This window comes from Triticum aestivum, chromosome 7B (genome assembly GCF_018294505.1).
Source record: "Triticum aestivum cultivar Chinese Spring chromosome 7B, IWGSC CS RefSeq v2.1, whole genome shotgun sequence".
NCBI classification, from domain to species: Eukaryota; Viridiplantae; Streptophyta; class Magnoliopsida; order Poales; family Poaceae; genus Triticum; species Triticum aestivum.
This window is the reverse complement of record NC_057813.1, coordinates 728,708,168-728,780,256: the sequence shown is the minus strand read 5'-3', so window position 1 is coordinate 728,780,256 and position 72,089 is coordinate 728,708,168. Positions and strand designations below refer to the sequence as shown.

The 72,089-nt window shown below is 43.8% G+C and overlaps 1 protein-coding gene and 2 pseudogenes across 1 annotated transcript; 2 read left to right on the top strand and 1 right to left on the bottom strand.

Moving 5' to 3' along the window:
* Window positions 1-8,024: 8,024 nt before the first annotated feature.
* On the bottom strand, window positions 8,025-11,425 carry LOC123156361 (putative receptor-like protein kinase At4g00960; annotated as a pseudogene).
* A 31,877-nt stretch (window positions 11,426-43,302) lies between these two features.
* LOC123162052 (putative receptor-like protein kinase At4g00960) lies at window positions 43,303-53,359 on the top strand. Its single transcript, XM_044579855.1, has 10 exons — window positions 43,303-43,451; window positions 44,593-44,713; window positions 44,835-44,979; window positions 45,299-45,560; window positions 45,766-45,985; window positions 46,076-46,205; window positions 51,722-51,934; window positions 52,046-52,645; window positions 52,828-52,857; window positions 52,958-53,359. Exons 3-8 carry the CDS (start codon window positions 44,839-44,841, stop codon window positions 52,544-52,546), a joined length of 1,467 nt encoding a protein of 488 aa, XP_044435790.1. The 5' UTR covers window positions 43,303-43,451; window positions 44,593-44,713; window positions 44,835-44,838; the 3' UTR covers window positions 52,547-52,645; window positions 52,828-52,857; window positions 52,958-53,359.
* Window positions 53,360-66,872: 13,513 nt separating this feature from the next.
* Window positions 66,873-70,818, top strand: LOC123162053 (cysteine-rich receptor-like protein kinase 29; annotated as a pseudogene).
* The last annotated feature ends 1,271 nt before the right edge of the window (window positions 70,819-72,089 follow it).

The window sequence follows — 72,089 nt, the reverse complement described above, 5'->3', positions numbered from 1 at the left end:
TGATTTCCCTACAAAACATTAGCGTTAGGGTGACTCTGGTGAGTTCTTTGTCTGTATGAAGCCTTTGGACCATATGAAGCCTTTGGTCTGGGGTTTGTCTTCTTCCCAGGTGGTGTCTTGATGACATTCACAAGAAGATTCTCAAGACAACTTTTGGGCACCCAGATCTTCTTCAACGGTGGTCCATTCCTACAGTTAGTACCAATATACCTGGCAAACACTTCACCATTCTTCATTCTTAAACAGTTTATAGTTTGCATCAAAGGATTCATCAATGATAATCGGGTTAGCACAAGTGAAGCCAGATAAGGTAGATGGATCCACTGAAGGTCCCTTTGCAGCAACCCATGTGGTTTTGGGGTACTGCTTAGGCTTCCAGTAAGAACCATCAACATTCATTTTCCTCACGAACCCAACACCTTCTTTCCTAGGGTTTCGGTTCAGAATTTGTTTCTTGGGAACATCACACAGTGTCTGATGCCCTTTGAGACTTTTGTATAATCCTGTCTCAAGCAATGTCTTCAAACTGGCATTCTCATCAGCAATAGTAGTGGTACCCTAAGCAGAGGGGTTAGTTACCACATCAGTAGTTGAAGATATTGCAACAGTAGTAGCAGTAGAACATTTAGCAACGGAGACAACATTATCACACTCAGGACATTTTAGACATGGTGGTTCAAATCCTTCCTAAGCGGAACTGGTCTGTTGAGCGCGGAGTGACTCGTTCTCTTTTTAAAGATCTTCATGAGACGCTCTCAGGTTCTCAAGTTCTTGCTTCCTTTGAAGATAATCATAGGAAAGCTTCTCATGAGAAGCTGAGAGAGTTTCATGACAAGTTCCTCGTACTTAAATGAAGATTTTTTATGTCTTCAATTAAGGACTGAGATCGGGTAATTTCCGCATCCAACAGGTCATCGCTTTTGTCTAGCAGCTTTTGAATATGTACCATAGCATTTTGTTGTTTAGTTGCAATTTTAGCAAGTGTTTTGTAGCTAATTTTGGATTCAAATTCAGAGTCATCTTCACTTGATGTTTGAAAGTAAGCATCGCGTGAGTTTACCTTGGCACCACGTGCCATGAAGCAGTAGGTGGGAGCAGAGTCATCCTCATATTAGCATCAACATTTTTGACGGGTCCATTGTCTTCAGTGTTGAAGATGGAATTGGCGACATAAGCTGAAGCTAGAGCCAGGCTTGCCACGCCTGAATCGGATTCCTCTTCAGACTCCACCTCCGCCTCCTCAGAAGCAGACTCCTATGAATCCATCTCCTTGCCAACAAAGGCACGAGCCTTGCTTGATGAGCTCTTCTTGTGTGATGAATACTTCGAGGAAGACTTGGAAGAAGACTTTGAGGATTCCTTCTTCTTCTTGTCATCAGAATCATATTCCTTGCTCTTCTTCCTCTTCTTGGTCTCATTGTCCCACTGAGGACACTCAAAGATGTAGTGACCAGGTTTCTTGCATTTGTGGCATGTCCTCTTCTTGTGGTCACGAGTAGAAGCTTCATCATTTCTTGAGCTGGATCTTGAAGGCTTTCTAAAGCCCTTCTTCTTGGTGAACTTCTAGAACTTCTTCACAAGCATAGAAAGCTCTTTTCCAATGTCTTCAGGATCCCCAGAACAGCAGTCGGATTCTTCTTCAGATGAGGAAACACCTTTACCTTCAAAGCGCGAGTACAGCCATAGTTGGGGCCATAGATATCTCTTTTCTCAGATAACTAGAACTCATGTGTGTTGAGCCTCTCAAGTATGACAGACGGATCGAGAGTCTTGAAGGTAGGACGTTCTTGAATCATCAAGGCCATGGTGTTGAATGAGCTGTCAAGCGATCTCAGAAGCTTCTTGACGATTTCATGCTTGGTGATCTCAGTGGCGCCGAGTGCATGAAGCTCATTTGTGATATCAGTGAGGCGATCAAACGTGAGCTGGACATTCTCATTGTCGTTTCTCTTGAAGCGGTGGAAGAGGTTGCGAAGAACATCAATCGTTGAGTCTCTGTGGGTTGAGACGCCTTCGTTGACCTTGGAGAGCCAGTCCTAGACTAGCTTCGCAGTTTCCAGAGCACTCACACGACCATACTGTCCTTTGGTCAGATGACCACAAATGATGTTCTTGGCGGTCAAGTCCAGATGAATGAACCTCTTGATATCAGCAGCGGTGACACCTTCACCGACCTTGGGAACACCGTTCTTGACGACATATCAGAGGTCGACGTCAATGGCTTCAAGATGCATACGCATCTTATTCTTCCAGTAGGGGTAATCAGTGCCATCGAAGACAGGGCACGCAGCGGAGACCTTGATTATCCCTGCAGTCGACATAGCTAAAACTCCAGGTGGTTAAACCAAATCACACAGAACAAGGGAGCACCTTGCTCTGATACCAATTGAAAGTGCTAGTTATCGACTAGGGTGGGGGTGAATAGGCGATTTTTATGAAAGTCTTCAAAACACGGGGGCTTTGAAGACAAACAGTAGAAATGAACCTATTAATATGCAGAGGAAGGTAGACTGCACTAGACAAGCCATAGTCAAGTAAGCAATAAAGTGAAAGCACGAAGACTATCAATAGCTAGGTAGTATGGATCAGGATGGAAGATAGTATGAAGCCAAACAGTAAATAGTCTTCACACAGTGAAGACAATCAGATCATGCAAGCAAGAAATGACTTCACGAAGATCAACTGAAAGTAAAGAGAGGTAAGGGATAGAACCAGTTGCTGTGACAACTGTACGTCTGGTTAGGGAGGCTGAGATTCAACTTAGAAGACTGGGTCTTCACCTTATTTCCCTTGAGCTAAGAACACTTAGTCCTCGCCCAATCACTCTGGTAAGTCTTCAAGGTAGACTTCCGAACCTTCACAGACTTCGTTCACTGGCAATCCTTAATTACTCTTGGATGCTCGCAACGTGACGCCTAACTGGCTAGAGGATTCACAATCCTCAAGTGTAACAAGTCTTCAGATCACGCGGATAGAAAGACATCAGTGATGCCTAACACTCTTTGGCTCTTGGTGTTTTGGGCTTTGTCCTCGCAAGGATCTCTCTCTCAAATGCTTCGGAGGTGGGTTGCTCTCAAACGACAAAAGTCGTGCACTGACTCTGAGCAGCCATCAATTTATGGTGTGGGGGTGGGCTATTTATAGCCAGGAGGCAACCCTACCTGATTTGTCTGAAATGACCCTGGGTCACTAAGGAACTGACACGTGTCCAACGGTCAGATTTCAAACACACGCGGCAGCTTAACTTGGGGTATAAGTAAAGCTGACTCATCTAGCTCTGGATAAGATTTGATCTCATTGTCTTCGCTCGAAGACATAGGATTTGGTTGAGCATCACATCAGTCACTCTGACTTTGTTCACTTGGACCCCACTTAACAGTACGGTGGTTCCTATGACTCAACAAAGAAGAAAAGGAAACTACGAAACAACTATGTCTTCGCACTCCATAGTCTTCATGTGAATATCTTCTCATGTCATAATCTTTAGTGTGAATATCTTCACCGACCACCATTATCTTCAATGTCTTCACACATTTTTAGGGGTCATTCTCGTAGGTAAACCGAATCAATAAGGGACTACTACCTGTGTTATCCTGCAATTCTCACAAACACATTAGTCCCTCAACCAAGTTTGTCGTCAATACTCCAAAACCAACTAGGGGTGGCACTAGATGCACTTCAAGTTATGCAAGAGGAAAATGATTTTTGATTCTAAGTTAGTGAGTCTCCACCTAGTGGAGGAGGTATTTGTTGGTCGTTGAGGATGTTGCAATGGAAGTGGGTGTCATTCCACTAGATAATTTTAGTGGAACGATTTCTTTGTTCAAAATAGGACCTTCAATTTAGTTTCACTATAGGTCTTGTGAGTTAATTAACTAAGTCCATCATGTAGATGCACACTTTCAACTTTGTACAGCAACAAATAAGTATCAAAATATTTATATTATTTCTCTTATTTTCATTAAATTATATTCTAGGTGTTCGTCTTGCTACTTGGATGTGCACATCCGGCTTCTTGTACAATTACCAGGGTGATGTAATACATAGCTACAACTTGACGAGTTAAAATATTTGTTTCGCAAGTTCTAAAGTTGCGTGATTTGAGTATAAATTTTCTACTATATATTATTCTTATTTTCTACCTATTTTCTTATGGTTGTATATATCTTTTCTAAGTGCTATTCATAGTCAACCAATTTATATAATGCATTTGGTTTCTGATTATATCAAAATCATAGTTTTGTATATTTGGTTTTTGGGGATTTCAATACTTATGTTATACTTTCCTACTCTTAGTAATAATATGGATTGAATGTAAATGTGTACATGGCACTATTTTGTATCATCTATTGGTTAGACAAGATACTATATGTTAGATACTTCATGTTTGCTTCATAACTTTGCAAGATCGATTAATTCCCTTCTAATTGAAGTGCACACGTTGATCATGACAGAGTCACTTTGTCAACGGCCACCATTAAGCAGCCAGAGTGTTTAAGTTGAATGATCTTGAAGTTGATGTCGCAACACCTACCAATGACAAGTACTCAATCACGGTGCATGTTGTCCAGTGTCTCACAAAAAAGACATTTTTTTAATTTGTTTGATGTATGTGGCGACATCTACATCGATCTGCTTAACGAGACAAGATATTGAGATGAAGAGGACAAATGATTTTTTTTACACAAAGTTAGTCATTTTCCACCGAGTGGAGGAGGTGCTGCAATTTTTGATGGATGAAGATGTGGCAATGAAAATGCGTATCGTTACATTTGAGGACATAAGTGGAACGGAAGTGTTTTAACGTAAAATCATTTTCAGTTTGGTCAAAATAGGCTCTTTAATTTTGTTTTGAGAATATATCTTATGAGTTAATTAGCAAAGATTGATACTACTACATCACATAGATGCACAGTTCCAACTCTACACAATTATCAAATCAAGTATGGCAACATTCAGAATGTTTCTCTTCAATATAGTGATTGTCATACTTTTTTACTCTTAATTATTTTATGTATTGAATGTAATTTTTTAAAATACATTTTTTACTATTTGTTTGTTCAAGAAGATCGTGTAACTTATGTGCTCATGTTTGCTCAATAACTTTGCAATATCGCTAAATTGCTTTCAAGTTGTAGTGCAAAAATGAAGCATGAGAGATTCACCTTGTCAATGGCAGCTTGAGCATCTATTCTAAGTTTCCTAGGTTAACAATGTTGTTAAACTTTATGTGGAAGTACCTGGAAATGACAGGTAGTTCATCGTGATGCCTGTTGTGCACTATCGCACAAATAATCTATTTTCATTCCCCTTTGATGTGAGTGTTGACATCTAAATCTGCTGAACTAGACTCAAGGATGCTGAGATGTTATCCATAGTAAAAAAGATATCTTCTAATCAATGTTAGTGAGTTTCCACCGAGTGGAGGAGGTGATGTCGTTGTTGCTGGATGAGGAGGTTACAATTAAAGAGTGTATCATTTGCACATGAAAATTTTAGTGGAGCAAAAATTGTTTTCACACAAAAGTAGTTTATGTATTTTCAAAAGTAGAACTTCAAGTTAGTTCCATAATAATTCATGTGATTTTATTAGCAAGAATCAACATTTCTCCATCACATAGATGCACACTTTCAACTGTATTCCACAATCAAATCAAGTGTAACAATTTTATAATGTTTCTTTATTTACGATAAATTGTAAATAACGCTATTTTTCCTACTACTTTGTTGTACACATTTGATTTATTGTGGCAATACCATAGCAATGCAATGTTGGGCTATGGCACAAGGTAAATATCTGTTCGGCATGTTCTAAGTTTGTTTAATTTGAATTTGATTGTATTCTTATGTATTATTCTTATATATTTTAAGTTTTATTATAGTGGTATATAACTATTTAAAAGTGAATTATAGTTCGGTATGTCTAGTTTGTGTGTGTGTGTGTGTGTGTGTGTGTGTGTGTGTGTTTGTGTGGATGGGGGGGTGTTAATATATCTGTTATAATTTCCTACTTCTAATAATAATAATGTGTATTGAATGGAAATGTGCACATTACTTTATTTTTTATTATCCATTGGCTCAACAACACACTATTAGTTATGTGCTTTATGTTTACTAAATATTTTTGGAACATTGCTAAATTCTCTTTCAATTGTGGTGCACAAAAGGAGCATGTGGGAATTTCCTCTTCGGCGACTACCATTGAACGGATAGAGATATTCAGTTGGGCGGGGTTAGAAAGTGGTGAAATATGACATCCCAGCACCTACCAATGACAAGTACTTTATCATCATGCATCTTGTCCAATATGTCAAATATAATCCACTAATAGGATAGTCCAAATTTTTTATAAAATTGCTTTTTAAGCATACAGATGTGATAATATAATATTCCTCCATCCCATAATGTAAGACGTTTTTTCTACACTACATTAGAGTAAGAAAATCCTACATTATGAGACGGAGGGAGTAGCATTTAAGAAAGAAAAATTATAGATAAGTTTGAGATGTATCATTGCCCTATTGAAGCTTGATCTACTTGTAACCCCTACTGATGTTTTTATATGTGATGTTGCACGAGATGAAAAAAAATACTATTTTATCCTTGGAAGAGTTTCTTGATGATGAAGGTGCAACAGTAGTTGAACGGAAGGGAAAGTTACTTTCAGATTTTACAATATAAAAATTATAAGGTAATTCCCAAAGAAGTGTGGAGAATCAGAAAAGTATCTCCAACCTCCCAACAAAGTTAATGTGGCATGTTCGAAGATGCGGGCCTTTAAGTGTCTGAATGCATAGGTAAGTTAAAAAGATTGATCTGACCAACCTTAAAACTAGCGCTTAATGTGAGGCCACACCAATCATTGAGAAAAGTAAAAAGAAGAAAGAATAATTCCTCTGCTATTAGTTCATCTTTGAAATTTAAACAGAAGGATCTGTAAAACATGTTTGCAAGAGAAATGCCTTAGAAGATTATATGTAGGGTTATTTTTAGGAAGAAAGAAAAAGGGAAAACTTAAGGCAACAAACGAGAAGATAGCATATGGTACGAGCACTCGTACCAGTGGTCCTACCAAAAGGCCAGGTGCAAAGTATCATCATCAGAAGAGAAGACGAGTTGCGGCCACACTCGTATCAAATCATTATCGGTGAGCCGATTTCATCTAGAAGAGAAGAAAGATGGTTGTCCGACACGAAGTACCCGTACTCCCGCTTGTACCGAACCAATGCCAAAGACATCAAATGTCTAGAAGAAAAGACACCATGTGCTACGGCCGAAAGCGGTCATACTGCTATTCGGTTGCAATCTCCATCCACTCTAGGAGGACACCGGTGTGGCATGAGCAGTCTTGGTCGTACCAGCCTTCGTACTTGGTACCTCGATACCCTAGATCAAGATTTATATGCAATACAATGCACAGTATGGGCATCCCACTCGTACTCATGATCATACCAGGTGAAGGGCCGCTTCCAGGGCAAGGGCTCAAAATAGACATTACCCCAAGCCTCTCTCTATCTTTCTCTCCCAAACCTCATACCTAAATCATCCCAAACCTCCGATTCTTCACCAATTTCGTTCGATTGAGTTGGGAAATCTTTTCCTTGGTAAGTTTCTCTCTTGATTCATGTTCTATTTTCTCCCATCTAATGTTATTTCTCTATACTTTGGTTGGTCTGAATTTTGAAGGCAGCGTTCGACCCAGATGCCAAGACCATCTGTACTTGAAAAGGCTGATGAGATACAATCACTTGCCAAGGAACTCGACCACTTCAAGGGTGTGTTACAGAACAAGTTTGCTGCCGGGGGCAATTTTGCCCCATGAGTATTACACTGCCATTCTGATGTCGTTACGTTTCAACAAAAAAGGTGTTGCCACCAATTACCAAGGTATATCACCATGGGTGCCATGCAAGCAACAGACAAATAACATTGGTTCACATACAAGCAACGGACAGAAACCATTGGTTGCCATGTAAGCAACAAACAGTTACCACAATAGCATTAGCACTATAACGTCAACCATGTCACTTTAACCTATCTGGAACATTATATGCAAGTGACAAGATGGCAATTACAGACAAAAAACATGAAGGATTGTCAATCGGTATAATGGTTGGTCATAAAACATTTATATTTTTTAGCAGTAGAGTTAATCCTTGTGGTGTCGTACTACACACACATGTCCTTTTGAAAATGAAGGTCTGTGTTTTTTCTTTTCTTGAAAAGGGTCGCAACCCCGTCCTCTGGATCGAAAATGTTAACTGTAACTTTTGTGAGAAATTTGACCCCGTCCTCTTGTGGTACCATCTTAATGACAACTGCCGAGGAGAAACAAATTATTGCTTCAATTTCTTGTTGCAACCCATCTTGATCAATAATAAAAAGATATAGTTTCACAAAATAAAGAAAATTTCTACGTTTCCAGACTGGCATATATAGCATCGAATGGTCTTATTTCCAAAGCAAATTTTGAGTCTTCCAGCAATAATAACACACGTTTTATTTCTTCTTGAAACCTCCTAGAAAACCCATCTTCTTGCTAACCGGAGATGCATGAGGGACCTGAAATTTCAGATGTATACAGTATGCTAATTAGAACCATCTGGAATGTGTAAAATAAACTGCATGGTTATATAGATGTTCGCTGGGATGTATATATCCCTAGTAAATCCTTTCTTTTGCAAACCTTATATAGGCTATGCAGATTGTATGAATGTTATCAGGTCGCCTCTTAATTAAGAAAAATGGTCATTCAACCTACTTAAAAATGGCTATAACGTGTTGCTTCACAGTTGCAAACTTGCAATAACAAAGGTCCATAGAAATAAATTTGACATACATCTATAAAAAAGTTAAAATGTATATATGCATGAAGATGACTGTAATTTTGGCAGTAAAAAACCTAGGACACACATGAAATCAATCAGTCATTCGAAGAAAAACTAAATTTAGTTCATTCTTTCTATTTTTGTGAAATTAAATCGTCTCAGTAGAGTTCCTCTTTATCCCCTGTTATTTACCACGTTTGCCATTTCATTTGCACGTAGTCCGTTGAGCGTGTCAACAATTTCTTCTATGGGAGGCCTGACTCGCCGATCAATCTCAGCACATTTTAGCCCAACTTCAATGCATATTTAACTTGATGGAGGCCTTCTGATTCTAAGGATGCATATTTGGACGCTATGTGCTCCAGTGTCCAATCTTCGCGTACCTAAACAAATGGAACCATGATCATTGGTTATAGTATGCAAACTAAATGAAACATAGGGTTCAATTTTAACCTTCCAATAATCAAATAATATATCCTCTTACTTTATCAATAAAGTTTCTTGCTGAGGGTTGGTTTGTCTTTGCAGTTCTGCTCTCCAGTACTGATCTCGAGTATTAATAAGCCAAAACTATATATGTCTGACTGGGCCGAAATTTCACCTCTGTATAGATATTCTGGAGCCATGTACCCACTGGATGCCATTTTCATCAAAAGTTTATTAGGCAATACTGGAGATGAGAAAATGGAATTTTTATTATCAAGGCTTGTAATGAGCTTACTATGATCCCACAACTGTTTGTGTGTACAATCGGGTTTGTTCTTGGCCAAAGACCCTCGAGAGTCCAAAATCAGCAATCTTTGGAACCATACTTTCATCTAATAATATATTTTCAGGCTTCAGATCCATATGAATAATGGGAATATCCAACTTGTGTAGAAATAGTAAACCCTGGCAAATTCCCTTGATTATCTTGAAGCGTACGGCCCAATCGATAGCAGGTTCAGCTGAAGAGACTGCCTCAGCTGTTTTTGTTCCTGTATATGAACGCAAAATGCTAAAGGGTCATATAGATAAATAAATAATGTAAAAAAGCTAAAGGTGATGCCCTAGCTCCAAAGATGGAAATGTAAAGAGAAATGCAAATGTCGGATATGTTTATTGCATACCAAAAAGATTCTGTTGAAGACTCCCGTTAGGTAAATACTCATAGCAGAGTAAACTTTCAGTGATGTCTACCTGAATATACCTTCCATTGAACTGCACCAGCTTCTTCTGTGTTTCCCAGCAGAACCCAACCAACTCGACTATGTTTTCGTGTTTGAGCGCCATAATGTTCTGAACCTCGTTGTTGAATGTCTTGTCAGGCGGCATCGGCGCGTTCTCCTGAAGTTTCTTCACCGCAATCACTCTGCCATCATCTGGCACAACTCCCTGTTTAATCAATCCCACAGTTACAGGGATATTAGCATCTCTTATCAAGCTTGGTGGAAAGGATAGAAGATGTTAATGGGAAAATAATCAAACCTTATAAACGCTTCCAAATGGACCTCCGCCAATCTTCCGCTCAGCAGAGAAATCGTTTGTAATTTTCTTCAGAAAGTCGATGGGCAGTTGCTTCGGTAGCTCGGGGCTCGCCCTAATGTCTTGGCTATTACTTCTGGTGGCCATTGCTGTTCATTCAAAAAGTTTTAATGAGTCCACAACTGAGCTGCCACAAGTGTTCCTACTTGCATTTTCATTGCAGAGGACCAGAAGGGCCATTGCACAGAACCAATTCTGAATTATACGGCGAATTGATTGCAGAGCCTGCCTCTAACGCTGTGTGTCCTAAAGCATCACAAGGGCTCAGCACATAATTCACCTCCAGGCATTCACAAGCTAGACGGTATGGTGCCGCAGCAGCAGCGCCCGCGCCGGCCACCGGCGAGCTTCGGAACAGCAGCAGAAGCAGTGCCTCCTGAATCAACAGAGACCGGTTTTGCCGGTGGCATAAGTTGCTGTGGACGGCCATCTTCGACCGGCAAAGAAAGAAGCAGATTACACCGTGAAGAGCAGCAGAAGAAGCAGAGTAAAAGGCAGTGAGCAACCTAGGGTTAGACCCTCGAGCGGTCAGATCTAGAGCTAGAGGGATGGCACGAACTGGTGCGGGGAAACTGCAGAGCAGAAGCAGGGGATTATAGGAGAGCCTCGGACTGGCCAGCTCCTACGCTCCCGCAGCAGCCCACCGGCTGGAGGCTAGACGGCAGCGAAGACCATCAGCTCTAGATCTGGGGGAGACGCTCGACGGCAGCAATGGGACGACGGCCGGCGCCCATGCCGACGGCGGCGAGCGACCCTGCAAAGCGGCTACTCCGGACATACAGAGGAAGAGGGAAGCCGCCGGAGTCCCCCTCCCGTTCCTCTCTCCGGCCGGCAAAGCCAGCGGAGGCGACGGGCGCGAGAGCAGCTAGCTAGTGAACTAGGGACTGAGAGGACACAAGCTGTGGACTGACGCTGCAACTTTGCCTTTTACCAAACCACGACAGAGCGACATGATGCGGAGCTTGGAACGATGTTGCCATGGAGCACTTGAGAAGGGAGAGGACTAACCTTGGGGGGAGACGACGCTGCTGAGAGGTCCAAGAGCGAGACGAGGTGAGTGAGTGAGTGGCGGTCTCCTTGCTTTCGAGGCGGAGTGGATACGAGCTGCAGGTGTGGGGAGCAGAGTATATATCGATGCAGAGCAGAGGAGCAACGGCAACAACGCGCCAACTGTGGAAAAGGAAAAGAGATGCGCGTCGATGTCGATGTCGATATCCCCCGGGCAAACGCGGGCAAGTTGACTTGACCTGACTCATGACATTTCTTTCAACAAAATGTTGAGTCATTTTCGGCGGTCATAATTTTCACAATAACTTCTTTTTTAGTTGGACTTTTACAACAACTTTTATTTGCAATAAGATACTGTATTTTGCAAGGCAATGCGACGACGCTGTTCGGAAGATGCACAATCTTATAAGACATCAATGGTCAATGGATAAGTTCATCACAATGATGCACGGGGCGAAGATTTTAACTTCCTTTTCGGAAAAAAAATCATTGGTAAAATTTTAAGATGTTGATCCCACATAAATATATGAAACGTAGTGTTTTTTTCTCATGATCAAAAATTGAATTTGGCCAACTAATATGTGAGCGGGGCATTTACACTTGACACGTGGGGTGCTACAGCCTCGAGCATGTGAGCGAACCAATGGTGTGTGGCGAGGCAGCGGTCAGGCACCACGCTCGTGCCGAGAGAAGACAACCTCAAAGGCGGCCATGGCGTCCTCGGCGGGTACAATCAGTGAGGGTGCACGATAGGTCAAAGTGCAGCCCCTTCCTGCCCTGGCCACATAGGCGGCGTGACAAGTCGGCAATAGCGGTGGTAGTGGCCATGGGCTAGAGGGAAACCCTAATGGGCAATGTGGGTTTCAGCCCGCTTAGCTGCCATGGCTAGTATAATCTTTGCAAGAGGGCGTTGCCGCTGGTGTCGGTCGACGATATTAGGGCCATACCACTAATCGAGAGGAATTGCACTCGGTTTATTAAGCACTAGCCACAGGATGGAGCGGGCATAACCAGCCGTGGAAAGTACTCAGGCCTCATGCGGAGCGATGCTCCCATGAAGACATGAGGAACATCCCATGAACATGATTCTCCCTGCTTCGGCCAAGGGGTAGACAAGTGTGGTGCCCAGTTACATGGGGGATCTTTCTGGATTAATTGGCTTATCTCATTGCTATTCACTTGTCTGAAATGGACTAACTGAATGGGGCTTAGGGCATCTCCAACACCAACCCTTAAAACACCCACAACCCTTCGGATCGAGCTATCGGGACGCAATTTTCCATCCAACATGGTATCCCATCATTCCGCCAGAACGTTCCGTTGTACAAATTCCCCTAAACGGCAAGCAAAGAAGGGGGCTTTGCTAGAGTCCACACCGTTCCCACATAGGACCGATGTGGCTTGAAACTGCGTCGGTATTTCCCCAAAGAGGAAGGGATGATGCATAGGTATTTCCCTCGGTGATGAGACCAAGGTTATCGAACCAAGCAACACTACGTAAACGGTACCTGCACATAAAGAGCAAATACTTGCAACCCGACGCGTAAAAGGGGTTGTCAATCCCTCACGAATAAAAGATAGATTGTTTTGTAGTAGATTGGATAAATAGATCTCGCAATAAAATAAATAAATAAAAAGGTGCAGCAAGGTATTTTTGGGTTTTTGGAATAATAGATCTGAAAATAAAAGTGAATAAAATAGATCTCGAAGCCAAATATGATAAAGGATAGACCCCGGGGGGCATCGATTTCACTAGTGGCTTCTCTCGATAAAAATATCATAAAGTGGGTGAACAACTTACTGTTGGGCAATTGATAGAACTTCAAATAATTATAACGATATCCAGACAATGATCATCATATAGGCATCATGTTCAAGACTAGTAGACCGACTCCTGCCTGCATCTACTACTATTACTCCACACATCGACCGCTATCCAGCATGCATCTAGTGTATTGAGTTCATGGAGAAACGGAGTAATGCAATAAGAACGATGACATGATGTAGACAAGATCTATTCATGTAGGAATAGACCCCATCTTTTTATACTTAATAGCAACGATACATATGTGTCATGTCCCCTTCTGTCACTGGGATTGAGCACCGTAAGATCAAACCCATCACAAAGCACCTCTTCCCATGGCAAGAAAAATCGATCTAGTCGGCCTAACTAAACCAAAGATTCGAAGAAGAAATGCGAGGCTATAAGTATCATGGATACAAGAGATCAAAAATCAAATAACTTTCATGGATAAAATAGATCTGATCATAAACTCAAAGTTCATCGGATCCCAACAAACACACCACAAAAAGAGTTACATCAAATAAATCTCCGAGAGACCATTGTATTGAGAATCAGAAGAGAGAGAGAGAGAGAGAGAGAGAGAGAGAGAGAGATAGAGATAGATAGATAGATAGATAGATAGATAGATAGATAGATAGATAGATAGAGAGAGAGAGAGAGAGAGAGGAAGCCATCTAGCTACTAACTACGGACCAGAAAGTCTACAATGAACTACTCAATCATCATCGGAGAGGCACCAATGAGGATGATGAACCCCTCTGTGATGGTGTCTAGATTGGATCTCGTGGTTCTGGAACTTGCGGCGGCTGGAATTGTGTTTTGTCAACTCAACTAGGATTTTTTGATTTTCGGGGTATTTATTGAGCAAAGAGGCGGTGTGGAAGGCGATTAAGGTGAGCACAACCCACCGGGGCGCGCCTGGGCCCCAGGCACACCCAGATGGGTTGTGCTCCCCTCGGAGCCCCCTGGTACTTCTTTCGCCCAACATGTGTCTTATGGTCCAGAAAAAATCTCCAAAAAGTTCCACTGCGTCTGGAGTCTGTTTGGTATTGATTTTCTGCGAAGCAAAAAACTGCAACTGGCATGTGGCACTATGTCAATAGGTTAGTCCCAAAAAATGATATAAAGTTGCTATAAAATGATTGTAAAACATCCAAGAATGATAATATAACAGCATGGAACAATAAAAAATTATAGGTACGTTGGAGATGTATCATCATCCCCGAGCTTAATTCTTGCTCGTCCTCGAGTAGGTAAATGATAAAAACAGAATTTTTGATGCGGAATGCTGCCTATCATGTTCACATATTCTTTTCTTTTGTAGCATGGACATTTGGACATTTATATGATTCAAAGCAATAGCCTAGTTTTGACATGAAGATCTCAATACTCAAGCATATCAACAAGCAACCATGTCTTTCAAAATATCAACACTAAAGTAAGTTATCCCTAGCCCATTATGCTCAATCCTTGATCCATTAATGAAACACACTCGCATATTAGCTACACCTAATGCTCAAGTACGATCATAATGCCCCTTACTTGGTGCTTTAATTATAAGAGAAGATGGAGACTCAAAAAATAAAAATTGCATAAATTAAAAGAAAGGTCATTCACAGAGGGAAGTAAGGATTTGTAGAGGTGCGAGAGCACAAAGCGGAAAAAGATAGAGATAAAACATTTTGGGTGGCATGCTTTTCCTATCAACGAAAATAATCGAGTAGTTCCCAATACTTTCCATGCTAGATATATCATAGGTGGTTCTCAAACAGAAAATAAAGTTTATTCCTTTTTCCACCATACTTTCACATTCCATGGCTAACTGTATCCACAGTTGCCGTCCATACCAACACTTTCCAAGGAATTTATTATTTGACAACATAAAGTAAACTCTTTTTTCATTCAGGACTAGGCATCCCTAATACCTTTGTCGTACTCTCGTGCAATGACATGTGAATAAACACTCATCTTGAGAATAACACATCTAGCATGGAAAAATATCAGCCACCCCCTACTGTTTCATGAGCGGCACGAGCACACAAAAAAGGGAATTTATTTTGAAAATTAGAGATGGAACATACAAATTTGCTTAGAACGGCACGGAAATACCGCACATAGGTAGGTATAGTGGACTCATATGGCAAAACCGAGTATAAGGATTTTGGATGCACAAGTAGTATTCCTACTTAGTACAAGTGAAGACTAGCAAAAGATTAAGAAGCAACCAACCAAGAAACGAAAAATCTCATAAGTGAGCATTAAGCGTAACTAACACCGAATAATGCACCACAAGTAGGATGTAAAGATTAAGAAGCAACCAACCAAGAAACGAAAAATCTCATAAGTGAGCATTAAGCATAACTAACACCGAATAATGCACCACAAGTAGGATGTAAAGATTAAGAAGCAACCAACCAAGAAACGAAAAATCTCATAAGTGAGCATTAAGCGTAACTAACACCAAATAATTCACCACAAGTAGGATGTAATTTCATTGCATGACTATTGACTTTCGTTCTTGCATAGGGAATCACAAACCTTAACACCAATATTCTTACTATAGCATAATTACTCATCAACATGACTCACATATCACTATCATTATATCGCGAAACTATTACAAAGAATCAAGTTTATTTTGTCCAGTGATCTTCATGGAAGTTTTTATTATATCCCTCTTGAATATCTATCACTTTGGGACTAATTTCATATGTTGTTTTTGATAGCTCAAACAAATCTAAGTGAAGAACATGAGCATAAATTTTTTCTTCTCTAGAAATAATATAAGTGAAGCACGAGAGAATTTCTTCAAAATTTATTAACTCTCAAATAAATCTAGGTGAGGCATGAGAGCATTTCTTCAAAAATATTAAAGTGCACCGTGCTCAAAAACATATAATTGAAGCACTAGAGCAATTCCATAGCTCAAAATTGAATTGAAGCACATAGAGCAATTCTAACAAATCATAGCATAATTTGGCTCTCTCAAATAGGTGTGTTCAGCAAGGATACTTGACACAAAACAAAAAGCAAAACAAGCAAAGACTAATATAATACAAGACGGTCCAAATAAAACTCATGATATGTGACGAATAAAAATATAGCTCTATGTAAAATACCGATTTTCGTTAGAGAAAGAGGGGATGCCACTCGGGGCATCCCCAAGCTTATTTGCTTGTTCCTCTTTGGATAATAACTTGGGGTGCCATGGGGCATCCCCCAGCTTAGACTCTTCTTACTCCGTATTCCTTCATCCATCGTGATCTCACCCAAAACTTGAAAACTTTAATCACGCAAAACTCAACAAAACCTTCATGAGATCTATTAGTATAACAAAGCAAATCACTAGTCTAAGTATTGTTGCAAACCCATTCATATTTTATTTTTGCATTATATCTATTGTATTCCAAATTTCCCATGGCTTATACCCTCCAATAAAAATCATAGATTCATCGAAATAAGCACACAACGCAAAGAAAACAGAATCTGTCAAAAAACATAATAGTCGGTAGCAATCTGAAAACTTCAAATACTTCTGAAACATCACAAATTCTGAAAACATAGGACAATGTGGGAAATTTGTATATCAATCTTGTGTACAAAAATCAGGATTTTATCGCGCATATGTGATTTTTAATAATTCTGTGACTAGCGCACAAAGTTTCTGTTTTTTCAACAAGATCAAATCAAGTATCACCCAACATGATCCCAAAGGCTTTGCTTGGCACAAACACTAATCTAAACATAAAAACGCAATCATAACAGTAGCATAATTGTGCAAACACTCAATAACAGAAAGAAAAAGACAAAAATAAATTTTATTCATTGGGTTGCCTCCCAACAAGCGCTATAGTTTTATTCCCCAAGCTAGGCATAATGCATAGATCTAGGTATTGTCATCTTTAGTTCTAGATCCATAAGATGCCCTCGTGATTGATTCATATGGTGGCTTGATTCTTGTTCTAGGGAAGTGTTCCATTCCCTTTCTTAGCGGAAACTAAAATTTAATATTGCATTCTTTCATATCAATCACGGTACCAATAATACATAAAAATGGTCTACCAAGCATAACGGGACAAGATGGATTGCAATCAATATCAAGAACAATAAAATCTATGGGCACATAATTCCTATTTGCAAGAATAAGAATATCATTAATTCTTCCTAAAGGCTTTTTAATAGTAGAATCCGCCAAGTGCAAATTTAAAGAACACTCTTCAATATTGGTAAGACCAAGCACATCACATAAAGACTTAGGAATTATGGAAACACTAGCACCCAAATCACATAAATCAAAACACTCATAATTTTTAATCTTGACTTTGATAGTAGGTTCCCATTCATCATGTAATTTTATAGGAATTGATATCTCTAATTCCAACTTTTCTTCCAAAGCTTTCATCATGGCATCTACAATATGTTTAGTAAAAGCTTTATTTTGTTCATAAGCATGGGGTGAATTAATCTTGGATGGCAACAAATAAATACAATCAATCAAAGAACAATTATCATAATTAATGTCTTTGTAATCCAAAAGAGTTGGCACATCACTAGTTAAAGTTTTGACCTCTCCAAACCCACTTTTATCAATTTTTTTATCAAGATTTTCACCCTCCGAATTATGGGGACGCCTTCTAGCTAAAGTTGACTCTTCTTCAGTCCCTTTATCATCAATCTTAATTTTAGTAAACAAGGAATCAATAGAAGAAACACCAATCATTTTAAGATCTTCATCATTTTTATGAAAGCAATCACTAGAAAACACTTTTTCTAAAAATTCTATTTTAGCTCTAAGCATAGCGGTTCTTTTCCTATTTTCATCCATAGAAACATATAAATCTGTAATTGATTCCTGAACCTTAGGCACAAAAACATTTCAACTTGAGATTTTCTACATCATGAGAAATCCTATCAATGCTTCTAGACATATCATCAATCTTATTCAACTTTTCTTCTATCGTAGTATTAAAATTATTTTGAGCATTGATAATTTTTTAAATATTATTCTCAAGATCATAGGTGTTCCTATTATTATTATAAGGAGTACCATTAGAATTACCATAAGCATTAGAAGAATTTCCTGGAAATGGCCTAGTATTAATTACCTCTATAAGCATTGTTATTGAAATTGTATCGCAAGATAAAATTCACATCTACGGGATCACTACTTTGCTTAATAAAAGTAGACAAAGGCACATCATTAAGATCAATAGGAACACTTTTATCAGCAACCAATTTCATAAGAGCATCAACTTTTTCACTCAAAGTACTAATGTCTTCAACAGAATTAACTTTTTTGCTAGTAGGTGCTCTTTCGGTATGCCATTGTGAATAATTTTCCATAATATTATCAAGCAATTTAGTAGCTTCACCCAAAGTAATCTCCATGAAAGTACCACCCGCGGCAGAATCTAAAAGATTTCTAGAGACAAAATTCAACCCCGCATATAAATTTTGTATGATCATCCAAAGATTTAAACCATGAGTACGACAATTTCTTATCATCAATTTCATTCTTTCCCAAGACTGCGCAACATGCTCATGCAAAAATGTGTGTGTTTGGATAGCCTTTCTAGCATTTGATCAATAACAGGTAAAGGGTAATGATCTTTCTTAGTAGCTTTATTTAACTTACGGAAATCAATCACCATCCTATAGCCTGTAATAATTCTTTGCGTGATCAATTCATCTTTATCATTAGGAACAACGGTAATACCTCCCTTTTTCGGGACACAATGAAAAGGGCTTACCCATTCACTATTAGCAACAGGATAAATAATACCTGCCTCAAGGAGTTTTAGTATCTTCTTTCTTACCACTTCCTTCATTTTGGGATTTAATCGTCTTTGAGGACCTCTAACTGGTTTGGCATCTTTCTCCACTGAAATTTTGTGTTGACATAATGTGGGACTAATGCCCTTAAGATCATCCAGGGTATATCCAATAGCAGCTCGGTGCTTCTTCAGAGTTTTCAATAATCTTTCTTCTTCTCTCTCTGAAAGGTTAGCACTGATAATAACAGGATATATTTCTTTTTCATCAAGATAAGCATACTTAAGATTATCAGGTAATGGTTTGAGTTCAAACACGGGATCACCCTTGGGTGGAGGGGGATCCCCAAGAATTTCAACGGGAAGATTATGTTTCAACATAGGTTCTTGTTTAAGGAACACTTCATCTATTTCTTCCCTTTCCTTCATAAACATATCGTTTTCATGGTCTAGGAAATATTGTTCTAACGGATCAGTTGGAGGAACAGCAATGGAAGCAAGACCAATAATTTCATCCTTACTAGATGGTTCCTTTTCACGATGTTGTCTACTAAATTTAGTGAAATTAAACTCATGACACATACCATCTATGCCAACAGTGACAATATTCTTTTCACAATCAATCTTAGCACTAGCAGTATTCAAGAAGGGTCTACCAAAAATAATGAGACAAAATCATCTTGTGGGGAACCAAGAACAAGAAAATCAGCAGGGTATTTAATCTTGCCACACAAGACTTCAACATCTCTAACGATCCCAAAAGTCTTAATGGTATCCCTATTAGCAAGCTTAATAGTGACATCAATATCTTCTAATTCAACATGTGCAATATCATGCATAATTTCTTTATAAAGATCATAAGGTATCGCATTAGCACTAGCACCCATATCACATAAACCATGATAACAATGATCTCCTATTTTAACACAAATAACATGCGTGCCTACAACATGTCTACATGTCTTAGTGTCGGGTCTAGCAATATTAGCAGTTTCACCCAAGAAAGAGATAACATGCCCATTTAATCCTCATCCAAAAGATCTTTAATCATGGCAATACCAGGTTCAACATTAGTTTGCTCATAAGGTGTATATGTCCTGGTATTACTCTTACGAACAACAGTCGAAGCTTTAACATGATCTTTTATCCTAACAGGAAAAGGGTTTTTTTCAACATAAGCAGTAGGAATAATAGGGTCACTATATGTAATAGTCTTCTCTTCGACTGTAATAGGTGCAACTACTTTCACTTCAACAGGAGGATTATATTTAAACCACTTCTCTTTTAGGGAGATCAACGTGAGTAGCAGAAGTTTCACAAAAAGTAGCTACTATCTCAGAGTCATGTCCATACTTAGAGCTCAATCCATGGAAAGCATCGGTATCCATAAAAGATTTAACACAATCAAACTTAGGTGTCATACCTGACTCCGTACCATCGTCGGAACCCCAATCTTCAGAGTTGCGTTTAATTATTTCCAATAAGTCCCATTTGAAATCAATAGTCTTCAGCATATAGGAACCAGCACAGGAAGTATCGAGCAAGTTGCGATTATCAAGAGAAAGCCGAGCATAAAAATTCTGAATAATCATTTCCCGAGAGAGCTTATGATTGGGGCATGAATACAACATTGACTTAAGCCTCCCCCAAGCTTGAGCGATGCTTTCTCCTTCGCGAGACCAGAAATTATATATGTAACTACGATCACGATGAACAAGATGCATAGGATAGAACTTCTGGTGAAATTCCAACTTCAATCGCTTATAAATCCAAGATCTCGTATCATCACATAGCCTATACCATGTCATTGCCTCTCCCTTCAAAGATAAAGGGAAGACCTTCCTTTTGACAACATCATCGGGAATACCTGCAAGCTTAAATAATCCACAAACTTCATCCACAAAGATAAGGTGTAAGTCGGGATGCAATGTTCCTTCTCCTGCAAAAGGATTAGCTAGCAGTTTTTCTATCATACCCGAAGGAATCTCAAAGTGAATATTTTCATAAGGTTTAGTAGGTTGAGGAGCATCTCTTTTCTCTTATGGTTGGGGTGAAGATACCCCAAACAAGCCCTTCAAAGGATTAGTTTCCATAGTGACAAGTAACAGAAAATTTCAGCACACTATTAATACGTCTCCAATGTATCTACAATTTTTGATTGCTCCATACTACTTTATCTACTGTTTTGGACTATATTGGGCTTTATTTTCCACATTTATATTACTTTTGGGACTAACCTATTAATCGGAGGCCAAGCCCAGAATTGTTGTTTTTTGCCTTTTTCAGTATTTCGAAGAAACAGAATATTAAACGGAGTCCAAATGGAATGAAACCTTCGGGATCATGATTTTCCAACCGAACGTGACCCAGGAGACTTGGACCCTACTCCAAGCAGTGCCCGAGGAGGTCACGAGGGTGGAGGGCATGCCCCCCTGGGCGCGCCCCCTACCTCGTGGGCCCCTCAGAGCTCCACCGACGTACTCCTTCCTCCTATATATACATATGTATCCCCGAACGATCAGAACAGGAGCCAAAAACCTAATTCCACCGCCGCAACCTTCTGTATCCACGAGATCCCATCTTGGGGCCTGTTCCGGAGCTCCGCCGGAGGGGGCATCCACCATGGAGGGCTTCTACATCATCACCATAGCCCCTCCGATGAAGTGTGAGTAGTTTACTTGAGACCTTCGGGTCCATAGCTAGTAGCTAGATGGCTTCTTCTCTATTTTTGGATCTATACAATGTTCTCCCCCTCTCTCGTGGAGATCTATTCGATGTAATCTTCTTTTTGCGGTGTGTTTGTTGAGACCGATGAATTGTGGGTTTATGATCCAGTATTATCTATGGAAAATATTTGATTCTTCTCTGAATTCTTTTATGTATGATTGAGTTATCTTTGCAAGTCTCTTCGAATTATCCTTTTTGGTTTGGCCAACTAGATTGGTAGTTCTTGCAATGGGAGAAGTGCTTAGCTTTGGGTTCAATCTTGCGGTGTCCTTACTCAGTGACAGAAAGAGTTGCAAGGCACATATTGTATTGTTGCCATTGAGGATAACAAGATGGGGTTTTTATCATATTGCATGAATTTATCCCTCTACATCATGTCATCTTGCTTACGGCGTTACTCTATTTTTACTTAATACTCTAGATGCATGTTGGATAGCGGTCGATGAGTGGAGTAATAGTAGTAGATGCAGAATCGTTTCGATCTACTTGTTTTGGACGTGATGCCTATATACATGATCATTGCCTAGATATACTCATAACTATGCTCAATTCTGTCAATTGCTCAACAGTAATTTGTTCACCCACCATAGAATACTTATGCTCTCGAGAGAAGCCACTAGTGAAATCTATGGCCCCCGGGTCTATTCTCAACATATCAATTTATATCACTTTATTTACTTGCTTTTTTTTACTTTGCCTTTACTTTTTACTTTGCATCTATCTATCAAAAATACCAAAAATATTATCTCTATCAGATCTCACTCTCGTAAGTGACCGTGAAGGGGTTGACAACCCCTAAGCGTTGGTTGCGAGTTGCTATCGTTTTGTGTAGGTACGAGGGACTTGTGCGTCGTCTCCTACTGGATTGATACCTTGGTTCTCAAAAACTGAGGGAAATACTTACGCTACTTTACTGCATCATCCTCTCCTCTTCGGGGAAATCCAACGCAGTGCTCAAGAGGTAGCAAGAAGAATTTCTGGCGCCATTGCCGGGGAGGCTCACGCAAGCAAGTCAACCATACCAAGTACCCATCACAATCCCTATCTCTCGCATTACATTATTTGCCATTTGCCTCTCGTTTTCCTCTCCCCCACTTCACCCTTGCTGTTTTATTTGCCCTCTCTTTCCCAATCTCCTCCTCTCTTTTCCGTTCGCCTTCCCGTTGCCATGGCCGAATCAAAAAGAACTACGGGTTTTATCCCGAGCTCTAGTGCCTTGGAGAACCCCTCTATCCTATCTAAGCTCATAAATAATGATGCTATAGTAAGACCCACCGGGCAAAAATATTCATGCTCAAAAAGAACTACGGGTTTTATCCCGAGCTCTAGTGCCTTGGACAACCCCTCTATCCTCTCTAAGCTCATAAATAATGATGCTATAGTAAGACCCACCGGGCAAAATTATTCAAGCTCAAAAATTCCAGAGTCATCCTCGTCAAAATTATTCAAGCTATCCCAAGTAGGACCTATAGGATAACCTACGATGATAGTTGATTTGATTCTGCTGAAAAAACAGAAACTTTGCACGCACAAATTTAGTTATGATAAATCATAGGAACGTGATTTTGCATTGATTCTTTTTTCTGCTGATCAATAAACAAATTATCCAGGACTTCCTATTTTGGTAGAAGTTTTAGGGTTCCAGAAGTTTGCGTTAGGTACAGATTGCTACAGACTGTTCTGTTTTTGACAGATTCTGTTTTTCTTGTGTTGTTTGCTTATTTTGATGAATCTATGGCTAGTAAATTAGTTTATAAACCATAGAGAAGTTGGAATAAAGTAGGTTTAACACCAACATAAATAAAGAATGAGTTCATTACAGTACCTTGAAGTAGTCTTTTGTTTTCTTTCTCTAACGGAGCTCACGAGAATTCTGTTGAGTTTTGTGTTGTGAAGTTTTCAAGTTTTGGGTGAATTCTTTTGATGGATTATGGAACAAGGAGTGACAAGAGCCTAAGCTTGGGTATGCCAATGGTACCCCCAAGATAATCCAAGGACACCAAAAAGTCAAAGCTTGGGGATGCCCCGGAAGGCATCCCCTCTTTCTTCCACTTCTATCGGTAATTTACTTGGAGCTATATTTTTATTCACCAACATGATATGTGTTTTGCTTGGAGCGTCTTGTATTATTTGTGTCTTTGCTTGTTAGTCTACCACAATCATGCTTGCTGTACACACCTTTTGAGAGAGCCATACATGAATTGGAATTTGTTAGAATACTCTATGTGCTTCACTTATATCTTTTGAGCTTGATAGTTTTTGCTCATAGTGCTTCATCTATATCTTTTGAGCTTGATAGTTTTGCTCATAGTGCTTCATCTATATCTTTTGAGCATGATAATTTTTGCTCTAGTACTTCACTTAGATCTTTCAGAGCACGGTGGTGGATTTGTTTTAAAGAAACTATTGATCTCTCATGCTTCACTTAGATTATTTTGAGAGTCGTTAATAGCTTGGTAATTTGCTTAATGTTAATATACTTGGTGTTCAAGATATGTGAAACTTTCTTTTGAGTGCGTCGAATACTAAGATAAGTTTGATGCTTGATAATTCTTTTTGAGATATGGAGGTGATAATATTAAAGTAATGCTAGTTGGGTGATTATGAATTTAAAAAAATGCTTGTGTTGAAGTTTGTGATTCCCGTAGCATATGCACGTATGGTGAACCGCTTTGTGATGAGTTGGAGCACAATTTTATTTATTGATTGTCTTCCTTATGAGTGGCGGTCAGGGACGAGCGCGATGGTCTTTTCCTACCAATATATCCCCCTAGGAGCATGCGCGTAGTGCTTTGGTTTTTGATGACTTCTAAATTTTTGCAACAAGTGCATGAGTTCTTATGATTAATGTTGAGTCCATGGATTATACGCACTCCCATCTTTCCACCTTTGCTAGCCTCTCTAATACCGCGCACTTTTCGCCGGTATCATACACCCACCATATACCTTCCTCAAAACAGCCACCATATCTACCTATCATGGCATTTCCATAGCCATTCCGAGATATATTTCCATGCAACTTTCCACCGTTCCGTTTATTATGACACGCTCCATCATCGTCATATTGCTTTTTGCATGAACATGTAGTTGACATTGTATTTGTGGCAAGGCCACCTTCATAAATTTCATACATGTCGCTCTTGATTCATTGCATATCCCGGTACACCGCCGGAGGCATTCATATAGAGTCATACTTTGTTCTAAGTATCGAGTTGTAATTGTTGAGTTGTAAGAAAAATAAAAGTGTGATGATTATCATTATTAGAGCATTGTCCCAAGTGAGGAAAGGATGATGGAGACTATGATTCCCCCATAAGTCGGGATGAGACTCCGGACGAAATAAAATAAAAGAGGCCAAAGAAGCCCAAAAAAAGAGGCCATAAAAAAAGAGAGAGAAAGGCCCAAAAAAATAAAAAATAAAAAAGTGAGAGAAAAAGAGAGAAGGGACAATGCTACTATCCTTTTACCACACTTGTGCTTCAAAGTAGCACCATGATCTTCATGATAGAGAGTCTCCTATGTTGTCACTTTCATATACTAGTGGGAATTTTTCATTATAGAACTTGGCTTGTATATTCCAATGATGGGCTTCCTCAAAAGTGCCCTAGGTCTTCGTGAGCAGGCAAGTTGGATGCACACCCACTTAGTTTCTTTCTTTGAGCTTTCATATACTTATAGCTCTAGTGCATCCGTTGCATGGCAATCCCTACTCACTCACAATGATATCTATTGATGGCCATCTCCATAGCCCGTTGATACGCCTAGTTGATGTGAGGCTATCTTCTCCTTTTTTGTCTTCTCCACAACCACCATTCTATTCCACCTATAGTGCTATGTCCATGGCTCACGCTCATGTATTGCGTGAAAGTTGAAAAAGTTTGAGATTATTAAAGTATGAAACAATTGCTTGGCTTGTCATCGGGGTTGTGCATGATTAAATACTTTGTGTGATGAAGATAGAGCAACAGCCAGACCATATGATTTTGTAGGGATAACTTTCTTTAGCCATGTTTTTGAGAAGACATGATTGCTTTGATTAGTATGCTTGAAGTATTATTACTTTTATGTCAATATGAACTTTTGTCTTGAATCTTTCGGATCTGAATATTCATATCACAATTAAGAAGATTTACATTGAAATTATGCCAAAGTATCACTCCGCATCAAAAATTCTTTTTAATCATTTACCTACTCGAGGACGAGCAGGAATTAAGCTTGGGGATGCCTGATACGTCTCCAACGTATCTACAATTTTTGATTGCTCCATGCTACTTTATCTACTATTTTGGACTATATTGGGCTTTATTTTCCAATTTTATATTACTTTTGGGACTAACCTATTAACCGGAGGCCCAACCTAGAATTGTTGTTTTTTGCCTTTTTCAGTATTTTGAAGAAATAGAATATCAAACGGAGTCCAAACGGAATGAAACCTTCGGGATCGTGATTTTCCAACCGAGCGTGACCCAGGAGACTTGGACCCTACTCCAAGCAGTGCCCGAGGAAGTCACGAGGGTGGAGGGCGCCCCCTGGGTGCGCCCCCCTACCTCATGGGCCCCTCGGAGCTCCACCGACGTACTCCTTCCTCCTATATGTACCTACGTATCCCCGAACAATCAGAATAGGAGCCAAAAACCAAATTCCACCGCCGCAACCTTCTGTATCCACGAGATCCCATCTTGGGGCCTGTTCCGGAGCTCCGCCGGAGGGGGCATCCACCAAGGAGGGCTTCTACATCATCACCATAGCCCCTCCGATGACGTGTGAGTAGTTTACTTCAGACCTTCGGGTCCATAGCTAGTAGCTAGATGGTTTCTTCTCTCTTTTTGGATCTCAATACAATGTTCTCCCCCTCTCTCGTGGAGATCTATTCGATGTAATCTTATTTTTGCGGTGTGTTTGTTGAGATCGATGAATTGTGGGTTTATGATCCAGTATTATCTATGGAAAATATTTGATTCTTCTCTGAATTTTTTATGTATGATTGAGTTATCTTTGCAAGTTTGTTCGAATTATCCTTTTTGGTTTGGCCAACTAGATTGGTAGTTCTTGCAATGGGAGAAGTGCTTAGCTTTGGGTTCAATCTTGCGGTGTCCTTATTCAGTGATAGAAAGAGTTTCAAGACACATATTGTATTGTTGCCATCGAGGATAACATGATGGTGTTTTTATCATATTTCATGAATTTATCCCTCTACATCATGTCATCTTGCTTACGGCATTACTCTGTTTTTACTTAATACTCTAGATGCATGTTGGATAGCGGTCGATGAGTGGAGTAATAGTAGTAGATGCAGAATCGTTTCGATCTACTTGTTTTGGACATGATGCCTATATACATGATCATTGCCTAGATATACTCATAACTATGCTCAATTCTGTCAATTGCTCAATAGTAATTTGTTCACCCACTGTAGAATACTTATGCTCTCGAGAGAAGCCACTAGTGAAATCTATGGCCCCCGGGTCTATTCTCATCATATCAATCTATATCACTTTATTTACTTGCTTTATTTCTACTTTGCCTTTACTTTTTACTTTGCATCTATCTATCAAAAATACCAAAAATATTATCTCTATCAGATCTCACTCTCGTAAGTGATCGTGAAGGGATTGACAACCCCTAAGCGTTGGTTGCAAGTTGCTATCGTTTTGTGTAAGTGCGAGGGACTTGTGCGTGGTCTCCTACTGGACTGATACCTTGGTTCTCAAAAACTGAGGGAAATACTTACGCTACTTTACTGCATCATCCTCTCCTCTTCGGGGAAATCCAACGCAGTGCTCAAGAGGTAGCAACTATATAATTGTTTCCTTACCAAGTTCCACTCACCAAGAGTGCTACGCTCCCCGGCAAAGGCGCCAGAAAAGAGTCTTGATGACCCACAAGTGTAGGGGATATATCATAGTCCTTTCGATAAGTAAAAGTTTCGAACCCAACGAGGAGCAAAAGTAAATGATAAGCGGTTTTCAGTAAGGTTTTCTCTGCAAGCACTGAAATAGTAGGTGATAGATAGTTTTGTGATAAGATAAATAGTAACGAGGAAAAAGTAAATAAAGTAAATAAAGTGCAGCAAGGTGGCCCAATCCTTTATGTAGCAAAGGATAAGCCTGGACAAATTCTAATAATGAAGAACGATCTACCGAGGACACATTGGGAATTATCGTCAAGCTAGTTTTCATCACGTTCATAAGATTCGCGTTCGGTACTTTGATAATTTGATATGTGGGTGGACCGGTACTTGGGTACTGCCCTAACATGGACAAGCATCCCACTTATGATTAACCCCTATTGTAAGCATCCGCAACTACAAAAAGGAGTATTAAGGTAAACCTAACCACAACATTAAACGTATGGGTCCATATCAACCCCTAATGAAGCAACGCATAAACTAGGGTTTAAGCTTCTGTCACTCTAGCAACCCATCATCTACTTATTACTTCCCTATGCCTTCCTCTAGGCCAAAATAATGGTGAAGTGTCATGTAGTCGACGTTCACATAACACCATTAGAGGAGAGACAACATACATCTCATCAAAATATCGAACGAATACCAAATTCACATGACTACTAATAGCAAGACTTCACCCATGTCCTCAGGAACAAACATAACTACTCACAAAGCATATTCATGTTCATAATCAGAGGGGTAATAATATGCATGAAGGATCTGAACATATGATCTTCCACCAAGTAAACCAAATAGCATCAACTACAAGGAGTAATCAACACTACCACTACTAGGAAAAGGGCTATAGATAGGACTGATTCTAATGGCGCACCAGGTAGACAGTGCGCCACTAGTATATACTAATGGCGCACTGGCTTCAGGTACGCCATTAGTGTGGCAGACACTAATGGCGCACCAGCCTCACGGTGCGCCACTACTGTCGATTTTTCCCCCATTTTTCCATACAAACTAATGGCGCATGGAGACAAAGTGCGCCATTACTAGTTAGAACTAGTAATGGCGCACGGCCAGGATAGTGCGCCATTAGTATATATTTATTTATTTTTACTTTTTTGCGAACCTACTAATGGCGCACCGTATCACAGTGCGCCATTAGTAGTTTAAACTACTAATGGCGCACTGTGACACCGTGCGCCATTAGTATACATATATTTTTTATACTTTTCTACAAAAAGTACTAATGGCGCACCACCCGCCGGTGCGCCATTAGTAATCAGGGTTACTAATGGCGCATTATGTGCTGGTGCGCCATTAGTAACCTAGGACCAACAAGATATTTTGGACAGCCCACCTACCCACTCACTTTCCCCACTTCATTCTCTCCACCTCCTCCTCCTCACTTGTCTCGGCTGCCTTCTCCTCCTCACCTCATTTCCACCATAAATTCATCAAAATTAAGTGGTGAAATTACCTTTTTTTGATAGGTAAGTAAGGGGAAAGTTATCTTCATGATGTAGATCTACTTTTTTTCTCCCTAGCTCGCTCCAACAACGTGCACATGCACTTTTTGTGGCCTAGCTAGATCTATGTATGTTTGTGGTGTTGCATATATGATTGTGTTTGAAGGTACCGGTATATGAAATGCGATAGTTGCCAATATTTTGCCGGAATGGTTTGATTCATTTCCGTTTCGGCGAGAATTTTGGCACTATGCATTCTTTTTGGTCCTATTTTTAGGGAAGGTCATGCCAAATTTTTTCTTGGTTCTAAAATATCGTTTTGCTGTACCCCGCAGGCGACCATGGTCCGCGCGATGACTGAAGGCATCGTGAATAGGTTTTTGAGCTCCGCGAAGGCCGAGATGCTTCAAAAGAACGAGACGGAGATAAGATGTCCGTGTCGAAGATGCAAGCTGAAGAGACTTATTGCGGACCCGGATTCCGGGCAGGTGCGGGACCACCTGCTCTTGCGTGGTTTCATGGATGGCTATCGGTGGCAAGGTGATGAAGATGACTATGAAGTCGTCCATGGGGGCCGGGCAAGAAATGAGGAAGGGCAACAAGACAAGTACCACCGCGGCGAGGGCGGGCGAGAAGACGAAGAATCTCCAGGACATGATCTCGACGGTGATGCTGTACACAGTCATCATGTAGAAGATGTCGTAAATGATGATGGGGAAGATCAAGACGAAGGGCATGATCATGAAGATGAAGATGCCGGAGCAGACGACGATGGAGGCTGGGTGCAGGACCCTCATATTCAAGAGCTGCTTCTCAAGCAGACGGATAACGCAAGAGTTGCCGCGCGAGAGAAAGCCAAGCTGGATCAACTGGAGATAGACGCGGTTGCTCCATTGTATGAAGGATGCAGGCCCGAGGATACCCGCCTGAAAGTAACGCTCATGGCTCTGGATATGAAGGTAAAACACAAAATGACCGACGCATGCTTCGACGAGAACATGTCATTCTGGCACGAACGTCTTCCCAAGGGGAACAAGTGCCCGACCAGTTTCGAGGAGGAGAAGAAAATCGTGTGTCCTCTGGATTTACCGCACGTGAAATACCATGTGTGCATGAAAAATTGTATCATTTATCGGGACGAGCACGCGGAGTCTACCATATGTCCGGTGTGCGGCGTCACTCGATACAAGAAGAGGAAGAAAGCTCCTCGAAAATCGGTGTGGTACTTTCCGATCACTGCTCGTCTGCAGCGGTATTTCACGGACCCTAAGGTAGCAAAGCTCCTGCGTTGGCACGCGGATAGGGAGGAAAAGAAGCGGGAAGATGACGGAAATGATCCGGAGATAAATAAAAAAGACAAGATGCTGAGACACGGAAAGTCGTCGCAAAGGCAAAAAGGCCAAGAAGACCGGAAATGACTACCCTCCCGCGTGCTCCACTCTAAGTCAGGAGGAGATCGAGCAGTTTTCACCTGCCTCCTAGGAGTAAAACTTCCTTACGGTTACGCGGGGAAGATAAGCAGATACCTAGACCCAGCGAAGCAGAAGTTCAGCGGGATGAAGTCTCACGACTGTCACGTGCTGATGACGCAGATACTTCCAGTTGCAATCCGTGGGATCATGTACGCGCACGTCCGTGAAACGCTATTTGGCCTATGCAACTTTTTCGACGTCATCTCTCAGAAGTCGATTGGCGTGAGGCAACTCAGAAGACTACAGGAAGAGATCGTGGTGATACTATGCGAGCTTGAGATGTACTTCCCGCCCGCATTCTTCGACGTTATGGTGCATCTGCTGGTCCATATCGTGGAGGATATCATCCAACTCGGGCCGACATTCCTGCACAGCATGATGCCGTTCGAAAGGATGAATGGTGTCATCAAAGGATACGTTCGCAACATGTCACGTCCAGAGGGAAGTATAGCTAGGGGCTTTCTGACCGAAGAGTGCATCTCCTACTGCACGAATTATCTAGGCATCGAGAACCCCGTTGGTCTGCCCGTCAACAGGCACCTCGACAGGCTCGCTGGATGGGGTCACCGTGAGGGTCGCCGCGAAATGCATGTCGACTTCGAGGGTCGACTCGCCGACTTTGAAAGAGCAAACCTAGTCGCGCTACAACACATAGACATGGTCGATCCTTGGGTGGTAGAGCACAAAACCTTTATTGAGAAGACGTACAATGACCGAGGCCAACAGAGGACGGACGGAGATATACTCAAAGAGCACAACTCATGTTTCACGCGTTGGTTCAAGCAGGAGCTTCTGTCGTACCCTTTACATGAATATTCTTCCGCGGAAGAACAACTCATATTCGCCTTGTCACAGGGCACCGAGCACAACCTGATGACCTATGAGGCGTACGGTATCAACGGCTACACATTCTACACCGAGGACAAGGACATGAAGAGCGATGGTTATTAGAATTCCGGGGTAACGATGGAATCCTACACCGGTAAGGACAAGGACAGATACTACGGAAGGATCGAGGAGATCTGGGAGCTGAGCTACGCTGGAGAGAAGGTGCCGATGTTCTGTGTCAGATGGGCCAAGAGCGTCCTAAAAGAAGACCGATATTTCACCACCATGGTTATACCCGAAGCCAAATCCAAGACCACGGGCGCAAACGTCACCGCGAAAAATGAGCCATGGGTACTGGCTTCCCAAGTGGACCAATGCTTCTTCATTACCGACCCGTCAAAGCCGAGTCGTGTTGTTGTGAGGAGAGGCAAAAGGAAGATCATCGGAATGGATGGAGTAGCCAATGAGCAAGACTTCGACAAGTACGGCGACCCGAAGATCGAACATGACGACGACGATGAAGTAGCAACACACACCACAAGAAGAAGTAGGACCACCCTACCTAAAGGACGTCTGTTCCATAGAAGAACTCCATTTGCGAAAAAGAAGGGCAAGAAGATTGTGAACAGATAGCTAGTTAAGATCGATTGTATTTAAATCGTAGTCTTCATTTCTCGATTGTATTTCATGGGCACTTTTTGATATCATGAATATTTTTAAATTTCATGGGCACTTTTTGAATTCATGAGGACACTTGATCTCGATCCCCCTCCATCTCGATCTCGATTCCCCCTCCATCATGATCTCGATCCCCGCACCCTCCCCCGCTCCACCGCCGCTGCCGATGATATTTTCAAGTAACAAGTTTGAACATATTTAAACACAAATAAATATAAAAAACAACATTTAAAATGCATAAAAAAATATTGGGGAGCCTGGGAATTGAACCCAGGACCTCCTGGTGTGTGTGCTGCGTGCTGACCAGTCGAGCTAGTGGGTGGGTTTGGTTGTAGATAGGGTTAGGTGGTAGATAGGGCTAGTGGGCTAGACTAGAACGAAATTCTAATGGCGCACCGAGAGCTGGTGCGCCATTAGAATAGTCGTACTTATGGCGCACCGAGAGCTGGTGCGCCATTAGAAAGTTTCCCCCCACACTAAATCCCCAATCTCTCTAATCTCTCCCGCTGCCCCCCCCCCCCCCGTGTTCGCCGTCCCCCTCGCCTCCTTCGCTGTCCCCAAGCCGAGCGCCGCCTCCCTCGCCGTCCCCGAGCCGAGCACCGTCCCCCCTCCGCCCGCGCCCGCGCCCTCGCCGTCCCCCTCCCCCCGCTGCCCCGCCTGCGTCAACCTCCCTCCCGAGCGCGACAACTAGGGTTCCTAGCCGCCGCCGCCACGGCGCGCCCAGCCGGCCGAACCCTCCGCTGCCCCGCCTCCACCGCCTCCTCCTCGACGCGCCGCCTCCTCGACGCGCCACCTCCTCGACGCGCCTCCTCCTCCTCGATGCGCCACCTCCTCGACGCGCCGCCTCCTCGACGCGCCGCTGCCCGCTGCCTCCTCGACACCGGCGTCCTCCTACGGCAGCCTGCCGTTATCCCACAGGTGATTCCTCACCTCTCCCCCCTTCCCCTCCTTCCCCCTCGTATTTGCTAAAAATGAGATGTAAACTAAAGGAGTTCGTGATTTGCAGAAGCTGTAGCATACTCCAACAAGTGATAAATGCACTCAAAAGTTCACTAAGAAAATGCAGATGCTTCTCACTTGTTACTGAAAGTTTTCTAGAGTGATAAATGCATGCAAAAGAAGTTTAGTTAACTGTTACTGTTGCTGTATGAATTCCAACCAGGTCAATTTGCAGAGTATAAGGATAGCATAGAAGACAAGTAGCATAATAGCACAGAACACAACCAGGTCAATTTGCTGTATATAGCCAAGACAAGTAGCATCTGTCCTTAAGCAGAGTATAAGGATAGCATAGAAGAAATAGACAGGGTAGCAAGTAAGCTGAGATAAAAAAGTGTTTACTTTAAGTAATTATTTACAACAAGCATTGTGTAGGAAAATGTCATGCAGGCTGTAACTTGAACTTGAAGAACTCCTTAGATAGTTTTCTAGTCTCCTTATACAAAACAGGCTGAAGTTTGAAACCTATTTCTCCTAAGCAGACACAGAAAAATTGCAGATAAGTAGTCACTGAAAATTGCAGCCATGTCAAAGTGTCATTTCATTTGGGAGCAGTAACTATAAGTAAAGGAAGTGAGTTGTATTGCAAAAAAAATGGAAGGTGAAATGAAAAGAACATTGCTCTATGTGAAAACTGTATGTGTAATCTACAAATGTGAAAAAATGTATGTGCTGTCATAGGTGCTGTGCTGTCAAAACTATATGTGCAATCTCTAGAACAATTACGCTTATGTGAAAACTGTATGTGCAATCTCCAAATGTATCATCATAATGTAGGTGCTGTGTTGTGTGATTCTTCATGCTGAGAACTTCAGCTTTTTCAACTTGCTGGACTATATGTTCATTGGTACTACTTGTGATGCTGCTACTGTACTACTTGGGAATTTTGTCAACTTGATTAACTTCCGTTCTGGCCCTTGAGTTTTCCGGAATGTTGATTAACTTCCGTTCCGGCAAATTCGGGTACTCCATATGTCCTATTTTTCAGCAAAGGTCGTGCTGAAATTTTTCGTGAATTTTAGCATGACTTTGCTAAAAATAGGACATATGGGGTACTTGCGACTAATGCATGGGCCGGGGTATCTTAGTACTTAATTAAGTAGGATCAACTGCCCCTTTATTCTTGCTGCATTAAACCATAGGTGGCAATAGAGCTAAGTGATTAGGCCCAACTTAGAATTCTCCTTAGCATCGATAAACCCTAGATGATAAACCCAACATAGGTGGCAATAGAGCCAAGTGATTAGTGCCAAGTGATTAGGCCCAACCTAGGGTGCCTCGGCATCGATAAACCCGAAATGATGAAAACTTAACTTGGCTGCCCCAGATGCCTCGGTGTCGATGAGAACCTAAATGATGTGCGCTTAGGCTTTTAGGGTGCCTCGGCATCGACAAACCCTAAATGATGAAAGCTTAGGCTTTTAGGGTGCCTCGGTGTCGACAAACCCTAAATGATGAGACCATGATCTTGTTCCTTGACAATAACCAACTTTTTGACCAAACTTTTTTCCTATTTAGAGCGAAACATGGCCCACAATGATGAGGCCGGTGGTTCGGGCGACAAGCAATTCTGGGAGCTGTCCCAGGAGATGGAGGAACAACCTCACCGCTATGAGGACGCCGCGGAAGACACCGATCCTGATTACACAACCCCTAGTGGCGTCGGGGATGACACCACTGATGGTGCCGCCGAGGATGCCACCACTGATGATGGCGGCGCACACACAGATGGCAGCCAATCGAAGAAGCAAAGGAAGGACCGGCGTCCGAATGCGCTCCGCACCATCAAGGCGGAATTCACTCAAGTGGACTCCGACGGGAATCCAACGGAGCCCAAACATATAGTCAAGGGGTACCTGGTTCAGCTCGGGTGCATTCTCCGGAGCACCATCTCGATCAACACCGATAACCTTAGGAATAAGGACCACGGGAATTTGTGCAACCTCCTCTTCACGAAGCTGCACGAACGATACAAGTTCCCCACCGAATTTGAAAACACACGCCTCTCAGGGAATAAAGTGAACAGTGCCGCCCTCACGAAGATGAGCACGGCCCTGTCTACTTGGAGAAGCATGGTGACGAGAATGATTGATAAAGGTGATAGTTATGAGAAGATCAAGGCGAAATATCCTTTGATGAGCGAAGATGAGTACAAGGAGTTCAAGATCAAGTGCTCGAGCAGCGCAACCTCCGAATCAAGTCAGTGGGGGAAAGAAATGCGGGAGTTGAACTTAGGGGAACACAAACTCGGTCCCGGCGGTTACAGAGTGGTGGAGCCTATATGGGACAAGGAGGACGCGGAGCGTGCCGAGCAAGGCCTACCGCCTCGCTTCGAGAAATACAGCGGTAACAAGCAGACCAGGAACTATGTCAGGGCCCGGTACAAGGAGGACCCGATAACAAAGGAGCTTACCACGGATCCGAAGACCAGGGCGCTTGAGCTTGTTCTGGTAAGGAAGACACCCCCGCGTAATTAGCTCCATATGGTTGCACTCTAATTGATCCCCAATATTTCTAAATGGTTCCCGTTCCTTTCGCAGGAAACTGAAAGCAGTAGCGCAGGGTCGTCTCATAGCTCCCCTTTTGACACCCCTTTAAATAGGGCGTTGAACATAATGAAAAGCAAGGATAAGCTCACTAAGCCGACGTCAGCTGGTCGTGTGGCTGGCAAAGGCTTGTCCACAAAATGGGGGTCATACTATACCGCTGGTGTGCGGAAGGAGAAAAAGGCCAGCTCAAAAGCCAGACGCGCGAGGTTGAAGCACTCAAGGCACAAGTGGAGCGGATTCCGGAGCTTGTCCAAGAGCAAGTGGAACAACAGCTGGGAACGAAGCTCAACGCCATGGTGCCTACGTTGATTCATGGGCTGACGACGTGGATTGCGGGCGGCCAACAGGGGCCTCCCCCGGTTCCCAGCTTCACGGCCAGCAACTCGCACAGCGCGCAGGCGGCGCCATTGGTGTCTCTGGCGGCGGCGCCATTGGTGTCTCCGGCGGAGGCGGTATTCGTGTCTCCGGCGCCGGCACGGGCATTGGAGCTTAATGCACCCGGGTGTACGCTGCCCGGCACCTCGCCAGCAAGCGCCCCCTCCGTCAGTTGCACGCCGGTCGTTGACGGTGCCTCGACATTAGCCGAGCTTGACGGCATCACGATAACTAAGCCTCTCGGCCGATGACTTCATCTCCTTGCCTTTGACTGGGCATCCCTCACGCCCTGTACATGTTTTCGCAGGGCACCGCCGACGTTCCTTGCACTCTTCTGCACTTCGTGGGCGCCGAGCTGGTCGATGTTGCCAAGGGCAGAATCGTTCAACCGGGCAACCGCATGTTCCACGGTAATCCGATGCCACCCACTATGTATAGGGTTGAAGTGGTTCGGGTGCTGCCAGGCTGCGACGAGCTGTTACCTCTGGTTCGACCCGCTGGGGCCGACGAAGAAGATGAGATGACCCTCAGCGCCTGCGTAAGCTGGCCGCTGCTTTGGCCGAAGAGCCAGATTCGTTTGGAGGCGGGGGACACCACCCCACAGACAAGACCGTCAGTCGTGCCGGCGCCAAGCCATGGCAAGAACGCCGCAATGCTACCGGACCCGCCAGACATCCCTATGTCGGACATCCCTATGGCACAGGATCCGGACAGCCCTATGGCACAGGATCCGGACGACGACGACAACGACGACGGTACATTTACCAAAGTCGATAAGTACTTTGCCAAACATGGGTACGCTGACGAGTTCTGGGGGCCTTTTTCTCAAGAACCCAACCAAGACGACCGCAATCTAGCTGGTACGTCGGAGAAATCCAATTGCAATAGGCGTCGTCTGGCGTTCAGTTCTCAGGAGACGCCTCCAGCTCCCGCCTTCACCGAGCCTCAAATAGCTGAGGTGCAAAATATTATCAGCCCCAACACGCTCAAGAAGGCGGTCTGTGAGCAGAACTCGGTCCCATTACAGGAGATCAAGAAGAAGGGACGGAAACGAAAGACTAACAAGGGCACCGGTGCGAGCCAGCCGGCACCGAGTATGATCCGTGCTCAGGACGGGCCACCTTCACCTAAGGATATCTCGAGGAGGGTGCATGTGGCGGGTAGGGCGATGCTACCGCCAAATATGCTGAATGTTGCAACCGGTGCTATGCGGAGTCTGCACGACAGTGTTCTTTCTTTGGAGAAGCGGCGTCTCAGAGAGAAGGATGTGGCATACCCGGTTTTCGTGGCCAAGGTGCCAGAGGGCAAGGGCTTTGTGGATGGCGACATCGGGGGTACGATCGTCCTGCGGTTTGATGACATCTTTGCTATGTTTAACCTTCATCCGCTGCACTACACCTTCGTTCGGCTGTTTTCGCTGAGTATGGAGATGCGGATCATTAGAGACAAGACCCCGGACATCGTGATAGTCGACCCCTTCTACATGCGTGCCAAGCACTTGAGCAGTGTTGGGGACCGCCAAGTTGCGAGTTCACACCTCGAAGGCGTCATTCTGGCAAACCCAGATAAGGATAACTTCCTTGTGGCTTACTTTCCCGAGTAAGTCATCCCTTAACCGCCCCGTAACATATGATTTCTTAGATTTCGATCGTTCTTTTTTTTCTAACATTCCGTGTTCTGTGCAGTGACACACATTGCACACTCATCCTCTTAAGCCCGAAATATTCCATGGCCACGTATTTCGACCCGAACCGTAACTCCAAGATAGACTACACAAATGTCAAGAAAGTTCTTGATGATGTTCTCCCCGGCTATGCCAGATCTGAAGGCACCTTCACCAGGACTGTTCGTAAGTACGACAAGCACATGTTCTCACACAATACGAAGTTCTGCTGCGTCAAGCAGCCGCCTGGCGGTCAGAAGGATGCCTACTACGCCATCCATCACATGTGGGCGATCGTAAGGGACCATCATCAACTTCTGCTACCAGATAATCTCAAAGATTGGGCCGCGAACTTGTCGGCAATCCAGGATGCGGACCTCAGACAAGAATTATTTCGCATCCAGTCGGACTTTGCGGACATCATCCATCAAGATGTCCTTCATACGTCGGGGTCGTTCTTCCTCAGATATCAACCATCCAACAATGAGATAGATGGAATGCTACAAATGTAGGGTGACAACGACCGCGATTTCATGACCATTGCGACAGACAGCGGATTCATCCACGCTCCTGTCCGATGAGTCGAGTCGAAAGTAGTGATGTGTAGTTCTGAAACATTGATTGTCTCATGTTGTAATTAAACTTTAATGAATTCATATGTCTCTTTGGTTTGGACAGTCGTTCAACTTAGATGTAACCGATGCTATTTATTAGTAGGACCATGAATCGTGCTATTAATGCCTTGCTTTTCTCTTCCGATCCTTTTGTTGCATACTTACATATTGCTTATGTATTGTCTATTGTTTGGCTTGTGCATAGAGATGCCATCGTATGTCGTGTACAAGGGTAAGGTTCCCGGAGTCTACGACGACTGGGAGGAGTGTCGGAGACAGATTCACCGTTTCAGCGGTAACAGCTACAAAGGATACACCACTAGGGCTGAGGCCGAATCTAGATACGCCCGCTATCTAGCGGGAGAGAGGAGGCAGCGTTGGAGGAACCGGATGAAGACCAGTTTGATCGCGATGATGCTCATCGTGATGACCACAACTCTATTCTATGTGATGGTAGTTTAGATGGTCGATATCGACTTGTAATGTGAAGACAAACTAGCTACTCGCGGTCTCGAGACTTGTAATGTTCTATCTTTGTTCGGTCTTTTGAATTCAAAGACTAATATGATGATTTGTATTCGGAGACTAATCTTCTATTGTATTCGATGAATCTGCTGTTGTTGTGTGGTGTTGTCTAAATTCTGTCCAATAATATATTTTGTAACCCGTGAAAATATCAGAAAAGAAAAAAAATAATCCCTAATATTCATACTAGTGGCGCACCATGCAAGACACTAATGGTGCACTCTGATAATCACACTAATGGCGCATCGCCCACTGGTGCACCATTAGTATGCCAAAGCACATGGGTACATATGGCCCCATGGAAAGAATTCTAATGGCGCACTGTGGGCAATACTAATGGCGCACTATGTGGTGCGCCATTAGAACACCAGATACTAATGGCGCACCAGTGGTGCGCCATTAGAATTTAATTCTAATTGCGTGATGCTAGTGGCGCACCAGTAGTGCGCCATTAGAAGGCAAAACTGGTGCGCTACTAGCATGCCTTTTCCTAGTAGTGTACTAGCAACCCACAGGTACCAATTTGTGGTTTTGATACAAGATTGGATACAAGAGATGAACTAGGGTTTTGAGATGAGATGGTGCTGGTGAAGATGTTGATGGAGATTGACCCCCTCCTAATGAGAGGATCGTTGGTGATGATTTCCTCCTCCCGGAGGGAAGTGTCCCCGGCAGAACAGCTCCGCCAGAGCCCTAGATTGATTCCGTCAAGGTTCCGCCTCGTGGCGGCGGAGTTTCGTTCGTAAGCTTGCCCACGAATTTTTCCAGGACAAAAACCTTCATATAGTAGAAGATGGACGCCGGAAGCCCACCAGGGGGCCCAGGAGATACAGGGCCGCGCCCTTGGGGGGGGCGCCCCCCTGTCTCCTGGACAGGGTGTGGGCCCCCTCGCCTATTTCTTTTGTCCAAAAATTCTTAATAAATCTAAAAAGTTGTTTCGTTGAGTCTCATGTCTTTTGGAGTTGTGCAGAATTGGTTTCCGACGTTTGCTCCTTTTCCAGCCAGAATTCCAGCTGCCAGCATCCCCCCTCTTCATGGTAAACCTTGTAAAATAAGAGAGAATAGCCATAAGTATTGATATATAATGTGTAATAACAGCCCATAATGCAATAAATATTGATATAAAAGCATGATGCAAAATGGACGTATCAGTAAGGCCCCGTATCGGCTGGGGTTCCGAGCTGCTTGGCGGCGTAGAAGTACGGAGGCTTCTAAGGCCCGGGCTACGGCGCCACATGTACTATGGGCGCGCCCATCTGGCGGTGTCCGCCACGACCTCCATGCCCATCGCCACCACCAGGCCCATTGGCGGCCAACCGCTTCTTGAGCTTCTCCTCCTTTGCAGCCTTCCACTTTGACGCGACGAGTTTGCCGCGTCGCAGAGATGATCTTCCGAGTTCGAACTCACCCCCGGGTCGCCCTCCCTGGTGACACGGGGGAAACTGCATCCGCCGCCGTCGGGCAACCCCTCCTCCACCCGCCCCCGCTGCGCTGTCGCTGGAGGGCCGACCGGCGAAGCTGCCCCGCGCCCCAGGATGGCGGTGGCGCGACGAATCCGTTCCGCCCCCCAACCCCCACCTCCCCCACCATGCGCTTCCCCGCCCCCAGATCCGCCACCACCGCAGGTCACCACCCCGCCAGTTTCCGCTGCGCCGCCGCCGGGGGGCCGACCAGCTTGGTCGGGCCGCTCCTCGCGAAGACGGCGGCGGGACGGATCCGCCCCAACACGCGCTCCCCCACACCCCCCTCACCCCGTGTGACGCTGCTCCTGCGAGGGTGCTCCCTTCCCAGCTGCTGCACTTTGCCGGTCCGGCGACGGCCGCCGTGTGCCAGCCTTGGCCATAGGGCACCGTCCCGAGCAGTTCTCCCTCCTCCTCCGTGCGTGGCCCACCTGCTGGTGCTGCTACCCCTGGATTGCGCACGGGATCTGCGGCCGGTCGCAAGGGTGTCCGTCGCATGCCCTCCTCCTGGCGGCCCCCTCGCCACCGGCGGCCCGTCCTATCCCCCGAGCCATGGCGACAGCTCTCGCGGTGGCGATGAGTATACAGTGTTAGTGGTGGTCTCGAAGCCCTCAAGGCGGGTGCTTGCTGGCGCTGCTCCGGCCCCGATGACCTTGGACCCCGCGTCCCTTCCGGTGTCCATGGCTGCCGCGTCCTCTGCCGGGCGGCTCTAGCCTTGGCGACCCAGCAGCTACGTGCCTTCCACCTTGCCTGGCTCCCTGATGTCCCGATGACTATGGCCACGGTAGCCAGGATCTGCATCCCTCCAGTCCTTGCTTGTCGGCGTTGCCTATCACCATCGGCCCACCCCCTCGTGGCTTGCTTCGCGCCCGCCCTACCTTGTATGCCTCATAGTCTTCGCTTTTGCCAGATCCAACGCTGATGCGTCCGGAGGCGGTGCCACCCTCCGACGACAGCTGTAGCCCCGCCAACCCCCTTCTGACAAGGTGACTCCGACCGGCATTTGCTTCCTCGTCTTTGTTTCCAGATATGATGGCTATGGGATTGCTCAACCTCAGGCCAGGGAGAAACTCTTGGTCGGCTTGCCGATGCTGGCAGCGGCGGCATCTGCGGATGTCGTTTCCTTCTTGGAGGCACTGTCAAGGCCCTCAGATGCGCCCCTCTTCGAGCTCAGGGGAAACCCTAGGTCCGGTTCCTTCGGATACGATGGTGACGGCGTCTCGACGTCGTCCTCCTTCTTGAAGGCGTCATCTTGCTTGCTCGCGGTGTCCTCGGTTTTGGTTCTCGAGATGTTGATGCTCTAGTTGGTCCGGCGTTGCCACTCTTGGTTCGGGTTTGGTTGGTTTAGCTGTGATGTATCCCCTCTTTGGATCGACCATCTCTTTTCTTTCTGCTCCGGGTGTCATGTTCACGCCTGTTTGCGTTCGTGTCATGTGTTGTACCGCTATCTGTACTCATTTTTTCTTCTATCAATGCAATGATACGCAAGCTTTGCGTATTCGAGAAAAAAAGATGATCTTTCGGGCGGAACGTGATGCTCGGATCCTCCAGGACCTCCACCGGCTCCATCTCCAACAGGTTCTCTGGTGATTTCATGTGTCGGCGACGAAAGGAAAGAGAGGCTGGAACAAAAAAGCGAGAATTGAGCGGAGAGCCGTGACGAATGGAAGAAGAGAGCGTGGTTTTTTTTACAGGAAAGAGGTAGGATGCTACAAAAGCGCGGGCTCCGCTTTCTTTTTGGTGGGCCAGGGACATCGACGCGCATCTCTTGTCCTTTACAGTTAGAGCATCTCTAGTGGAACGTGTAAATTTGGACGTGTATATCTCCATATACACGTCCATATACACCTTGCTAAATTATACACCTCCCAGTATTTCAGTGAAACGTGTAAATTAGGACGTGTATATTCCAACGGCTATATTTTCAAACGGCTATATTTCCAACGGCTATATTTCCAACGGCCATATTTCCGATCTATATAAACCACCCCTACCACCTCTCTTCCAGCACACTTCTACCTGTGACTTCTCTTCTCACCCAGTTTTGGTCAGTATCCATGTTTTGATCTGTCCCAACAATATCCAAACTTGTATTTGCCCATGCTGCTATGAGAACCTTGTCCTCATCACTAGACCAATTTTTGCCTTTGTTGGATTTTCCTTTCTCTGTTATTGCAGAACGATGCTGAGTTGATGGAGTTGCCTGCTCTCCAATTGGACTTTCTAGTTGTGTTTGTGTGTCACCAAAACCAAGAGTGTCCAAGAAGCTTTGGTCAGTATCCATATGCAAGCAACCAATGCACAGCTATTTTAGACCACAATCTGGCATCAAATTAACAATTTTAGACCACAGCTATGCATCTCCCTTGCATCTCCTCCATCTCCCCTGCATCTCCATCTCCCCTGCATCTCCTCCACGGCTATGCATCTCCCCTGCATCTGCATCTCCCCCATCTCCCCTACATCTCCTCCACGGCGCCCTGCATCTGCATCTCCCGCTGCCCCGCCGCCCCACGCGGCCCCTCCGCCCCTGCATCTCCCCCCTCCCCCCCCCACAGCTCCGCCGCCCAGCCCCCACGCTGCCCCGCCGCCCCACGCCGCCCCGCCGCCCCTGCATCTCCCCCCTCCCCCCCACAGCTCCGCCGCCCAGCCCCCACGCTGCCCCGCCGCCCCTACATCTCCCCCCTCGCCCACCACAGCTCCGCCGCCCAGCCCCACGCTGCCCCGCCGCCCCACGCCGCCCCGCCGCCGCCAGATCGGGCTGCAGGGCGTGCGGCCGCCGCCCCTCTGCTCCCGCTCGCGAGGAAGGGAAAATGGTTACCTTGGGCAGCGGCCCGAGAGGAGATGCGACGGCGACCTTGGACGGCGGCCAGAGAGGGGCGACGGCGACCTTGGGGAGGCGGCCGGAGAGGAACGGGAGCGGGAGCGGGAGTTTTTTTTTGGTCGTGGGAGCGGGAGCGCGAGCCCACGAGCGTGGCTTGGTCGTCTTTACTCCCACGCCAGGTACGCTCGTGGTAGCGACGTCTAAATGTGCACGACGTGATACACGATCCACTGGGAAGGCTTTTTTGATCTTGATAGTGTAAGTTTAGCATCCACCTCCATTTACACGTTCCACTAGAGATGCTCTTAGTGCGTTGCGTTGCTCACCTGTATAGTATATCTAATCTAATCCCCCCAGCCACACCACCTGCAGCAAGGAGACGACCATTCATTCAGCTCGTTTCTCCCTTGGATCTCTCAACCACTCCTCTCAAGGTTAGTGCTCTTTGTGCAACTAAATTGATTGTTATCTTCCAAGTCTGGCATCATGCTGCCAGAAGGTCGTTGTTTGGTAAACGGCTGCTCACTCCCTAGTCGCTCTCGCTCTTGTCTCCGCTGGCCGGAGAGGAAAGGGGCTTCCCTCTTCCTCTGGAAATTAAATCCAGATCCAGTGTAGTTACGTTATTGGGTCAATCCCTGCCCTCGGCATGACCTGTTGTTGCTCTCGATTCAACCTCAAGGGCCTGGCAACAGTAATGAGTCTCCCCCAGATCTAAAACTTGTGGAAGCGGACGACGCTGCTGTAGAAGCTGGCCCATCTGAGGTTTATTCCTTTCCAGCGTTTCCAGTAATCTCCCCTGCTTTGCATTTCTCTCCGCCACTTAGCCCCATCCCTCCAGATCTGACCACTCAATCCTCAGATTTGTGGCCATTTCCACGCACTAGGCTGCTCACTGCCTTTACTTGGGTCTTTCTGATGCTCCTCACGTCGTACTCTGCTTCTTTCTTCGTCAGCACTTATGCCACGGCGACAAACTGGTTTCTTCCTTCTACCTGTGTGCCCACCTTTTAGGAGGCGACGGTGCATCCATATCGTCGGCGCCGAAGATCGTCACTGCTGCTGGAGAATGACGTCCCTGCTTCCGGTCGTGTCGAGCCCTTGTCTGCTATTTCGGACAGGCAGAGCTAGTTAGCTTGTGGCAGGGCAGGCTTTGCAAAATATAAGCATGGTTAATTAATCCCCGTGAGCTTCCACATGCTGCAAAATATGTGGAGCAGTGTTTTCTTTGGGGTCTTCTTGAGCTGTGTTTTTTTTTTCTTGTTCTGCTGAAAAAGGTGTAGAGGGGCATATATATAAAGGATCTCATTTTTTTCGGAAAGGGGATAGCCCCGGCCTCTGTATCATTCGATGCACACAACCAACTAATATAAAGGATCTCATGGACTAGCTCTCAGCCTTTCAGTTTAGAACTTTAGATGTGCTTCTCATCCCAGCAGTGTTTCAGCACTACACCAAATTAGGCTTTTAAACAACAATAGCCGTACTGTTATCTCAACTTTACAAGCATCATGTTTTGCTCGTATCTACATTGGTATAAATCTTACAACAGTTTCTTCTATTTTGCATTTAATGCAGGGTTTTATTACACTATTGGACATTCTGTATCAGTTCCGGTCTGTGCTGAGTATTTGTTGCCGCGTGAATAATTTACTGGAGACAACTTTCTTGTACAATTACCATATACTGCTATAGGAAGGTACTAGTTTCTGGTGATCTAGTCAATCGTCAGTTCTCCATGCAATGGTGCTCTAGTAGGAACAAATCTTTTTTTCTTGTTATTGTTGAAAGTGCATAGTTTGAAATGGATTGCACAACAGATACATGGATCTTGAGGTCCTGGAGCATATACTTGATGGAAGAGAGAAGCCAAGAAATCTATCATTCACATTTTTGAAGAATATCACTGAGAACTTCTCGGAAGATCGAGAAATCGGCCATGGTGGATTTGCAACGGTTTATAAGGTATATATATGCCATCTAAAGATTACGTTTGAAATTTTTATATCGACTTGAGACTCGGTAGTAAAAAGTCACAGTATATATAGGTGTTACATACATTTCCAAGATATCCCAAAAAAGGCAATTCTGGTGTGGTACTCCTAGGATAGAGACACGGTGTGTCGCTTTGTGGCACAAGCCCGTGCGCATGCATTAGTTGGCCAGGGAGCCTCAAATATATGGTGGTGCGAGTGTTGTGTTACTCACTCTACATCTCTTTATTGCATAGCACCTTCCAATTCAGCTACACATTCTTTTAATGCTCACAAGAGAAGTTAAACAGGGAGTGCTCCCAAATGGAAACGTCGCGGTAAAGAGGATAAGGAACAGTCATTCAATCAATGAGACATTATTTTGTCGTGAAGTTGACAGCCTGTTGAACATTGAACATAAAAATGTTGTACGGTTTCTTGGCTTCTGTGCTAGCACAGAGCAAACAGCCATCCAAATCGAAGGATCGAAACAACATATTTACGCTGAGATAAGAGAAAGACTACTCTGTTTTGAGTATATCAGCAATGGAAGCCTACAAAAATATATTACTGGTACGTTATTGTTGCATCCGATACATCCATTATCTTTCTTTTTTCTTCTTCTATTTCACTTCTCTTTGACATGTTTTATTTATAATTAAGAAGTGATACACTAGAACACAAATGTTGATGTCATTTGTTGTTCAACATTTAGTGGCATACACAAATCAGATGGTGGAAACTTTCATGGCTCGCTGTTACTTTCCCCATTATGCAGATGAATTAAGGGGCCTTGAATGGAATACACGATATGGAATAATTAGAGGCATTTGTGAAGGTTTGTATCATCTGCACAAGGAAAAGCAGATATACCATATGGATCTAAAACCCGACAATATACTCCTAGATAATGATATGGCGCCGAAAATCACGGATTTTGGCTTATCAAGACTTGATGAAAAGACCAAAACCATGAGTGAATACCGTCTTGGATCATTGTAAGCTATGCATCAAAATAACAAATTTTCTTGGCATTTACTCACATTTTTTGATGTTATAATGCACTGAAATATCGACCTTTTATGCAGTCGATATTGTGCTCCAGAATACCTACACCAGGGGAAGATGTCATTCAAATCAGACATGTACAGTTTGGGTGTTATAATTATCGAACTAGTGACAGGAGAAAAGGTGATCCCGCATAATAATAACAACAATGTAAGAGGTCTTATCCCGGCATGCAGACTATCTCTTTTTAGAAATACCGTAACTTTCCTCCTTGCTTATTTGTTACAATTTCTTGTAGTAATTCTACTTAAATTGCATATTATGGTATTGGATGTCTTGCATATCTAGTTAAATAATACATACTGCAAGAGAAACATAAGCCATGTGATCTTACTTGAAAACCAGCAGATCACTCACCCCACCGTTTTAGAAATTGATTTCAATGGACGGTAGTTGTAATACCCACCCAATTAGTGATGGCCCATGTGTCCCAAGTGGAGTTGTGTGGTGGGATTAGTCCTACATGGAAAGTTTAAACAGAGTATAGTCCAAAGGATTTACAAACACTTTGACGAGCATACGCACATTTGTGTTCTAACCATATGTAGAACATCTGGGTTTACCCTTTTACATATTACATACCTGAAGAGAAATATTAGTCGTGGGATGGTCTTAGTCGAAAAGCCGCACAATATTGGAAGGTAAACGCTTTATCGAGTAGTGATATTGAGTTCCATATCGCATACCACCTTTTGAGAAATTGACTACGATGGATAGTAGTTTAATGTGATGGATCGAAATATTTACATTTCATCCAAGTGTCATCGGGTCATCATATGCCTTCCGAGCCTCCATAAAACACTCTCACTCTCTTCCTCATGCTCCAGATTGTATAGTCCAAGCTAGGTTTATTACTTATATATGACCTCAAGGGTTTTCGAATACCCTCATGCAGTATTTATCCACAACAGAAGTTACTAGTCGTGTTTCCTAGGACACAAGGCGTGGACACTGAACTTTTATTATGTTTTCTGTTTAAGAAAAACTAGGAACACTCCCAGTAGCATTGATAGCAGGACGGTGGTCTTGTGTGGCCGAGTGCAAGCACCAAACACTACTGCAGAAAGAGGTATCTCCGGTCGGTGTAAAGCCTGCGTCGGCGGTGGGTATTGCCACCCTCTTGGCTAAGGCTGGTTGCAGTGGGAGAATCATATGAAGTATCATGCATGCTAATTGAGCAATTTAAATGAGGTGGCATACAATTAAATAAAGAAAAGAGATGAGTGAGTATCTGTCATATTAATTGATGTGCTACTATGTGTCCTCAATAGCAGTAATAAGGTCATCTATGATAACAACCTAATGTTTGAATGCACACATGCTAAGGAGCTGTGGAGCAAGCTGGGATTGCTCGATGATCTTAATGAAGCGACCATGGTTGACCGTTCAAGCTTTTTTTTTGGAAAGGAGGATGATCCCCGACCTTTGCATCTGGGAGATGCATGCGGCCACTTTATTGATTATTCTCAAGGACCTTACAAAGTATTACAACAATATGCCTGAATCCGCCACAAATGCCACTACTCCTATCCATATGATGAAGGGGTGCTAGCTGAGCCAAATACCCAGACCACTCACCTAAGCCTATTATCAAAAGCCAGAAACCCCAGCCGAGTCACATACCGGGTCTGGGGCACTAACCGGTCTGACGCACTCACATGTGTCGTCGCCGCCATTTCCACAGGTCCTTCTTCAGAGCAGATATTGAGGCTTCTACCTTGTCAGGCCACTCTGCCATCAACGCCACCATGACGCCAGACAGCTACCTCCTCCTGCGCGAGTCCATCACCGTATCGGCCGCCGAGTCTCCACTGCGCCTCACCGTCGAGATCCGTCGCCTTCAAATGGGTAGGATGAAACACCGCTCCACCAAAGAAGCCACCCACTGGTCCCTCAATCCCGTGTACGCCTCCAAGAATGACGCCCCCAATGAGGAAACGATACCAACGCGCCGCCGTCATCCGATCTACTGATTTAGGGTTTCCCCCAGAGGTAGCGGATCAAGGTCTGGAGCTTCTCCACGGCAATGCCTTCAGGAAGGTAACGACATAAAAGAGTGTCGCCATCGCCGGTCTTGGCATCAAGCCGAGAATGAGGTTTTCACCCGGATCCAATCGAAGAACCTCCATCAAGCATCGTGTGCATGGGTCACCGCCGATCTGAGCCGTCGTGCATCGAGCAGGCCGCACCTGCCAGAACAAATCTGTCTGGAGGGCAAACCACACATGGCGCCAACCCAACCACTAGGCCCTCCATGCCGCCACCGCCGATCTGAGGTCCGATGGTCCGACGCCGCAGACCCGGCCGCCGCCGCTGAATGCAGCAAAGGCCACTGCTTGAAGCAGGGCCGGCCGCTGCACCCGCCACCATCGCCGCCCTACGCCGAGGCGGCTGCCGCGCCGCCGCCGGTCAAGGCATGCCCGCCACACCGCCAAGGCCAGATCGGCTGTGCCACCGCACGACGCGAGGCTCCGCACTGCCCCCATGGCGCAGGAGAGAGGGAAGGCCCCCTCCACCGCCGTCAGCCCCCGGGCTAGGTCGGCGGCGTCCTTCGGCGGCGGCGGAGGGAGGGATGGAAGGACGGGGAGCCCCCGGCGGCTAGGGTTGCGACCCCGCCCGAGTCACCCGAGCGGGGGCGACGCGGGGGAAGCGGGGGGGACAGTTCAGGCTATTCCACCATGGAATACCTATTGCTATTACCAGCATTGTCGTCACACATTAAACCGGGGTTCGACATGAGGCAAATCCTTCCTGTAGGGTGTTGGTATCTATAGTGGATCCGAAGGCAAATTACTCATAACGAAGCCACCCTCCCCCTACAAGATGGCCCATTTCTGTTTTAGCAATTGCTAGTAATTTCCATCGTTAGTGTTTGCGGAAACCTAAAGGAGTAGAGCATAAATGGGTCAGACTCGAGCCAAAATTTATCAAACTAAGTATTGATGCATCATACCATGAAGACGAGGGTGCAGGTGCTACCTTGGCGGTGCTAAGAGATGTATATGGTAATCTGCTTGCAACTCAATGTGTCTATGTTCCCTATCCTGCAAATGTGGTAACTATGGAGGCAATGACGATGCGTAATGGATTAACCCTCGTAAATAGTTTGGGATTTCACCGTGTAGAAGCGGAGTCAGATTCTCTTAACGTTATAGACTTCTGCACTGGTCAATCGCGTTGGTGAGACGCTGCCTCAGCAATATTCGCGGAATGTGTGGATATTAGTGTTCCTGTTGGGAAGGTCAAATTTAAACATTGTTATCGGTCTGCTAATCAAGCGGCTCATGTGCTGTGTAATTAGAGTTAGCCCCCGGATAGCCTCACAGTATAACTAGTAGATAATGTACTGATTATTTGATCTTAATAAACCTGCCATTATGCCCTTCGCTAAAAAAACATCCAGAGTCATATATAACTGAAAAAAGAAACGTAGAGAAGTCTCAAGTAGGAGATGGGTACTGCAGAAGCACAAAATGGTGATTCAGAACAAGCGATCAGGACATGATGAAAGCGTGGCAAACTTAGAAGCGCATCCCAGGCAAAGTTGGTGTCTCGATCTACATTAGCCATCAAGGTGTTAAAAGCTAAGCCATCATACATGTCTGACGTCTAGTCTACTCTGGACTGTCTATTCTTACGCCTTGTAAATATAACACAATTCCAAGTGTGAGTGTATAATAGCTTATTCTACACGCCTAGTAAAAAGTGTACAAAATATAGTAATTTCGAAACAATATAGTAAAATAATGGGATAATTAATTTGGTGCGCTTAGTTGTGTTCCACTCGGCAGGTTTACCCCTAGTTTCCGAAAATACTTGTTCCTGCCCAAACCACTTTGCTCCTCTTATGCTTTTGCCAAGTGACCGTTTGACCATCACTTTGAAAACTTCATAAAAAATTCATACTAAATCAGAAAAATTCAAATAAGATATCAAAATGTTCAAAAAAGCATCACCTATATGTGGATGTCATTTGCATTCATGAAAAAAGTGTTGACCAGTCCCCATCTCGGTTTTAGCTCACATGATCTTAGCATGAACTATAAAATCTAAAAAAATCAAAAAATTCTTAAAAAAATTGATGGCAAACTTTGACCAATGTTTTGAGTGCTTTCCAAGTTTCATAAGGGAATGCCATTCGTGGAAGTCGTGCCAAAATTTCATTTTTTTTACCACCACTTCCACGAATGTCATTCCGTTATGAAACTTGGCGAGCACTGAAAACATTGGTCAAAGTTTGCTACCAATTTTTTCTAAATTTTTTAGATTTCTTTAGATTTTACTGTTCATGCTAAGATCATATGAGCTAAAACTGAGATGGGTACTGGCCAACACTTTTTTCATGAATGCAAATGACATGCACATATAGGTGATGCTTATCTGAACATTTTGATATCTTATTTGAATTTTTCTGAGTTAGTATGAATTTTTTATGAAGTTTCAAAGTGACGGTCATAGGGCAAAAGCATAAGAGGAGCAAAGTGGTTTGGGCAGGAACTAGTATTTTTTCGGAAACTAGGGGTAAACCTGCCGAGTGTGACCCAACTAGGGTCATAAAATCAATTATCCCTAAAATAATTACTTGGCTAGCAAATACATCACTCTAAAATTACTAGGTTTTGTGCATAGTTTTACTATATTTTTTTACAAAATTATACTATGGGTGTAGAATAACTATTCCACACTCTAGCTTGTATCATCTTTTGAGAATTGAGATGCTACGATTGGCAGCATTTTTCCAAATAAAGGAAAAAACTTTCCAGTTGTGCATTGAAAGACTATACACAACCATATTTGCACCAGCCTGTATGCGGAGAGTAGTTTCATAAATTAAAAGACATAGTTGGCCTTAAATACAGAACCATGCTTCAACAATCACTTGAAAAACTTATAGAATTCGAAACCACAGTTTTATACTCCCTCCGTTCCTAAATATTTGTCTTTCTAGAGATTTCAACAAGTGACTACATACGGAGCAAAATGACTGAATCTACACTCTAAAATATGTCTATATACATCCGTATGTGGAAGTCCACTTAAAATCTCTAAAAAGACAAATACTTAGGAACGGAGGGAGTATAAATTAACACAATCCAGAAGCATGAACTAATACCCACACCTTCACTAAGTGCACGCGGCGAGAAAAATCATCTATACTGTCACTCACATTTATCTCTAGCGTCTCTTTGTACTCCCTCCATCCTAAAGTTATTGTCTTAGATTTGTCTTAATATGGATGTATCTAGTCACGTTTTAGTGTTAGATACATCCATATCTAAACAAATCTTAGACAAGAATTTGGGGCACATTTTAGTGTTAGATACATCTGTATCTGAACAAATCTTAGACAAGAATTTTGGGACGGAGGTAGTATGTTTCAAGCCTTCTCATCTCTCTCTTGAGGCAAACATACCACATGGGATGCTCGGGTTTGGAAAAGATCCTTAAGCACCCAGCAAATCATTTAACTTTGTGTATATGACATGCAGTTCGCCTGCATGGTTCGAGAAAATTTTGTGTATGTGACGTTTCAAAAAAGAACTTTGTGTATAGGAGAAAGACATGTCCAAGTTGGTTTTGTTGTACTTGTCATTGTCCCATCACATGAGATTATTGCTTAAACAATTTGACTTCTTGTTTGCATGCCATCTTGTGTGGAATCGCAGGTACTTAGGAGATGGAGGCACAGATGGAAAAAATCAGGGAAGGAAACACCATTGGTCTACCAACAAGTAGCAAAATGCATCAAAATTGGGCTACTCTGCCAGGAACAGGACCCGTCCAAACGGCCTTTTATATGGGATATGATACATGATATAAGAGAAACTGAAGGTATTAATGGAAAAACCAGCAATTCCTATGAACATTCATTTGGACAGGTATGCTCGTATGCTCCCTGTGCTTGGACTACTCACCTCTGATTGTTTTCATCTTTCTCTATTTCTTGCTTGTAGAATACACTCTTCTTCATGTATGATCTTTTCTTGCAGATAATCCCTTACTTAGAAGACGACATGCTTGGCATTGAGCCACTTGAACTACATTTTCCTTTTGAGCTTAACAAACAGATGTCATGCGCACTCCAGCTAACAAATGAGACAAACTCTTATATTGCCTTCAACATCCAAAATACGAGCCCCTTGTCATACTGCACAAAACCGCAGAAAGACATTATGCCGCCACAATCCAAGTGTACTATTGAAATTACAATGCAACTGCAGGGCAAGGCACCAGGGTATATGCATCGCACCAATGAACTTACTGTGTGGAGCACCAAACTGAATGATAGCCTTGCAGTTGAGGATATAACTACAAACATGTTCATTAATGAGGCGGTCAACACGGTTGATGAGGTGAATTTGGATGTGGCTTTTGATGCACGGCCACAAAGCGAGCTTCTTGATGTCCACCCTCCCGAGCTTGGCCCTTCCTTGGAATCCAGAAAGTTTGTAGTTATATCCTCAGCTGCAAGGCAAGAGTTGCCATTATAAATACAATGCAAGGAGAAGTCGTTGGTTCTAGGCACTATAGTAAGCAAGGATCAAGTCGACTCCACTCAGCCACATGAAGCAAGTGCCGAAACAAGTGAGGTGAGCTGTCTAAAAATACTAAACTTGGAAAACTATGTCTATTTAATTAGTGGTCAATGCCAATGATCTTTGATCTTTGATTGTAGTTGAGTGCCTACAAACCTAGCATGTTTTTTTTGTCTTGAGATACTCCATGGGGGTACTTTGTACATATTAATGATAGATGTTGGTTTTGAGTGCAGGCGCAAGAACCACTTGAAGGGGATGGTGAGGTATATTTAAGCTAATCTACTATTTTCTTGTTAATGTATGCCGAAAGTCAACAAGTATATTGTTTTCTTCGAGGCTAAGTTCCTCTTCCTTTCTTTTCAGAATATGTGCATCTCAGATGAAGATCTAGATGGTGTCTTAGATGATAACCCACAAAGACTGCTTCAATTATTCGTGTAGGAGCATTGATCATGTATTATGTCGTGTGGAAAAGTATCTCCAACTTCACAAATCTCAATTAGTTCCACATGATGAAGAGAATTAGGCATCAATGTCTGTTTAGCTGCCTATGTTCCTGGAAATGGCCCTATCTGAGTGAATAGGCAGAACTAAGATGTAGCAGAATGTTTCCCTTAAAAAAAGATGCAGCAGAATGTACTTTTTTTAGGACATATATATATTTGTACTCATGAAGATGAGAACTAGAAAAGCACTTTTGTTGTTTTTTTAAGAAAAAAGTGAAGGAAATATGCCTAGAGGCAATAATAAAGTTGTTATTTTATATTTCCTTATATCATGATAAATGTTTATTATTCATGCTAGAAATGATACATGTGTGGATACATAGACAAAACACAGTGTCCCTAGTAAGCCTCTACTAGACTAGCTCGTTAATCAAAGATGGTTAAGTTTCCTAACCATAGACATATGTTGTCATTTGATTAACGGGATCACATCATTAGGAGAATGATGTGATGGACAAGACCCATTCGTTAGCTTAGCATCATGATCGTTCAGTTTTACTGCTATTGCTTTCTTCATGTCAAATACATATTCCTTCGACTATGAGATTGTGCTATCAAATGTCACATCGTAACTGGGTGACTATAGAGATGATCTACAGGTATCTCCGAATGTGTTTATTGGGTTGGAATAGATCAAGATTAGGATTTGTCACTCCGAGTATCGGAGAGGTATCTCTAGGCCCTCTTGGTAATACACATCATAGAAAGCCTTGCAAGCAAAGTGGCTAATGAGTTAGTTGCAGGATAATGTATTATGTAACGAGTAAAGAGACTTGCCGGTAACGAGATTGAACTAGGTATGTAGATACCAACGATCGAATCTCGGGCATGTAACATACCGATGACAGAGTGAATTACGTATGTTGTCATAACGGTTTGACCGATAAAGATCTTTGTAGAATATGTAGGAGCCAATATGAGCATCAAGTTTCTGCTATTGGTTATTGACCGGAGGGGTGTCTCGGTCATGTCTACATAGTTCTCGAACCCGTAGGGTCCGCACGCTTAACGTTCGATGACGATTTTGTATTATATGAGTTATGTGATTTGGTGATCGAATGTTGTTCAGAGTCCTGGATGAGATCACATACATGACGAGGACTCTCGAAATGGTCGAGAGGTAAAGATTTATATATAGGACGATGGTATTCGGACACCGGAAGTGTTTCGGAGGGTACCGGGTACATATCAGGTCACGAGAAGGGGTTCCGGGCACCCCCGGCAAAAGATATGGGCCTAATGGGCCAAGAGGGGAAACAACAGCCAGCAGGGGCTGCTGCGCCCCCCATATGGGCCGCACCTAAGGGGAAGGAAAGAGGGGAAGAGAGAAGGAAGGTGAGGGATTCGGCCACCCCCTTCCTTCCCTCCTCCCTCCTCTTTCCTTTCCCCTCCGGTGAATACGGAAGGGGGGAGGCCGAATTGGGGAGGAGCCCAAGTAGGATTCCTCCTACTTGGGGCGCCCCTTGCTGCTCTCCTTCCTCTCCCACCAATATATACATGGGGAGGGGGCGCCTAGAACACACATAACAACATCTGTTAGCCGTGTGCAGCGCCCCCACCACAGATTACACCCTCGGTCATATTTTCGCGGAACTTGGGCGAAGCCCTGCACGGATCACTTCACCATCACTGTCACCATGCCGTCGTGCTGACAGAACTCATCTACTCCCTCAACACTTTGCTGGATCAAGAGTTCGAGGGACTTCATGGAGCTGAAAGTGTGCAGAACTCGGAGGTGCCGTACGTTCGATGCTTGATCAGTCGGAAAGAGAAGAAGTTCGACTACATCAACCGCGTTGTCAAATGCTTCCGTTTTCGGTCTACGAGGGTACGTAAACACACTCTCCTCCTCTCATTGCTATGCATCTCCTAGATAGGTCTTGCATGAGCGTAGGATTTTTTTCGAAATTGCATGCTACATTTCCCAATAGTGGCATCATGAGCGAGGTCTATGCATAGATGATATGCACAAGTAGAACACGAAGAGTTGTGGGTGGTGATAGTCATACTGCTTACCACCAACGTCTTATTTTGATTCGGCGGTATTGTGGGATGAAGCGGCCCGGACCAACCTTACATGTCCACGTACATGAGACCGGTTCCACCGACACACATGTAACTAGTTTTGCATAAAGGTGGCTGGCGGGTGTCTGTTTCTCCTACTTTAATTGAATTGAATTTGACTACGGTCGGTCCTTAAAGAAGGTTAACACAGCAAACTTGACGAAACACCATTGTGGTTTTGTGCATAGGTAAGAACGGTTCTTGCTAGAAGCCCGTAGCAGCCACGTAAAACTTGCAAAAACAAAGTAGAGGACGTCTAACTTGTTTTTGCAGGGCATGTTGTGATGTGATATGGTCAAGACATGATGTGATATACGTTGTTGTATGAGATGATAATGTTTTATAAGTTATCGGCAACTGGCAGGAGCCTGATGGTTGTCGCTTTATTGTATGAAATGCAAATGCCATGTAATTGCTTTACTTTATCACTAAGCGTTAGCGATAGTTGTAGAAGCAATAGTTGGTGAGACGACCATGACGCAACGATGGAGATCAAGGTGTCAAGCCAGTGATGATGGAGATCATGACGATGCTTTGGAGATGTATATCAAAATCACAAGATGATGATGGCCATATCATGTCACATATTTTGATTGCATGTGATGTTTATCTATATGCATCTTTCTTAGTACGGCTGTAGAATTATAAGATGATCCCTTCACTGAATTTCAAGGTATAAGTGTTCTCCCTGAGTATGCACCGTGGCGACAGTTCGTCGTGTTGAGACACCATGTGATGATCGGTCGTGATAGACTCTACGTTCACATACAACGGGTGAAAGACAGTTTTGCACATGCGGAATACTTGGGTTAAACTTGATGAGCCAAGCATGTACAAAATGTCTATTTAAGTGGGTGTTGGAACATATGACAAGCTCAGAATTATATCCTTAGTGCGCCATGCTTTACGGCTTAGAACCGGGACTTAAAAACTGTTTTGAACGCCACGGAGCATATGAGATGTTCCAAGAGTTGAAATTGGTATTTCTGACTCATGCCCGTGTCAAGAGGTATGAGACCTCTGACAAGTAATTTTCCTACAAGATGGAGGAGAATAGCTCAGCCAGTGAGCATGTGCTCAAAATGTCCAGGTACTACAATCACTTGAATCAAGTGGGAGTTAATCTTCTAGATAAGATAGTGATTGACAGAGTTCTCTAGTCACTATCACCAAGTTACTAGAACTTCGTGATGAACTATAATATGCAAGGGATGATAAAAACGATTCCCAAGCTCTTCGCGATGCTGAAATCAGCGAAGATAGAAATCAAGAAATAGTATCAAGTGTTTGTAGGAGACATGCCCTAGAGGCAATAATAAATTTTATTGATTATCTCCTTGTTCATAATTAGATTTACGTTCTATGATATAACTACTATGGTTCTCGAGTCTGCAATAACCAGGAGGCTCGGAGGAAGACCCATATGCACGTGTGGAATAATAAACGGTAAAATGTATTCCTAGTATGCCCTCTAAGACTAGCTCAAGTTTGGCATGATGGTTCTATTTTCCTGATCATGGGCATGACTATGCCGACAACTTTGAGGGCACAATGTTAGAAGAACATTTATGTTGAATCAACCCGAATTGATGTTATGCTATGAGAATACATTTGTCACAAGTTAATGGTTAATAACACATAGATGGTTTACGTTTGCATAATTCCTTAGACCATGAGAGTATCGAGTTTCTTCATGCTTGCTTCACGAATTTGGGGTTTGTTAAACGTCATCCGTAAATTGGTGGCTATTACAGCGGCTTACGGGTTCATGGAAAATTATGTCAAGTAACTTGATAACTTAAGATTGGGATTTTCTCCTCCGACGATGGACAAATATCTATGTGCCCTCTCAGTGTTACGTTATCCATCATTGTCTGGCTAGACAATTTGTGATTTGATCACGGGGATGCCGGAACACAATAACGAGAAAAGAGAACAATACCGGTAACGAGGTAACTAGCATAGTGGACAAGTTGTTGATCCACGGGAATGCCAACATGTCTCACCTCGGGTATTTGTAACATATCGCGAAGCAACAGGAATAGCACACGACAACCAGAGGTTCACTCGAATATTCATTCGTGTGGGTATAGGGGTCAATATCATTGTCCACGGCTCCGATGTTGATCATTGATCGGAAGGGGTTCCGGGTCATGTCTATACTTCACTGAACCTATAGGGTCACATGCTTAAGGGTCATCTATCTGCTGAATACTAGACAAGGAGTCCGGGAGAAAGTCACTGGAAAAGTTTCGGAGACAACGGAAAAGTTCCGGATAGAACACTGAAAAAGTTTTGATAAAACCAAAAAGTTGTTTCAGATAAAACTAGATCCAAAAGGGTCTCGGCAAGCACTGGGAATGTTTTGGAGGTTGCAAGATTGGTCTGGTAACTTCTGGAATTTTCCGGAGATAAAACCAAAAAAAAATTGGAGCTGCCGAAGTTGTTTACCGGTTAAACAATGATTGTTCCGGAGCGAGTCCAGATAATTTTAGAGGGTGCCTGAAATGTCTGGGACCTGCCGGAATTTTTCAAAAGTAATAGTCGCGGAAAACATCTTGTCCCAGCGTGAGGAGACAAGATCCCTCGAATCGTGGGGACTATTTTGGGTTGTTTCGGGGGCGCCCCCCTTGAGGGGGGCAGCCCCTTGTGGCTGGACAAAGATTTGGGGGGGGGGAATGGTGGGGGGCAGCCCCCACAATGGTGGAAAGTATTGGGAGGAAGGTGGGGCCCCATGGGGAACACCATGGACAAGGGAACATGTTTTCTCCATATTTGGTGGGAACATGTTTTCCTTGTTTGGTGGGTGCATGTTTTGTGGGCTGAATTTCAGCCCCCCTTCACCCCTTCCACCACTATATAAGGAGGAGAAGAGGTGCTCTCCAACTCCACCCCAACTCTCTCAAACAAGCCATGCATGATCTGGCATTCTCTCTCCCTCCCATGAAATACTTTTGTAGTGCCGAAAGGCTGTCTGGGTTCCGGTGGGAACTAGTTCTGGACAGCGAAGCCCTGCCGGATAGATGGCACCGTATGTGTGCAACCCCGTAGAGAGGTTTTCATTTTGTCCTTTTGCCCGAGGGACTATTCGAGTGTCCTCCTGAAGGGATGTCCGAGTAACCGTCCGAGCTTCGAGGGTCCTCTGGAAGGGCTGTCCATGACACTGTCCGAGGGACTGTCCGACCGCCTCCCGGAGGGCTGTCCAAAGGGAACATGAGGGAGTGCATCCTCACGGTTGGGAGGTTGTAAAATTCTAGCTGCGGGGATCTGCACCGCCGATCGTCATCGACTCTACTTCTGCTGCGCCACAAGTCAGTAACAAAAAAGATCAAACCTTGTATGCAGTCTCCATAGTGGTCCTAGGCTGGTCCGTAGGTTGGAAAAATTTTGTTTTCTGCTTTGTGACCCTACAGTGGCATCATGAGCCGTGATATGCGTAGATGCATGTTGCGATTTAGAATACATAGAGATGTATGGGCATTGCACAATATAATTAGGTAGTTGATGAGTTCTATTACTGAAAACTATTTGTGCGGGTAGATGATGAAATCTGTTACCCGATATTCCTGTTGCTTCCCTTGAATTTGCATAATCCTGATCTTGACGACATGGTGGAATCTCACAAGGTTCTTGCAATCCGCGATCCTTTCATGTTGCTCCTGAGTATGCTGATTGATAGATCAATGAAGTTCTAACAGTTCTTTGGGTTCCACCATAGTTAAAGAAAGACGGATGTTTCGCAGATGAAAGGGCAATGCGGATATGATCTGCACGGGGGTCATGCGTATGACGAAGTTCAGTATGGGGCTCGAGATTTTATTATCTCGTGTTTCATACACCCCGCATTGTTAATCTAGCGACTTGGATAATCATGCTTGATGATGAGCGTCGGTAGCTGCGGTTTGGTTGAAACCTTTGAAGCCACGTAAAACAGTTTTTGCATGAACCGATTAGAGGCGTCTAACTTAGTTTTGCAGGATGGTTTGCATGTGCATGTGATGGGGTATAGCAGTGCTCATATTAATTTGATTTTTATGAGATGACTATATAATGTAAATTGAATAACATGACCTGCGTGTCATGATTCGGCATGATGGTTCGAGCCATATGATTGTCACTTTAATGACTTGCGTGTCAACCTTACATAATGCATTATTTTATTAGCTATAGAGATAGCAATATTATCTGGTGCATCTACAAGGTGGTGGCAATCTTCGCGAATGTGAACACCGAGCGAATGCCAAAGACGAAGAAATACAATACTTCTCCGTCAGAAAGTGCTATTATGAATTGCCTGAGATGTTTATCCCTTATGATGTACCCTTTTTGATTGCGCAATAGTCGCTTTTTATTAGGGTGATCTCTCACAAAAATATCAAGTCGTTAGTGTTCTTCCAAGTGTAGCACCGTCGGCACCTATCTTTTCGGGGTACGACATGTACACATGAGTACGAACGATTAGGGATGTGTGAGGCGGGTGAGGTCAGACCTCGCAACAAGATCACTTGGTTGTCTTGACATTCAGGCAGGACAGTCTTAAGCTCGAAACACACACATCAAAATATGAACAAGATTCACATAGAGATGTGATTGGCAAGTTGGCCTATCGATCGAAATTCACGTCATCAGTGATGAACCCATCAATGGCGCCGAACTAAAATGCGGATCTTGAATCACTCACAATCAATTATGAGAGATATTGATTTCAGTGGAGCGCACTATAGAATTAACTTGTTTAATTCTTAGTGCAATTAATTTTGAACATTGTCTAAGTGTGATTTGCATAATAGTTGTAGAATAATGGCTCGCGTTTCCACCTTCCCTGTTAAAATTGAATAGCTGTTAAATATCTGGTTAAATCTTTACGGTTGGTAACGTAATGTGCAGATTGTCCTCAAGAGTGCTGAGAAGGACTTTTTCCTATCGCATACTTTCGGTATTCTCTCGCTTATGCTATGGATCATGTGTCTCTCGTCCTTTGATCCAAAAGCTAGAATTCCATTTCAGTCAAGTGCAATATGTTTGCTTCCATGAGACCAGAACTTCGAAAGTTTGGATAGTTATGTGATATTCATGGAATCTGAAAATAATTTTCAGTGATAGACAAAGGCTAAAAGATATGAGATATCCAAATCAATATTTTTTTGCAAACTATTAGTAAAGGAGTTTAGTATGCATTAGACTGATAAGAGAGGAATCCAGAAGAACGACTGTCATATGATGAAAGGTGAATAAAACAACAATTTAAAGAGAAAGGAAGTGTCTGAAGGGTGTTGGTGTGACTTACACACCTAGGAAGTCCGGGGAAAATGCCACCCTTAAGTTCGATGCTTCTTTTGAGAGTAGGAGAAATACTAAAAGTTAAACTATTAGAAGTATAAAGGCAGGTAAGAAAGAAGACTGGAATATCCAGCTCATGTATGAATGTCATACAAGTTTTTGATGTATAGAAGGCTGGTCGAAGATATAGTTCTTGGGATTTATGATTAAATTATTGATCACTGATTCTTGGGTATTGTGAGTTAATCACAAAGATACCCGCTCAGTTGCATTCTATTGCAACTCGATGTAAGAACTACTATGGCCTGAAAGACTAGCCAGGAATGAGGTTTAGGTATACACAGGGAACATAGTAAATGTTACTATACATCCCATCATTTAGAGTTTTACACACTCTAGCCCATTGCATAAGGTATCTTGCAAGAAGGTTGTTCATAAGAGAATTTTTGATGTTCGGTGTTATGAATAACATAAGGGCCATACTTTCATTATAAATGAGATGTATGTTATGAATGTTGATAATAATATATTACCTCTGTGTTTACTTTCATAATTCATTTTAGAGTTTCATACACTCTAGCCCATTGCACAATGTTGTTGCAAAAGAGTTGTTCATGAGAACAACAATTGTTGTTCAATATTATGAATAACATGAAGGTCCATACTTCCATCCATGATGGGACATATGTTATGAATATTGATGGTAATATGATTCATCCATAACACTAACGCTAAATGTTTCAAGATTAAAAGAAACATCACAAAAGTGTGTCACTACATTTGGTCACATTGGAGAAACCTGCATGGAAAAATTCCATTATGATGGATTCTGAAGTCGTTTGATTTTGAGTCATCTGACACTTGCAAATTTCCTATGAAAAGAGAAGTGACTGAAATACCGTTCACAGGCCATAAGGAACAAAAAACACACTTATTGGTAATCATACATTTGATGTGTGTACTCCGATAAATGTTGTGAGTACTGGATTTATCTATCTTCAGAAAGGACTCAAGTAGATATATGGATATTTACTTGATAAGACGTAAGTCTAGATCTTTTGAAATCATTCGAAAGGTTTTCAAAATGAAGTAGAAGTTATTGTAACAAGAAAATTATGTTTATGCAATTTGATTGTGCAAAGGAATATTTGAGATACAAGTTTAGCGAATGTCTGATGAGTTGTGAAAGGGGTTTCGTAACTTGCACCTCCCGGAACACCACTGCATGTGGAAAGTCCGTGAAGATGCAATCGAACCATTACCCCTTTTAAAGTGATACTTTAGAGACTACGGCTTTTACACTGAAAAAAGCTCTATTGGGTGTGTTGAAATGACGCCATGATATGGTACACCCAACCATGTTATATCTTTTCTTAAACATTTGGAATATGGGGTTTGTGTAAAAGGTTACAGACCTATTCCAAATCAGTCAAGTGCTACTTTGTAGGTTATCCCAAGTTATTGGGTATTCCCCCACCACTATACCGAGGCAAAGGATTTTGCCACAAAGAACGGTGTGATTTTTGAAGAAAAAGGTTGTTTCAAAAAGGTGAGTGGGAGAATAATGCAACTCGATGAGATAATAGGTATCTTCATCATCATATCAAAGGAAAGGAACCTTCAAAGTGATTTCGGAGTTTCCTACTGCGACTAATACGGAAGTCTCTACAATAAAATGTATGAACTTCTGTCGAACTTGCAGATGAATCACGCAGGCAAGGCTCGTGCAAACGTCTGAGGTGCGCAAACGAGATATTGTTGTTAGACAACAGTATACCTACGATACACAAGAAAGCATTGACGGTCCCTGACTCCGGGATTGGCTAAATGCCAATATAATCCGATATAGTTACCATAAAATGATTCAAGATTTAAATCTTGATAAACCCTCTGGAAGACTTAGTCTTCCGTATTGTACTAAAACTAAAAACTGATATGGATAAAAATGTTTCATCTGTAAAGCTTGACTTGTTGCAATAACAAGTTCAAGGAGTTGACTACAATGAGGTTGTTTCATCATAGCGATGCTTAAAGTCGGTTCGGATTGAACTAGCAATTAATACATATTTCAATCATCAGATATGAAACATGGATGACGACAGGATTTCCATGTGATGGAAATGAAACAAAGGACTTGCATGTTGTACAGTCCAAGGCATTTTGTCTATCCAGAGGATGCTAGTGAGTGTGCAAACTTCATAATTCCAGCAATGGACAGAAGAGAGCAAAATGGAGTTGGAATCTTCGTGTTTTGATGAAATGGTCAAAAGGGTTTTGACTTCATCAATTGGTAACGAAGATGCTTGTGATTCAAGAAAGTAAGTGGGAGCATAATAATATTTCTAAAAACGTTGTGTTCTTGGTACATTGTTAATTGGAAATAAATTTCTTGACACGAATTAGGACTTCATTTGAAAATAGTTTTTCGATGAAATGCTTGGGCTAAATGGCCTCAATATTACGTATAATGATCTATGGAGATAGATTTGCCTAATAAGGCTAAGCAATGAATGAAGGAAATATGCCCTAGAGGCAATAATAAAGTTATTATTTATTTCCTCATATCATGATAAATTTTTATTATTCATGCTAGAATTGTATTAACCGGAAACATGATACATGTGTGAATACATAGACAAACATATAGTCACTAGTATGCCTCTACTTGACTAGCTCATTAATCAAAGATGGTTATGTTTCCTAACCATAGACATGTGTTTTGATTTGATTAATGGGATCACATCATTAGGAGAATGGTGTGATTGACATGACCCATTCCGTTAGTTTAGCACTTGATCGTTTAGTATGTTGCTATTGCTTGCTTTTCTCTTCCGATCCTTTTGTTGCATACTTACATATTGCTTATGTATTGTCTGTTGTTTGGCTTGTGCATAGAGATGTCGTCGTATGTCGTGTACAAGGGTAAGGTTCCCGGAGTCTACGACGACTGGGAGGAGTGTCGGAGACAGGTTCACAGTTTCAGCGGTAACAGTTACAAAGGGTACACCACTAGGGCTGAGGCCGAATCTAGATACGCCCGCTATCTAGCGGGAGAGAGGAGGCAACGTTGGAGGAACCGGATGAAGACCAGTTTGATTGCGATGATGCTCATCGTGATGACCACAACTCTCTTCTATGTGATGGTAGTTTAGATGGTCGATATCGACTTGTAATGTGAAGACAAACTAGCTACTCGCGGTCTCGAGACTTGTAATGTTCTATCTTTGTTCGGTCTTTTGAATTCAGAGACTAATATGATGATTTGTATTCGGAGACTTATCTTCTATTGTATTCGATGAATCTGCTGTTGCTGTGTGGTGTTGTCTAAATTCTGTCCAATAATATATTTTGTAACCTATGAAAATATCAGAAAAGAAAAAAAATCCCTAATATTCATACTAGTGGTGCAACATGCAAGACACTAATGACGCACTCTGATAATCACACTAATGGCGCATCGCCCACTGATGCGCCATTAGTATGCCAAAGCACATGGGTATATATGGCCCCATGGAAAGAATTCTAATGGCGCACTGTGGGCAATACTAATGGCGCACTACATGGTGCGCCATTAGAACACCGGGTACTAATGGCGCACCAATGGTGCGCCATTAGAATTTAATTCTAATGGCGTGATGCTAGTGGCACACCAGTAGTGTGCCATTAGAAGGCAAAACTGGTGCGCCACTAGCATGCTTTTTCCTAGTAGTGTACTAGCAACCCACAGGTACCAATTTGTGGTTTTGATACAAGAATGGATACAAGAGATGAACTAGGGTTTTGAGATGAGATGGTTCTAGTGAAGATGTTGATGGAGATTGACCCCCTCCTAGTGAGAGGATCGTTGGTGATGACGTTGGTGATGATTTCCCCCTCCCGGAGGGAAGTGTCCCTAGCAGAACAGCTCCGCCAGAGCCCTAGATTGATTCCGTCAAGGTTCCGCCTCGTGGCGGCGGAGTTTCGTCCGTAAGCTTGCCCACGAATTTTTCCAGGACAAAAACCTTCATATAGCAGAAGATGGACGCCGGAAGCCCACCAAGGGGCCCAGGAGATACGGGGCTGCGCCCTAGGGGGGGGGGCGTCCCCCTGTCTCCTGGACAGGGTATGGGCCCCCTAGCCTATTTCTTTTGTCCAAAAATTCTTAATAAATCTAAAAAGTTGTTTCGTTGAGTCTCAGGTCTTTTGGAGTTGTGCAGAATTGGTTTCCGACGTTTGCTCCTTTTCCAGCCAGAATTCCAGCTGCCGGCATCCCCCCTCTTCATGGTAAACCTTGTAAAATAAGAGAGAATAGCCATAAGTATTGATATATAATGTGTAATAACAGCCCATAATGCAATAAATATTGATATAAAAGCATGATGCAAAATGGACGTATCAGTAAGGCCCCGTATCGGCTGGGGTTCTGAGCTGCTTGGCGGCGTAGAAGTACGGAGGCTTGTAAGGCCCGGGCTACGGCGCCACATGTACTATGGGCGCGCCCATCTGGCGGTGTCCGCCACGACCTCCACGCCCATCGCCACCACCAGGCCCATTGGCGGCCAACCGCTTCTTGAGCTTCTCCTCCTTTGCAACCTTCCACTTTGACGCGACGAGTTTGCCGCGTCGCAGAGATGATCTTTCGAGTTCGAACTCACCCCCGGGTCGCCCTCCCTGGTGACACGGGGGAAACTGCATCCGCCGCTGTCGGGCAACCCCTCCTCCGCCCGCCCCCGCTGCGCCGTCGCCGGAGGGCCGACCGGCGAAGCTGCCCCGCGCCCCAGGATGACGGCGGCGCGACGAATCCGTTCCGCCCCCCAACCCCCACCTCCCCCACCACGCGCTTCCCCGCCCCCAGATCCGCCACCACCGCAGGTCACCACCCCGCCAGTTTCCGCTGCGCCGCCGCCGGGGGGCCGACCAGCTTGGTCGGGCCGCTCCTCGCGAAGACGGCGGCGGGACGGATCCGCCCCAATGCGCGCTCCCCCACACCCCCCTCACCCCGCGTGACGCTGCTCCTGCGAGGGTGCTCCCTTCCCAGCTGCTGCACTTTGCCGGTCCGGCGACGGCCGCCGTGTGCCAGCCTTGGCCATAGGGCACCGTCCCGAGCAGTTCTCCCTCCTCCTCCTCCGTGCGTGGCCCACCTGCTGGTGCTGCTACCCCTGGATTGCGCACGGGATCTGCGGCCGGTCGCAAGGGTGTCCGTCGCATGCCCTCCTCCTGGCGGCCCGTCCTATCCCCCGAGCCATGGCGACGGCTCTCGCGGTGGCGATGAGTATACAGTGTTAGTGGTGGTCTCGAAGCCCTCAAGGCGGGTGCTTGCTGGCGCTGCTCCGGCCCCGATGACCTTGGACCCCGCGTCCCTTCCGGTGTCCATGGCTGCCGCGTCCTCTGCCGGGCGGCTCTAGCCTTGGCGACCCAGCAGCTGCGTTCCTTCCACCTTGCCTGGCTCCCTGATGTCCCGATGACTATGGCCACGGTAGCCAGGATCTGCGTCCCTCCAGTCCTTGCTTGTCGGCGTTGCCTATCGCCGTCGGCCCACCCCCTCGTGGCTTGCTTCGCGCCCGCCCTACCTTGTATGCCTCAAAGTCTTCGCTTTTGCCAGATCCAACGCTGATGCGTTCGGAGGCGGTGCCACCCTCCGACGACAGCTGTAGCCCCGCCAACCCCCTTCTGACAAGGTGACTCTGACCGGCATTTGCTTCCTCATCTTTGTTTCCAGATATGATGGCTATGGGATTGCTCAACCTCAGGCCAGGGAGAAACTCCTGGTCGGCTTGCCGATGCTGGCAGCGGCGGCGTCTGTGGATGTCGTTTCCTTCTTGGAGGCACTGTCAAGGCCCTCAGCTGCGCCCCTCTTCGAGCTCAGGGGAAACCCTAGGTCCGGTTCCTTCGGATACGATGGTGACGTCGTCTCGACGTCGTCCTCCTTCTTGAAGGCGTCATCTTGCTTGCTCGCGGTGTCCTCGGTTTTGGTTCTTGAGATGTTGATGCTCTAGTTGGTCCGGCGTTGCCACTCTTGGTTCGGGTTTGGTTGGTTTAGCTGTGATGTATCCCCTCTTCGGATCGACCATCTCTTTTCTTTCTGCTCCGGGTGTCATGTTCACGCCTGTTTGCGTTCGTGTCATGTGTTGTACCGCTATCTGTACTCATTTTTTTCTTCTATCAATGCAATGATACGCAAGCTTTGCGTATTCGAGAAAAAAAAGATGATCTTCCGGGCGGAACGTGATGCTCGGATCCTCCAGGACCTCCACGGGCTCCATCTCCAACAGGTTCTCTGGTGATTTCATGTGTCGGCGACGAAAGGAAAGAGAGGCTGGGACAAAAAAGCGAGAATTGAGCGGAGAGCCGTGACGAATGGAAGAAGAGAGCGTGGTTTTTTTTTACAGGAAAGAGGTAGGATGCTACAAAAGCGCGGGCTCCGCTTTCTTTTTGGTGGGCCAGGGACATCGACGCGCATCTCTTGTCCTTTACAGTTAGCGCGTTTCCTTGCTCATCTGTATATATCTAATCTAATCCCCCCAGCCATCCCACCTGCAGCAAGGAGACCACCACTCATTCAGCTCGTTTCTCCCTTCGATCTCTGAACGTCTCCTCTCAAGGTTAGTGCTCTTTGTGCAACTAATTGATTGTTATCTTCAAGTCTGGCATCAAGGTGTCGAACGGTCGTGGTTTGGTCAACGCTGCTCACTCCCGTTTCTCTCGCTCTTGTCGTCTCCGCTGGCCGGAGAGGAAAGGGGCTTCCCTCTTCCTCTGCATATCCAGATCCATAGCAGTAATCAGTCTCCCCCAGATCCAAAACTTGTGGAAGCGGACGGCGCTGCTGTAGAAGCTGGCCCATCTGAGATTTATTCATTTCCAGCGTTTCCAGTAATCTCCCCTGCTTTGCATTTCTCTCCACCACTTAGCGCCATCCCTCCAGATCTGACCACTCAATTATCAGATTTGTGGCCATTTCCACGCACTAGGCTGCTCACTGGCTTTACTTGGGTCTCTCTGATGCTCTTCACCGCGTACTCTGTTTCTTTCTTCGTCAGCACTTATGCCCCGGCGACAAAACCGGTTTCTTCCTTCTGCGGCGTGGTTTCAGGCGGCAACAGTGCATCCAGATCGCCGGCGCCGAAGCTCGTTACTGCTTCCAGACGTGTCGAGCCCTTGTCTGCTATTTCGGACAGGCAGAGCTAGTTAGCTTGGGGCAGGGCAAACTTTGCAAAATATATGCATAGTTAATTAATCCCCGTGAGCTTCCACAAGCTGCAAAATATGTGTAATGTTTTCTTTGGGGTCTTCTTGAGCTGTGTATATTATTATTTTTGTTCTGCGGAAAAAAGTGTAGAGGGGCATATATATAAAGGTTCTCAGTTTTTCGGAAAGGAGATAACCCGGGCCTCTGCATCATACAATGCACACATCCAATATAAATGATCTCATGGAGTAGCTCTCAGCTTTTCAGTTTAGATGTGCTTCTCATCCCAATAGTGTTTCAGCACTACACCAAATTAGGCTTTTAAACAACAATAGCCGTATGTTATCTCAACTTTACAAGCATTATATTTTGCTCGTATCTACATTGGTATAAATCTTACAACAGTTTCTACTATTTTGCACTTAATGCAGGGTTTTATTACACCATTAGACATTCTGTATCAGTTCCGCTTTGTGCTAAATATTTGTTGGCGCGTGAATAATTTACTGGACACAACTTTCTTGTACAATAATCATATACTGCTATAGAAAGGTACTAGTTTCTGGTGATCTAGTGAATCGTCAGTTCTCCATGCAATGGTGCTCTAGTAGGAACAAATCCTTTCTCTTGTTATTGTTCAAAGTGCATAGTCTGAAATGGATTGCACAACAGATACATGGATCTTGAGGTCCTGGAGCATATACTTGATGGAAGAGAGAAGCCAACAAATCTATCATTCACACTTTTGAAGAATATCACAGAGAACTTCTCGGACGATCTAGAAATCGGTCATGGTGGATTTGCAACGGTTTATAAGGTAAATTATTTTAACAGAAATTAGGCATATGCCATCTAAAGATCATGTTTGAAATTGTTATATCGACTTATGCCTCTGTAGTAAAAATTACAGTATATATAGGTGTTACATACATCTCCAAGATACCCCTTAGTTTTTGTGGTACTCAATCAGGCAGATTCAAATACCCGAAAAAAGGCAATTCTGTGTGTGGTACTCCTAGGATAGAGACACGTCGTGTCGCGTTTATGGCTCAAGCCAGCGCACATGCATTAGTTGGCCAGGGAGCCTCAAATATATGTTGGTGCGAGTGTTGTGTTACTCACTTACTAAATCTCTTTATTGCATAGCACCTTCAAATTCAGCTAGACATTCTTTTAATGCTCACGAGAAGTTAAACAGGGAGTGCTCCCAAATGGAAACGTCGCGGTAAAGAGGATAAGGAACAGTCATTCAATCAATGAGGCTTTGTTTTATCGTGAAGTTGACAGCCTGTTGAACATTGAACATAAAAATACTGTACGGTTTCTTGGCTTCTGTGCTAGCACAGACCAGACAGCCATCCAAATCGAAGGATCGAAACAACATATTTACGCGCTGAGGTAAGAGAAAGACTACTCTGTTTTGAGTATATCAGCAATGGAAGCCTACAAAAATATATCACTGGTACGTTATTGTTGCATCCGATACATCCTTTATCTTTTTTTTTTTTCTTTCTATGTCACTTTCCATTGACATGTTTTACTTATAATTTAGAAGTGATAGACTAGAACACAAATGTTGATGTCATTTATTGGTCAACATTTAGTGGCATACACAAAACAGATGGTGGAAACTTTCATGGCTTGCTGTTACTTTTCCCATTACGCAGATGAATTAAGGGGACTTGAATGGAGTACACGATATGGAATAATTAGAGGCATCTGTGAAGGTCTGTATCATCTGCACAAGGAAAAGCAAATATATCATATGGATATAAAACCCGACAATATACTCCTAGATAATGATATGGCGCAGAAAATCACGGATTTTGGCTTATCAAGACTTGATGAAAAGACCAAAACCATGAGTAAATACCGTCCTGGATCATTGTAAGCTATATATGCATCAAAATAACAAATTTCATGGCATTTACTCACATTTTCTGATGTTATATTCACATTGAAATATCAACCTTTTATGCAGACGATATTGTGCTCCAGAATACCTACATCAGGGGAAGATGTCATTCAAATCAGACATGTACAGTTTGGGTGTTATAATTACCGAACTAGTGACAGGAGAAAAGATGATCCCGAATAATAATAACAACAATGTAAGAGGGTCTTATCCTGCCATGCAGATAATCTCTTTTCAGAAATATCCTAACTTTGCGCCTTGCTTATTTGTTACCATTTCTTGTAGTAATTCTACTTAATTTGCATATTATGGTATTGGATGGCTTGCATATCTAGTTAAATAATACATACTGGAAGAGAAACATAAGCCATGTGATGGTCTTACTTGAAAAACCAGCAGATCACTCAAACCACCGTTTTAGAAATTGATTTCAATGGATGGTAGTTGTAATACCCAACCAATTAGTGATGGCCCATGTATCCAAAGTGGAGTTGTGTGGTGGGATTAGTCCTACAAATGGAAAGTTTAAACAGAGTATTAGTCCCAAGGATTTAGAAACACTTTGATGAGCATACGTACATTTGTGTTCTAACCATATGTAGCACCTCTAGGTTTACCCTTTTACATATTACATATCTGAAGACAAATATTAGCCATGGGATGGTCTTACTCGAAAAGCCGCACAACATTGGAAGTTAAACGCTTTATCGAGTGGTGATATTGAGGAATTACCTTCCAATGTTGTGCTTTGCTGGGCTACGTAGAGATAAACCTGGCGACTGAGCCCTGGTCGAGGTCCCAAAGGCACATGATGAACCCAATGTAGAAGCCAGTGCACCGGTGAGCTAGAGGTTGGTGAATTTGTCGGGGAGTTTGCGCCTGGAGATTCCACCGAGGAAGAGGGTCACACAGTACCCATCTTCAAATTAATAAAGCCCACAAGGCCAACCAAAGGCGGCTTCCTGCATAAGCCCGCCAAAGTGGGAAGTTAGTTCAATCTGAACTGCATCACTAACTTTTTACTATAACTAAGCTGGGCTGTTTTGACTACAGAGCAGGGCGGATCGGGCGACGCCCTGCATCCCTAGCTACTTGAAGCTCATCCCAGGCAAAGTTGGTGTCTTTGTCCTACATTAGCCATCAAGGTATCAAAAGCTAAGCCATCATGCATGTCTGACGTCTAGTCTACTCTGTACCATCTATTCTTACGCCTTGTAAATATAACATAATTACGCATAGTATCAAGTGTTTGTAGGAGACATGCCCTAGAGGCAATAATAAATTTTATTGATTATCTCCTTGTTCATAATTAGATTTACGTTCTATGATATAACTACTATGGTTCTCGAGTCTGCAATAACCAGGAGGCTCGGAGGAAGACCCATATGCACGTGTGGAATAATAAACGGTAAAATGTATTCCTAGTATGCCCTCTAAGACTAGCTCAAGTTTGGCATGATGGTTCTATTTTCCTGATCATGGGCATGACTATGCCGACAACTTTGAGGGCACAATGTTAGAAGAACATTTATGTTGAATCAACCCGAATTGATGTTATGCTATGAGAATACATTTGTCACAAGTTAATGGTTAATAACACATAGATGGTTTACGTTTGCATAATTCCTTAGACCATGAGAGTATCGAGTTTCTTCATGCTTGCTTCACGAATTTGGGGTTTGTTAAACGTCATCCGTAAATTGGTGGCTATTACAGCGGCTTACGGGTTCATGGAAAATTATGTCAAGTAACTTGATAACTTAAGATTGGGATTTTCTCCTCCGACGATGGACAAATATCTATGTGCCCTCTCAGTGTTACGTTATCCATCATTGTCTGGCTAGACAATTTGTGATTTGATCACGGGGATGCCGGAACACAATAACGAGAAAAGAGAACAATACCGGTAACGAGGTAACTAGCATAGTGGACAAGTTGTTGATCCACGGGAATGCCAACATGTCTCACCTCGGGTATTTGTAACATATCGCGAAGCAACAGGAATAGCACACGACAACCAGAGGTTCACTCGAATATTCATTCGTGTGGGTATAGGGGTCAATATCATTGTCCACGGCTCCGATGTTGATCATTGATCGGAAGGGGTTCCGGGTCATGTCTATACTTCACTGAACCTATAGGGTCACATGCTTAAGGGTCATCTATCTGCTGAATACTAGACAAGGAGTCCGGGAGAAAGTCACTGGAAAAGTTTCGGAGACAACGGAAAAGTTCCGGATAGAACACTGAAAAAGTTTTGATAAAACCAAAAAGTTGTTTCAGATAAAACTAGATCCAAAAGGGTCTCGGCAAGCACTGGGAATGTTTTGGAGGTTGCAAGATTGGTCTGGTAACTTCTGGAATTTTCCGGAGATAAAACCAAAAAAAAATTGGAGCTGCCGAAGTTGTTTACCGGTTAAACAATGATTGTTCCGGAGCGAGTCCAGATAATTTTAGAGGGTGCCTGAAATGTCTGGGACCTGCCGGAATTTTTCAAAAGTAATAGTCGCGGAAAACATCTTGTCCCAGCGTGAGGAGACAAGATCCCTCGAATCGTGGGGACTA

Coding starts and splice junctions, on each gene's coding strand:
- LOC123162052 (XM_044579855.1), top strand. CDS start 44,839: ATGGATCTTGAGGTCCTGGAGCATATACTTGATGGAAGAGAGAAGCCA. Junction 44,980..45,298: donor GATTTGCAACGGTTTATAAG/GTATATATATGC, acceptor GAAGTTAAACAG/GGAGTGCTCCCAAATGGAAA. Junction 46,206..51,721: donor CGCATAATAATAACAACAAT/GTAAGAGGTCTT, acceptor GTGGAATCGCAG/GTACTTAGGAGATGGAGGCA.